Raw genomic sequence first — 72089 nt, 5'->3', positions numbered from 1 at the left:
CGGTCAAATCCAAATGTAGATTACTTGATCCATTTGTAACCATGTTACTAGTAATGTGTCAAAAGGTACCAAAATAAATTAAAGCAGCAATACGAAACTTATTTTATTGAATAAGTAGTACAGCCTGATGCTCATAAGCCCAAGTAACACGCCTCTCTTCTGGTGAAACCTATGGCTTGCAGCTTTAATAACGCTGAGGATTTTGCTGTGGCGTGTGTGTTAAGCACAATGGCTTATTTTAAAAAAGTGAAAAGTACTCATCATTGGCATATATATATATATATATATATATATATATATATATATATATATATATATATATATATATATATATATATATATATATATATATATATATATGTATATATATATATATATATATATATATATATGTATATATATATATATATATATATATATATATATATATATATATATATATATATATATATATATATATATATATATATATATGGCTGAAGTGGTTAGCGTGGTGTTTTGTAATAATAATCCAAATCTACAAAGTAACTAGTAACTAAAGTTCATATAATTGTAGTGGAGTAAAAGTACTATATTTGACTCTGACGCGTAGTGGAGTAGAAGTAAAGTATTTAATACAAATTGGAACTACTGAAGAAAGTAAAACTACCTCAAAATTGTTCTTATAAGTACAGACTTGAGTAGATTTACTTAGGTGTGTGTGTGTGTGTGTGTGTGTGTGTGTGTGTGTGTGTGTGTGTGTGTGTGTGTGTGTGTGTGTGTGTGTGTGTGTGTGTGTGTGTGTGTGTGTGTGTGTGTGTGTGTGTGTGTACTACGTGAACGGGGCGGACCATCATCAGATCAGACGTGACGACGGAGCCCCTCCGTCCCGACAGCAGCAGCAGCGTGTCGGCCTGAAACAGAATGAAACATGGAGGATGAGGAGGTCGCCGAAAGTTGGGAGGAAGCCGCGGACAGCGGGGTAAGAGAAGCACGAGTTTCACGTTGTCGTTACGGTTGAATAGAAACGCATCCAGGACCAGGCTGGATCTCCTGGGCTTTATGGATCCCAGGAGATCCGCTGTGGGAACAAGTCATCACCCCCCCCCCATCATGTCACGACTCCTCTCTCTGTAACAGGCCATCCGTGTTAGCATGTTAGCCCCAAAGTTGCCATGTCGGCTTATTTATAAGCGACTTCTTTTTCTGTAAAGTTGCTTGTAAATCTTGGTGGGTTTGCGTTTGGGCTTGTTTCTAAGGTGTGCTTGCTTATTTATAGGCTTGCGTGTTTTGTGTTTAGTGCCCAGGGGAGCATTGGTGTTTTTAGAATGTTTAAATGTTCCAATATTCCACATATTATTGCAAGTTTTTTGAAAATGGCAGATCCACAAGCTCGATGCGACGCGTTGTGAGCTTGTAGACCGGTTATTTTCAAATAGCCGACGGTTTAGAGTGCCTATGTGGCCTAGTTGTTTCTTCTTTTGGGCTTGTTTTCCTAGACCTGGTTGCTTATTTCTCTCACAAATTATGGCAACGCTGGTTAGCCCAACACAACTTAATGTGAGCTAACGTAGCTAACACGTTAGCCACCGTGCCTAAGAAAGACGTCAACTAATAAATAATGTGAACTTGTTCAAGCTGATGACATGGCGGTGGGTCAAAAAAAGGAGAACTTCATGAGTTTTTTTGGAGGGGGATTCGTGACGGTCCTCCCGGCAAGGAAGGGCTTTGCTAACGTTAGCCGCTAGTTAGCATGTGAGCTAAACTTAACTTGGTAGTTGTCTGCGTGTTATACCCACGGTAAATATGCCAAAGGATGCGTTGGTGATGTCACAACGAGGTGTCCCCGAAAGGCGGACATACCTTTTCGAGTGACGAAAATAGCCGATCTGAAAGCTAATATTTCTTTTCGCATTATTTTTATTAATGTTCCTCCAACCAATGTCGCACCCGCTTCGTGTTGGTGAACGCTCCCCAAGGGGTTTCATTCGGTGTTGCATAAATATGTTACATTAATTTATTGTAGTTGTACGAGACTTCCCTGATTGTTTATGACGTCATTTAGATATCCTTGGTCTCTGTCTTGTAGCGGGTTCCCTGACAGTTGACAGCATAACATGTTGTCAACAGGTACCAGGTAGTTAGGCCTTGAAGCCTGGTAGTGGCAACTAGTTACTAGTATAGGGGCAGTTAATAACGTCAACTAGTAACTTTGAGTGTATAATTAAGGCAGTTGTTCTGTGGATTCCAGGGACTCAGGGTTCCTTTTGGGGGTTCTAAATGGATCTTTACACGTCTGTAACTCTGACAGTATACAAATGGGTCCATTTGATTCCATTTGTATACTCTCAGAGTTAAGGGGAGACCTTGACTTTTAAACGTTTGAGAACCATTGGTATAAGGACGTAAACCAGTGATTCTCAACCCTTCCATTTGTAAACACGAGTTAAAGATCCATAAATCCTAAAGGAACCCCTGGGGGTCCCTGCATGGACCCCACTTTGATATGCGTTTATATTCTTACACACACACACACACACACACACACACACACACACACACACACACACACACACACACACACACACACACACACACAGTAATTTCATAGCATTAGGGTACTCCCCATGTCAGAAGTTTACAACATTTCTTATGGCAAATGTGGACCTGTTTGTCTAAAACCTAGGATCATTTCATGGGCACATGTAACGTCATTGAAGTTCCATGGTAGGGGAGAAGAAAAACATGGCTTGGCAAGTGCCCCACAGAAGTAACTTATAAATAGCTTGAAACTGAAACTAGCCTCCCGTCTGTTGGCCTCTCTGACTTACTACCTACATGCTAAATGTTTCTAAATTCAATTTGAATGTCTTGTAATCACAGCGTCATATCTTTGGATATTTCTTTTATTACAGGAAATGGAAAGAAGATTAGAGGAGAAGCTAAGGATCAGCCAGAAAGAAAAGTAAGTACTGCAAAGCAAAAGCTAAACGGCCCCCTAATTCTCCTTGTTTGGTTCAGTCTAAGATTCTATGGACACCGTCCTCCTATAATGTAAATGTCATTTGTCCATTTTTGTTTCCAGAGTGTCCAGTAACAATTCTTCACGTTCACCGTTGAAGACAGCCATAGTGATCCAGGATGAGTCTCTGCCGGCAGCGCCGCCACCCCAGATCCGAATCTTGAAGCGCCCCTCCAGCAACGGGACACTGGGGTCGCCTATAACTCAGAACAGGCCTACCACACAGGTCAAGTCTCTGGCCCAGCGTGAGGCCGAGTACGCAGAGGCCAGAAAAAGAATATTGGGCAGTGCCAGCCCCGAAGAGTCGCCTCAGGATAAGCCCACCACGGACAGGTAATAATATTCACTTTTTGCTCTATGGCCCTGTGCAGTTTAGGTGTCTTGCATGCACTTTTGACTCGGATTGCCTCTGTTTGAAAGCTTTGCATGTTCCACATTCTGCTGAACCGCCTGATGTTTATTGTGCTTCTCCAGCAGACCAGGGCGCAATAACTCGGCCCCGCCTTCAGAGGAGACCCGATCAAACAATCACGCTGTCCGCCAGCCAGCGGGCCCAGACGGCACCCAAGGCTTCCGCCAGCACAGATAAGTGGGCCAAGAGCCACCTAGCCATGGGGGGGAAAAGAGAGAGACCAACAGGAGGAGAGTGGAATATCAAATTACCCTGCCTCCTAGCAAACACGGCATTGCTTTAAAAAAACAACTTTCCTTTCATTTCCACGTGTCGGACGGGTTACGAATACAGCTACAACCCCACTGCCACTTCCCACTTAATAATTGTGGAATTTGGAGTGGAGGAAATAACTTGTGCAGGAAGTGAAAAAGGAAAGTGTTCTCTCTTGTCTCCCCACTCCAATCTGTTTGACACTGTGATAAAAGGACATCTTCTGGACTCACTGTGATGATCCCTTTAAGAGACTGCCCCCTCCCCACACTCCTACACCCACCAAGCCCAGGGATTCTTCTCCTTCTTTTGCTCAGTCCTTTGTGGGTCCTGAGACTGGTCCGTGGCAGGAAGCCCATGGAGCTGAAGGCTCCTTTGGATATCAGCTACGGACACTGCTGTATGGCAAAGACTTGAGTGTTGAGTGAAGGATGGATAAAGAAGAGAGAGAGAGGGGAGTTGTGACAGGGGCCATGGCAAAATGAGATGGGCTGGCGCCTGGCGCACGTTTGCCTCTCCAGCAATAATAATACCAGAAATCACTAAAAATCCACCTCCCCTGATATACCGCCCCCACCCACAACTATTTTTAATGTCTTTGTCATGTTTTTGGGTTTATTTTTTTATTTTTCTTGCTCTTGAATAATGAAATATGTACATTGCCATTTGTTTTAATATTGAGGGTGATGTGTGTGGAAGTTGAATATTTGACATGTTCTGTTTACGGTTTGTCTTTTTTTTCCTTCTCTTTTCTGCCATCTTCCTCAGACGGTCCTCATTTCTATTTAAAATAAAGTAAAATGACGATTGAAAAATACAAAAAGACAAATGAAGAGGGGATTGTGTATTTCAGCCCATTTCTAAGCAGCTTTTCTGCCTTTTTTGTATAAGACGGTAGTGATGTCAGCGCAGTATTTTAACCTGAATGAACTAAAAGCCCATTTTTAAATCGTGTGTGTATATCAGGTAATTCACTCGTCAGTTTGTCGAGGTGGTGTGTTAACCCCCTCATCATATCTACTGTCAGCTGTGTGCTCGTTTCTTCATTTGTCTTTCACTGATGTACGTATGAACTCAGGTGCAAGTGAAAGAGGCTGAATGAATGAAATGAACTGAGATTGTATTTTTTCTTCTTATAGTGATGACAACATGAACAGCAAGCAAATGTCCATGTTTAAGGTTGGCACCTACTTTAGAAATATAATGCTCGTAGAGTGTGCGGTGAAATGTCACTGAAAAATATGTCCCTGTCCAATGATGAGTGCATGTTTTGGAATGAAAGGAACCAATGAAAGCCAGGTCTGTCTGTCAGGTAGTTGAATCTTGTTTGCTCACCATTATGGCCATATGTCAAGTAAGTGGACACATAAGGAACAGTGATGGATGTGTGATTGTTGAGAACGTGGCTGGTATGTTAATGCTCTGGCACCAAAATGGAATGTGTAGAATCAACTATGTGGTGTAGAAATGAAGCTTCTTGGAGCAACTTCCTGGGCCGTCTAGTACCGTTGTGCCCAATAGGTGTTCATAAATCTTCACCACCCTCTGATGTCATAGCAAGAGGGAGATCTCATTGTAGCCATGTTCAGTGCTGCACATAATTGCAAGAGTTTGTTTTTCCCAACAGAAAATTGTCATGTAGTGGTTGAACTCAGCTTGTGCCTCCCGTATCGGTTTCTTGCTGTTTGCTTACTGAACATGGTCCATATGTAAGTGAGTTAAGACAAACTACATCTAAGGGAATTTATGACTAATACCGTTAACTTTTCTGGAAATGTAGCTGGAAGGCTGGGAAACGAACATGGTTGAGCTCAGAGAGAGAACACAAACTGCCTGTAAATACTGATTTAATAAAAAACAATTTGTAAAAAAGTCTTTCATGTGCTGAACTTAAAGGCTCATTGCTATGGCTGGCTGTGGCATGGCTATGTTCATTCAAGAAGGTTGCTTCAAATGGGCTCTGGTGCTGTGCAGACCTAAATCTCTAATCCCAGGGTAAATTGTTACGAATTGAGTTCTAAGGACCAAGTAAAATGCAATCCTATGATGTCAGTGTTAGTCTGAGAGAAAGTTTGTTTTCTTAACACATAAAAACGGTACTAAATCAAAATCATGTCAAGCAGCACATAATGAAGCAACACTAATTATTACATTGTAAGAACAGGACATAACCTTTTTAAAAATCAGATTGAGTACATTTTCATTGACTGAATTGAGGGAAACTTGCTGCCTTTTAAATATTTTCGCATGTCTTTTCTCCTTTGTCCACTAGAGGTCTGTCTTGCTCTTAAAATCAGTTTGCTCACAGTGCAATCTATGTGAACTATAATAGTTTATCTGTTTCCACCACAACTTCCATGTCATAGTTGAAAAACACGTTTTAAAAGGGGGAAAAGGGGCTTTGTGGTAGAATGTGAGGACAGTGTCACATTCTTGGGTGCTTTTGGTGACATGACTGGAATTAATGCAGATGTTTGACAGATTATTAAAATAATTCAGGCTAAGGACCCCTTATTTTAGAGATGAAGCAGGGACTCTCACTACATATTGCATACAATTGTGTTGCAGATTACACTTTTTCATAGATTAGCTTCATTCACTTTGAAATTGACAGCACTATTACGACATGTATGCAATATCACAGACGTTTTAGGGCTGTAACAACACTACCGTTGGTAGTAAAAATAAATCATCAAGAATTACTCATTAGGGATTAACCAATTTTTTTTTCATCTTACACACCCTCTTGGTTACATCTTGGCTAAATTGCCTCACTGGGAAATATGTTTGAGCAGTCGTGGAAGAAGTACTAAAATGTTTCAACTTATTGTAGAAAATTATAAATATTTGATTGTAAATGTAATTCAATGTCATCATAGGAATGTATTTGCCTTGATTACTGATTGGTTACTGACAAAATGTACAATGGGCACAACAGAACTGCTTCATTGGTTTATTAAGGTTCAGCTTGGATAACATGGCTGGTCCCTCTGTCTGTATACTCAGAAGCATTTAAATTAAAATAGGCACACATGTACAAAATAGTATTTTATTACTTAAATTAAAACAAACTTTCAAGACTTTATGCTGTTTGGTTAGCCCATTGGCTAGTAACAGCAGTAGGCTACATAAGTCTTGATGTGTTTGGTCAAGTTATGGATGTGGCTCAGTCATCCATGGCACTCTTTGGCTAAAGGAGAGTTAACACATTGTAAAATACACAGTAAAATCCTTAGCGATAATCTATCCATTTGTAACTAAGAGTGTACAAATATAACCAAATAGACCTGTAAGGGTCCATTTGGTTAAATTACACTCTCAGAGTTAAATGTCCATCGAGGATTTTACTGTGCAGCGGGATGCTAGCTTACACTGATGACTGTGCACTGTGTGGAGGACAGGGTTTGGTTAAGGGGCGGCCATGAATGGGATTCAGACAGGAGGTGGTCTAGACGCTTGTACAGCTTCTTGGACGGACGCGTCCCACGGAGACATCGAAGACAGTTCAGCATACCGAAGTCTATCAGCATCTGGGGACAAGGACAACAAGGCCTGTGTGTGAATGTGGCACGCGTCTCGCTAATCCTAATGTTGGCACGGGTTCACTGGTAACCAACAGGAAATACACAAGAGCATACAATAAAGCCCATGTCCATCCAGAGATTTGGGATCTGGGTTCAAATTGCATTTTATGTTCAAATCCCCAAATCGGACAGCACAGATTCAAGATTTCTCCATCAAATAACTGCAAGCAAAATCTAATCTCTAGATTCATCAAATAAGATAAACTAAAAGCAACCTGGGTCTCAGGGGAAAGATGTTGCTACCATGGGTGACCTTTCAATGTGTTATTAAATTGAACTGAGTTGGTCTCTAGTGATGGTACTGTACAAGTATTGTAACTTAAGTATGGCGCTTTAATCCCTATATACTTTGCAATACTACGAATGGCAAAGATAATCTAAAAAGCTTGTGAGCTTGTAGATTACCCTTTTCCTCGACCAAAATATATATTTAAAAAATATATATACAGTATATATATAATTGATACGTGTATATGTATTTTTGGGGACAATATAATGACAGGCCCAAAATAGGGACGGCAGGTTGAAAGTGGTTAACTTCCTTCCTAACTTCCTGCCCAGAGACTACAGGGGGAAAAGAGCTTATAGACAAATCTGGTGCAATGCATTGAATGTGAGCTGTCAATTAAACAAATAAATAAATAGTGAAAACACACCTCCAGCAGGAAGCAGAGGACGAGGTTGAGGGCAGCCAGTGCCACCAGCAGCATTTTGTAGTTCATATCAGAGATGTTGTACAGCTCAAGGACCTTCCTCCCGATATCACCAGGATAAAGTACCAGCCAGGTCATCAGTGCAAACAGCACCAGTAGTATACAGAAGAACACCACTAGAGAGAGAGAGACAGAGAGAGACAGAGAGAGACAGAGAGAGAGAGAGAGACAGACAGACAGAGAGAGAGAGAGAGAGACAGACAGACAGACAGACAGACAGACAGACAGACAGACAGACAGACAGACAGAGTTAGTCTTTTGATGGGGTGTTGACTTTGTAGACCCACAATCTTGTGTTTAAACTTTTACACATTAGTGATCAGTTTTCTACAGCTCAGAAGCAGCCTTTCTATAACGGATGCCCTCATAAACATGTATTTTTTCCTTTAGCACAGTACATGAAATAAAATAATAAAAACTAAATCTCTGCTGTCTCTATTAAGCTATGGAAAGCAAAAGTGGCCCTGTAACACAATTGACAGCTGAAATGTAGTGATATTCTCCTATGACAGCAAACAGTATAAAACAAGTTGTTTAAATGGAAATGGTAAATGGACTGCATTTATATAGCGCTTTTCTCCAAAGATTTTTACAATGTATTTCACATTCACCCATTCACAGTTCACACACCAATGCCATAGGAAACCATGCAAGGCACCAACCTGCTCAGTGGGAGCAGTTAGGGGTTCAGTGTCTTGCTTACCATTGTGGTAAAGAGGCTTCTTGTACGGATAGCTTTTGGTAACCACCACAGCCATGATGATGTACTGGTAACCAGAGAGAGCAAAAATACTTGTGTCTTCCATGTTGGGTAGGTTGTCTGTACCAGACACTGTTGAGTTGAGTGGAACAAACCTAGAAGAACACATGAAAAACCTTAAACTAAACATTTGGCACATTTTACAGTTTACATCAATGCCATGGGTACTTCCACAGTAGTCTGGTTGGTGTGTGGACAGCTTTAAAGAGGAACTTTGCCAATATTTAACGTGAATCCTATCGTTTCTTTTGTGAAGAAGCACAAATAACACTTTATTTGTATGCTGAGTGTTGTTTAACTCTGATTTTCCAGCAGTAAGAAAGTGAGCTCTTGACATCCAAGTTCTATGGCAGATTTTCCCACGTTAATTCAATTCAATTGCTTTACACACTAGGACCACAATGGAAATAAGTCCTGGACTTTGGTCATATTCTCGAAATGTTTTAACATGCGTTATGAAATGAATACAAATAAACTAAACTAAACTAAACACACAGAATGCAGTTTCACCTCTTGTCCAAAGCTCAACAGTAACATTACTAATAGGGGTTGCAAACCCTTATTAGTAAAGTAAGTTAATCAAACTAATCAATTTAATCTATTCTAAAAAAAATATTATAAATCTTTTGTAATAAAAATGATCGATTTTAAAATTTAGCTTTTTATCTTTAAAAAAAAAAGGAAAAGAAATGTGCATATCTACAAGCTCACAACACATGGTCAGACTAATCGATTCAGTTAATATAATTAAAAGAACAAAACAATTAAAATATATTTAGATTTTTTTTTTGAAAAACGTGTTTCTCGATTATTCAATTAATCGAAAAAGTCATCGATGGTTGCAGCTGTAATTACTAATGTTGAAAGTGTCTCTGACCAGTCCTGTGAGGTGGTGATGAGCAGAGCTGCCACCTGGCCCAGGACAATGAGGATGGTGTGCAGAAATAGACTCCCCAGGACAGGCAGGGCCAGCAGGCTGGCCGGGGGCCTGCGGGGGTGAAGGTCTTCGCTGGGGCCTCCTCTTCCCATGACAATGGCCAGCAGTGTCACCAGTACCATGTCACAGAACAGGAACTGAAAGTCACCCAAATTGGTCTTAACCTGGATGGGCATAAAAATACAGCCACATGGTCTATTGTTGAAAGGTTATACACCTAGGCAAGTTCACTACTTAAGTCTTATATACGTACTTCATCCAAAGACAACAATTTCTGTACGACTATAATGACATCCCCAAAAATAGGGACGCTAGGTTAAAAGTGGTTAAGGAAATGACCTCAGTGGTAATGTGAGTATAAGGCTAATATGGGAGCGGAGCATTGACTACTTAGTGTTAGAGGAAAACGGCAACAAGAAGTGCATTGCAGTGTCTTTACTGATGAGGTGAGGAAGCGCATGTTGACAGGAGCAGAGGGAACATGACTGTGTGATGAGGATGCTACTCACTGTGTAGCAGATGAGGACGGAGCAGAACTGAATGAGACTGTACAAGGCCATGTATCTGAAGAGGCTGAAGGAAGTGACCAGGGAACATCTTCCCTCCCTGCACACAAAACACATTGGAGACGATTCATTTCTGACACTTTGCCAAGCAGGGCTGGGAGATAAGGACAAAATCAAATATCACCATATTTTTTGAACAAATGCCTTGATATCGATATTGTGACAATGATATCATATTGTTATAAAAAAATCACACCCAGTGTGAAGTGGGCGGTGTGTGGTCATCACAACATGATTCACTTTAAAAAAAGGATATATGACTTTTTTTAAAGTCCATACTGCTATTCATAGGGCTGCACATGTGTCATGTGTTTTCGCTAGCCAATCACAGTCCTGAATTTGCAAAGTCAGCAAATCACATTACAGTTAGTGGTGATGACACTAGCTGTAATGTGATTGGCTGACTTTGCAAAAGTATCGATTTGCATTAACAATGGAAGGGTTAGGGGTATACAATGCGTTGTAGACTATTGGCCAATCACGGTGCAGGATTGGTCAGTGTCCAAAACTCACTTATAGGGGGCGGCTACACCGCCCCAAAAATCACACCCAGTGTGAAGTGGGCGGTGTGTGGTTATCACAACATGACTCACTTAAAAAAAAGGATAAATGACTTTTTTTAAGTCCATACTGCTATTCATAGGGCTGCACATGTGTCATGTGTTTCGCTAGCCAATCACAGTCCTGAATTTGCAAAGTCAGCCAATCACATTACAGCTAGTGGTGATGACACTAGCTGTAATGTGATTGGCTGACTTTGCAAAAGTATAGATTTGCATTGACTGTGGAAGGGATAGGGGTGTAGACTGCGTTGTAGACTATTGGCCAATCACGGTGCAGGATTGGTCAGTGACCAAAACTCACTTATAGGGGGCGGTGTAAAATCACACCCTGTGTGAAGTGAGTGGTGCCTTTGATGAGCCCCGTATTGACCCCCGTATTGATGTTGTCATCAATGTTTGTGGACAGACATACATACATACATACATACATACATACATACGGACACACGGACAAAGTCATGTATAGGAGTGGTTGCCTTCGGCACCACTCAAAAAAGTTTTTGTCTTTTTTTTTAAGTAAAAAAAAAAATCGCACCCAGTGTGAAGTGAGCGGTGTTATTTAAGGTCATCACAGTGATGGAAGCTCACTTTAAAAAAAAGTATTTTTTTTGAAGTGCGTGGTGCTATTTATAGGTTGAATATGAATTTCATCATGCATCTCGCTAGCCAATCACAATACTGAGCAAAGGGTCTGAATACTTCAGCCAATCACAGTACAGCGAAAGACACATTTTCACGACGGATGGGTCATGGGTCCCAACCCCACTTATAGGAGCACATCTTGACAAAATCTACTGACACTGTCTTTGAATTTATACTGAGGACATAAATACTTGACTTATATTGTTTGTTTGTGTTTACCTAATGAGTAGTGGTACACAGCTGATGTTGTCAGACTTGGAGGTGAAAGGTGACGCCACCGAAGCCTCGGCCTCCGACAACGATATCCCCACGTCTGCTGCTCGGAGGGCGCCACAGTCATTGGCCCCGTCCCCACACATGCCCACAAGGTAGCTGCAATGAAACGAGCAGTTAAAACACAGTCGTTGGCTCTAGGGCTCAACAACACCATTATTTCAAACTTTTATCTCGATTACGAAAAAAAAATGACATTTTGATTCTACGACCTACCGTTCAAGAGTTATAGGCCGAAACGTAAAGTGTTCTGTTATAGCGCCACCATGAGGCTGACTGGTGTAATTATTTTTTCGTATGTAGGCCACTGGATTATGAACCTCACCTCCAAGTGTTTTAACTGTAGCCCTTACGGTTTTTGAGAGAAAAATACTTGAATGGGAGTTTATGCATTTTCCCATTCAAGTTAATGGGAAAAATGTATTCACTAATACATTTACATGAATTAAACTATACAACATATCTCTTAGCAAAATGCAAGCACACGTTTCCCGATAAAGCCGGTCGATTTGACATATGGCTCAAGTGTATGCCGCAATAACCACAGGAGAACATGCCAAACTTTTGGGGTTGCTCTAGAAATGAACATACAAAAATAAAGTCCCCCAAGTACTATAGTGTGTTGCCCTTTCGGGCAACCACACTAATTACGATGTAAAGCCTGTTTATACATCATTTATACAAGCTCACAACATGTTGCATCGCAATATGAATTAACCCATTCAATCCGGGGATGCATCTGTGTCATTTTTCAGATTACTTTGGCTATTCAAAAATAGCAGATCTACAAGCTCATATCGCTATTTTTGAAAAATCGTGAAAATGTTTTGAAAATCTTTGAATATACATTTTTTAAAGGGAACATTTTTGACTCAAATCCTTGCTTCTGGGGGGCGGGGGGTCCCTATCACAAAATATTTTGAGATGGGGGTCCACGGCCAAATACATATAATTTTGGGTTGTCCTTGACATGAAGAAGTTTGAGAATAACTGATATAGAAACATTCGTTTAAAAAAAAAGAAAAAAGAAATGTAGGATCATCTACTTTGTTTGCGTTAATACCCACTTGAGTTTCTGCAGCTCCTTCACCAGTTGGGTCTTCTGATCAGGGGCCATGCGTGCAAACACAGCGGTGCGCATCAACACCTGCAAATAACAGTGGGTCACACACACACACACACACACACACACACACACACACACACACACACACACACACACACACACACACACACACACACACACACACACACACACACACACACACACACACACACACACACACACACACACACACACACACACACACACACACACAGTATAATATATACCTATTAACGTTTTATCTATTTAGCCTTTATTTAACCACATAAGCCCTATTTTACACCGTTGCTGTTGCGTGGAAACAAAAACGAAATGTAAAAAATAACCTGTGTTCCAATGGATCCAATATAGTTATTATTTAGTAACAAGCCCTTGTTAATATTTCTCATTGGTTGAATGTTTATAAAACCCTGACTGACCACTTTCACTTAAAAGACATTCAAAAATATCATGGGAGCTTGTAGATTTTTGCTACTAAAAAGGTTGAATAATGCAGTTATGAGGTTTCTGCCCAACGATATATGAAGTCAATGGAGGTCGGATTGGGCTGAAACTTTGGCCAAATATGGAGATGACTGGTGTTATTATAGTTCTGGCGTCTTAGATGACTGATGTCATAGACTGGCTACATGACCGCTGAGATCCACATGGAAGTCACACCGTTAATAGACCCTGTCTTGTTTCTATGTGTGTGTGGTATCTAAGCTAATTCATAATTATTAGTTGTTCACAAGCTAGTAGATCTGCTATCTAAATGCATGACACTGGCACACAACTAAGTATAAATCACCCTTTACCTTTGGTAGATACTCAGGAAAATGGTCACAGAGAGCAGCGAAGGACTTTCCATTGATAGCTAAGTGATAGCCGATACCACTCTGGTACAGGCCCTGTGGAGAGACCAGAACAAAGAATAGCACTGCTAGCTACCTTATTTGAATCCAATGGTTGTGACCTAGTATGCAAATACACACAATATAAAGGCTGTGATTGTGTGATATTACGTGTCACTTATTACAGGTTGTGATGTCAGGCTTATGCTTAATATTTTTCTTGCTGTATGATGAAAACTCAAGACACAGAAGACCAGGTTCTCCTTTTCATCCTCAATAGTATTGTCATGACTTCTCCTTCCAATCTATAACCCAACGGCCATTACAATATGTTGGCACATTATGGACATTTTAATAGTGCACTTCCCCTCTGTCCAGGGAAACCCCTGGGTGAAGGGGAATCCGGTGAAGATGTTTTTCTGAATGTCTCTGACACTAGATTGTTTTCTTCTGGAGAAAGAACTGAACAATGGACATTTTATGGTGTTGTGCAGCTCAAAACATTTTTGAGAGCGTATACAGACAGACCTGAGTGAGGACTTCTACGGAGACTGGGGAAGCCATGGTCGCTCTCTCTCCCAGGTGAAATTTCAGGGTGGGCATGGACTGGGCCGTGTAAGGGGTAGCGTGGACAAATATCACTTTGTCATCAGAGCCCATCATCCCACAACTTCGAGCAACATTGACGGCCGTTAAAATGTTGTCACCTAGGTGTTGAGGGAGAGAAATACCGAAAATTGCCCTACAGTTAGTGCTTGACGTGGCAGAGCGTAATCTCTCCAACTGCCTTTTACAAAGATATACAGTGATATACACGTATTGATGTATGTATTTTTGTATGTATGTATTTTTTACAATGATAATGGTTTTAACTACATGAACCCCCCAGTATATAAAATGCAAATATTCAGCTAAAACAGCTGCTCTACAAGCTCACAACGTGCCGGCATTTTTTTCTATTTGACTTAAATGGTTAAATGATCAAATATAACAAAGTGAACAGAATGCAAATTGCTGTTCTATCTTACCTGTAACCATGACACTGCGAAGGTGTGCCAGTCTCAGGGTTTTGATGACATCTGGGCTCTCTGGCTTCACAGGGTTCTTCATTAACAGCAAACCCAGGAAGTGCATGTCTCTCTCTACTGCCTCCCTGTGGATGGACATTCAGCCAATACTCAGGATTAATCGAAGAAGTGTTCATCCAGTGTCTTGTTTTGTATTAATTTAGCCCTAATTGGGAACCTCATTCACTTAAGTTAAAACAGGACTTTGCTCTCACTCAGAGCTGTGTTTTAGCATTTAGCATTTCATAGAAACAAACAACACAGGATGTTGTATCTTACCGTTCAATGGTCCTCAGGTCAGTCTGCTCATCTAGTGGTTTGTAGCCGAGTGCAAGAACCCTGTAGCCATCGCTTGCGGACGTACGCAGTACACTTGAGAACTGTGCAGGCACTATAAAACAAGAACAAGCATTAATAGCAGGGCGGAATTTTGATACCATAGTGCACTTGGTGATACAAGCGCGAAATTTGGCACAGATGACCTTCATATGACCCTAATTGATAATCAACCTCTGGCCACGCGGAATTCCTAAGATTTCAAGATGGCCACCACCAGTTTTCAAAATGGCTGCAACTGGGCCAATGTGTTGGACTATATCGCTTTGCTGGGGCTTATTTTAATATAAGAGAATATTTTCTGGAGGTATTCCTACCAAGTAAGATAAAAAATAACATTAGGTTCCAATATGGCGGCATATTTTCCAATATGGCTGCCGATAAATTGCAGAAATGTGCATCTGCTTATGGTTCATCCACATGAGCTTGTAGTACATGTATTTGTATTAATTATCATACACAGAATCCATTTATGGAACATTTGAAAGTGATTTATTAGCTTGGTAAAGCTTAGTGCTTACTTTTTGTTTTGTTATTAAGTCATTATAAACACATTCTCATTTACAATGGTGGCTGGGCAAGTGACAGGCCAGTGTACTAGCAACTGCAACCACAGAGGGGTGTGCAGATAAGTCCAAACTAAAAGCATTTTCAGTGTCCAGAACATGCTTTTTTACATCCACATCTTGTCAGCTTCTGGCATAATTTGGCAAACAGGACTGCACAAGAGTGACTGGCCCCATATATGTCCTGTTTGGAATGCACTTCACTTGCATTCACTTCCTTGTAGGAACTACTTCTATGAAGTTCTATCGTACATGAGTACTATGAACTCCTCAATGACTTGCATATGTTTATCATTTATTGCAACAGGTGTTGAACCTAATTTGGAGAAGTTGTTTGCCATGCTGACCTTTTTCCCTTTCCGTGGAAGGACGAAACTGTGTGGCATCCCCTGAATGCATGAAAGAAGCAAAGACCTGATGACTTTGATTCAATAGCTGATGCAATTTCATGAACGGGATCCATCTGAGATCCTTCCCTCCTTCCAAAGGCAATCCACAGCTAATTCAAGCCAAGTCTTTGAACAAGTGAAACTGTTATGTCAACAATGTCAGTATCTGAGGCAGAGCTGCTGAGGATAGCATCTGACACATCATGATTCGCAGCTCAGATACTGACATTGTTGTCATAGCAGTTGCACTTGTTCATATTAAGTAAGTCTGAGACTTATTGTCAGTATCAGCTGAGAACGCAGGGGTCTTATAGACCCCCTGGTATTGCTGAGGTGGAGCGCCACACTCACTGTACCTACTCATACACTGATCCTGATCGAACCCATGACCATGTGATCCGAAGGTGAAAGCTCTGCCGACTGAGCTACCCAGACACAAAGACTTGGCTTGAAAAAGCTGTCGAAGGATCTCAGATGGATCCCCCTTCATGAAAATGCATCAGCTATTGGATCAAAGTCATCAGGTCTTTGCTTCTTTCATGCGTTCAGCAGATGCCATACAGTTTTGTCCTTCCATGGAAAGAGAAAAAGGTCAGCACCTGTTTGAGAAAATATCCCTATATATATCTAAGTTTTTGTATTTATTGGTGAACATATTGAAAAGTCTGTTGCCCTAGCTCATTAAAAAGCTACCAAATCACTTTAAAATGTGCTATAAATTGATTCTGTGTATGGTAATTAATAAAAAAAATACATGTGCTACAAGCTCATGTGAATGTACATTTATGCAATTTATCGGCAGCCATATTGGAAAATATGCCGCCATATTGGAACCTAATATATATATTTTTTATCTTACTTGGTAGAAATACCTTCAGAACATATTCTCCTATATTAAAATAAGGGGAAAATCAAAGATTTACAGCCCCAGCAAAGTGATATAGTCCAAAATGTTGGCCCAGTTGCAGCCATTTTGAAAACTGGTGGTGGCCATCTTGAAATCTTAGGATTTTTGCGTGGCCAGAGGTTGATTATCAATTAGGGTCATATGAAGGACATCTGTGCCAAATTTCGCGCTTGTATCACCAAGTGCACTATCGTGTATTGAAAACGGCAAAATTCCGCCCTGCTATAAGTGAAAACTTGCTGTGAAAATCTATGTGTTAAAAAACACAATCTTCAACGTATTGAGTCAATTTTAAAACTATGAGCTTGACTTGTAGAGTAAGGTTTTTGTTTGGAAATCAATTTTAATTGTCAGTGTTTATGATTATTGGCAATTGTAAAATATTTGAACCCTCAAAATACAATCAAAATGTATATTCAGTCGTAACCTTGTATCAAAAGCTTTGAGGGGGACACAATATTTATTGCAATAATGGATTAGGCTAATACACATTTAATGCCCCCAGGCTATGCTCTCTTAAGTTTCTAACCGGTTTCTTCAAGGCAGAGGCTAGCCACCATCTCTGGAGCGCCTTTGATGAAGGCGCGGGCTGGATGTCCCCCAGGAGCCACTGTCACCACACTCATCCTCTGGAGGGCCGAAGCAAACGGGAAGCGCCGAAGGATGGCCACACCCTCACTTATAGACTGATGGGAGGAAGAACAATTGTGACAAACTCTACAGAACAATACATATATTGTTGCTGTCGGGCAGAAACCTTGTATGTCCAAAAGCATTACTTTTCAGGAAATGGATAAATGAACCTGTGTTCCAATGTAGTTATTAATTAGTCACAATCTGTTGTTAATACTTTTCATTGGTTTAAATGTTTATAAAACCCTCAGATAGACTTATTCGTTTTTAATAAAAAGAAATAGGCAATCTTCAAGCTCACAACACATCACATTGTGACGCGTTGTGAACTTGTAGATCGGCTATTTATTGCTCATTTTGTGTTACACTGTAGTGTGACAAGGTAGGGCATTCATTTACGGAAAAAAAAAACATTAAAAGTTGAAATCACACTCACAACGCCTGCAGGCTGGAACTCCTGTGCAGGAGGTCTCATGACCGCTAGAACTCTGTGACCTCCGAACTCCGAGTCTAGTGCCTTTTGATCTCCCTCTGGTTCTGTCAGTTCCTAGAGGACACAAGAGTAAATGGAGTTAATCACAACCACGATGTATTTTAACTAAGAGCTATTTTATACTGCGCAAATAGCAGATCTAAGAGCTCACAACAGACGTGTTGTGACAACTTGTGGGCTTGCAAATCGCGTATTTTTGCTACTAGAGGTTCGGGGTCCGACGCGGTCCTCACACCTACGTTGTAGGATTTTCAACTTTTTAAAGCTGCAGTGCATAACTTATTTTAATGAATAAAACATTACTTCAACCAATCTGTATGACAGAGTATGTTAATACAATAGCGTGCGGTGATTGGACGTGGTCTCACTGCTGAGACATTTAGATCCTGTGGTAAGGTAGGACCATGCACTGCTGGTTGACAAGAGGTACTGTATGAAACTCACATCGAAATAACTATTCTTCCCAAGCATGTGCTCCGTTATAGCTCAACAGTCCATTTTCAGTGCTAGTGCAGAGGAGCCGGGAACGAATCCCAGGTAGGACATGAAAGGTACGCAAAATAGGGACGCAAGATTGAATGCATGAATCAAAGTCGGTTGAAGTTTTTCAGCATCTTACCCAGCCAGTGGATTCAATCATCTTTAGTTCCAGTGGGTCTCCCAGGGGCTGGCCCCCCAGCAAGGCCACAGTGTGACTACAGGCCAGGGCAGAGATCATGGGCCCCGGGGCCAGGAGTCTGGGGTCTGCGACTAGCTCTGAGAAGCCAGTCTGCCCTGCCTCAATTACACCCCACATATCCAGACCCTCCTCTGTCAGAGTTCCTGTCTGGGGAAACAGGAGCACAAAGAGACAGTGGTGGGTGTCTGCTCTGAAACGACTGCTTGGTAGAATAGACCAAAGATACACCAATACACTAGTAGTTATTTACTGCTAGTAGATTTAAGTTTGAGCAGGGAAAAGCTAGGTATACTGTATACATTTGGATAGCTTTGGTACATTGAAAGTTGTCCATATTGAGATTAAAATTACATATTTCAACTGCAAACAAACAGATTCCAATAATGTTAGTACTGCAATTGGCACCAGTATATGATATCAGCCGAGAAGAGTTTTATTTTCTGCAACCTGACCCCGGCCTGATGGGCCCCAGAGTCTGATAATAGATACAGACTGGATTTCAGATTATTTTCATACCACTAGTAGGGCCTCGATTAGGAATCACACCTTAAGTTAAATCGACTATAGGCACATCACCATTCTTTTTGTTTATCAATCAAAACATTTAACAATTGTATTTGTTCAAGCACATTGTTTATGTTGTTTAAAATCTCATATCTCTGTTACAATGGATCAACTGCATTACAGATGTTTCCACAACAAGCATGATCATAAGATTGTATGAGGTATGCATCAGGCTCATTAACATCTGACAAATCCTGTATGCTTCCTTCCTGCAAGACATATTTTGCTGAGTTATCAGTTATGTGTTTTCCACACATGATCTCACCTTGTCAAAGCAGAAGAGTGAGATTTTGCCAGAGATGTTGATACGTGGAGGGCTGATGCAGAAGAGCCCCTGCTTCTTCAGCCGGCTCTGGGCGTAGATGGTGCCCGTGGTGATGGCAGCTGGCAGGGCTGGGGGCACCACGATGGTTACAATGTCCAGGGCCCGGATCACCAGCTCCCCCACAGACACCTGGGGAGGACATTGTGCATCGACATTTTGCTGTATAGAGCAAAACAACTCAAATAGATCCTTCATCATCAAAACACATCAGTTGAAGAACTATGATACTTACATTGGATCTGATGAGGACCAAAATGCTGTAAATTGTGCCAAGCAAAGCTTTAAAAAAGAAAAGAAAAAACATTTGTGTCAAAATTATTAGAACAAATATGCCTGTCACATTGTTCAGGTTTTCACAGTGAGAACATAATAATAGAAATACTTTTTATATATTATCCTTATATATAAAGGATTCTTGGGGTCCGTTTCTATTGCTTTACACAATATTGAAATTAAAAAACGCTTATTTAGCATTAGCATAGCACCACATATCTTTTATTTGGGGGGGGGGGGGGGGGGGGGCTTTTTATGCCTTTATTTGATAGGACAGTAGGTTGACAGGAAATGGGGAGCGAGATGGGGAGTGACATGCAGCAAAGGCCATCGGGATCGGGACTCGAACCCGCGACACACTGTTAGGCTACACTGAGCCTAGGTGCTTGGACCAACACCACATATCTTTTAGTTGAATACGTAATTGTATTTATTCTGTCTTTTCTTGCCTTTATTGATAGTCACAGTATAGAGACAGCAAACAGGGAGAGAATCGGGCAAAGGTCCGCCCAGCCCGGGAATCGAACCGAGGACTCGCTGTCAGGCACCTGAGCCTATGTGGTACACCACTCTGCAATCGGTGCACCAAATACTCAATTCTGATTGGTCAATCAAGGCATTTTGTAGTCTGTTATTTTTCTATAGCAGACCTCTATTCTAACAAACTGCTGTACTTCCTTTGTTTGTTGCTATGAAAGTTGAAGCTTGTAAACTAGTGAAATCATTTTCAAAACAATATTTTGTGTTAACTTGTTGATTTTAGTCTATGTACAGTAGTAGCTGTGTACAAAGCAGGATAACGTACAGTGAGCAGGTCATCCGCTTCGCATCTGTTCTGCGTCTCCCTGCCGGGGTTCATTTTGCCATACCGGTACATTATATCTTATACCATATTCCTTGACCCTGACACATCAGAAAGAAGAGCCCACGCTCAGATTCAGCTCTTACCCACAGCACCCAGGAAAAGCAAGAACTTGCTGGCATCTCTGTAGAAACGGAAGTCGACAGGCTGAGGGTAGAGAATGGAGCTAACCAGGTCACCTTTAGCTGTGGAGAACCCTGAGGGGAGAAACACGCCCAGATACACCACAATGACGTGGCAATGACATTTGATTCCAGCCATTATGGGGCTTTATTCTCCAAATGCGAGCATCATCTTAGATAGTTTCACAGCTGTCATTTATTCTTATCTCTGTGCTAGAAACACTGGTGTATTCAAATCTAATGAATAATCGGAAATACCACCAAAGCACTGAATGAGTTATAACAGCAATTCTCAACCTGCCACAGATTCTATTCGGCAGCTGAATTGTTAAGTTTCAAGCGCATGCTTGTTAAGTGGTCACATCGGTGGGCCGTAATCGAGAAAAGGTTGGGAACTACTGAGTTCTAACACATTTTACTATATAGAAACAAAACTACGTGCGCTTACATAAAAAACAAAAAGAGAATTGACAGCGTAATGCTTCACACGGGACCAACTCATTGGATGTTTATGAGGTGACACGTTTACATTTTTTTCCAAAATAAGAATACGTTTTTTCTTCTTTGGTCTAGAAAGGTATGCCCCATCCTCTCTTCTTACCTGTGCTTGTGACCACAGCGATGGCTCCGACACCCCCCCCAGACTTGGCCTGGATCACTTGTGTGCCACTGAAAAGGGCGTGTCGCCGTTGGGTCTCGGAGTTGTACGTTGCATCGCTTGCTGGCAGTGGTGTTTTCATCACAGGCACACTTTCACCTGGACACAGAAATGGGCAGCTTGCTGTGTGTTGTTGCTGTTTTTTTAAATAAAATGTCAACTTCCTGTTGATTTTGATATTTTTATTAGGCAGATGCGTGGATCTGGATCCAGATCTTCAAATAGTCAAATCAACAACAGGAAGTTGACATTTTTATAAAAAAACATTCCTTTTACTGGGTTTGGTGATGTTTCAGAATCCAGTTTGTTTGCATTTGTTTACGGGCTAAAAGAGCTCCTCCTGAGCCTCTTCACTGTACAAAGTAAGTGAATGGGTAGCTTGTATTTGATTATCAATATCACATTTTTGATTCCTTGCCCACCTTTAGAGTTACATCATGGCAAGGAAGGTAACTACACAATTCAAACCTCTACCAAAGTGGTCTTCAACCTGGTGTCCCTATTTTGGGGATGTCATTATATTGTAGGCCCAAATTTTCCAAAACGTTCAAAAGTTTGCACAAAAAATATTTTATTTTTTTCAAAATTAGAGAAAATACAAGCTACATCTTCTCACTACTTTTGTGAGACACTGTCGTACAACGAAAAAAATAAATAGTTCTTTAGTGGTTGAAATGGCATCCGACCCAAAAACAAATTCAGAAGTCTTTCAAAAGAATTCCATAAAAAAAAAAAGAAAGAAAAGAAATTCATTAATTAGAGCGGATTTATTTGTTTTTAAGAAGTAGTGAAAATAGCAGATGTACAACGCTCACAACACGTCTCAAAGTGATGAGCTATTGCGACGTGTTGTGAGCTTGTAGATCGGCTATTTTCACTAGTTTGGGTCCCGGGGAGACATGGCATATATGAACCACACATTGTGTTGTGAAGGGTCAGTGTGCCGGTGCTTACCAGTGAGCATGCTCTCATTGACCATGCACTCCCCTGCCAGCAGGGCAGCGTCACAGGGCAGCAGCAGTCCTCCCTGGGGGATGATGAGACAGTCGCCTGGTACCAGCTCCACTGAACTCACACACTCCTCCTCTAAATAACACACAATTGTTAACAAATTCTATTTCCGAATAGCCGAAGCATAAAATATGGCTTAAGTGGACCACATAATAACCGGCTGTATGAAACTCAAGTTACAAAGACTTGAAAATTGCTTGAAATAGGTAATCCAACATAGTATTTGTAAACTTTTTGTCAAAGTTGTGTCGTCATTGCATTTTAATGAATTTAAAACAGACAGTGATCTGAAAAGTCTACCCAAGGAAATTCAAGCGTGCACAACTTCAAAGGTCATGGATGACTTCAATTACAACGCAACAATGTTTAATCAACAATGACTCAATTATTCAGGTAACCGGTAATATTTTAAAGACTAGAAAGAAAATGTAAATAAATGTTAAATCTATAAATCAGTGTTTATGTATGATACATATGGCTGAAGCTGTGAATAGTTACATATAGACAATGACATGTATTGATGGCAGTATGGTCCTTTAAGTAACGTAGAAACAATGAATAAGCAATCTTAGCAAGAATGCATGAATCAATATATAAGGTCAATGAAAATAAACTAATAAATAAAAAATGTATCATCTTCTAAAATAGTGAAAATGCTCAACCAAAAGTGTACCTCCTGAGCTTCTCCGAATGGTGACATTGGTGATGAGTTGAGCCATGCTACGGAGAGTAGTTCTTTGCTGTGGAGACCAGAACATGGCGAGGCGTTTTAGCCAAGAGCAAAGAAACAGCATATACACTACAAAGCTAAATGTCTGTTTATACAGGTATGGTCTCAGAACAAAAAGGGAAGCATGCACATCTCTATGAAAATTTGCAGGTGCTGGACTCAAAAATACACACCATAGAAAGAAGAAGAAGTCTGCACACTATTGGAGCTCCAGCGACCAGTTTTATTTTGGGGCTCACAGCTCTGTGAGCCTCAAAATAAAACTGGTCGCTGGAGCTCCAATAGTGTGCAGACTTCTTCTTCTTTCTATACAGGTATGGTCACAATAGTTTTTTTTTTCAATAGTATTTTTATTGATTTTTCTTTTTTTACACAAAGACAAAACAAGACAAGACAAGACAAACAGCTCAGCTCAGACACGTTATAAAAGGACAAGGACACTGATACAAATATATGGTCACAATAGTTAAACCATCATCGATCTTAAAAACACCCCGTGGCTCCTGGCTATAGGGGAAGATGTTTACCAACTTTGGTCTAATTAACCACATGAACCCTATCGTCCCTATTTTGGACATGTCATAATAATAGGCGAACATTCAGCAAACAAGTATATAGACCCAGGGTTGAAGTGGGTAACTACCAAGGTGCTGAAGGCTTACCTTGCGGGTCTCATACAGGGAAATACTGATGGATAAGACTGAGATGAGAAAGATACAGGAAGCATAGTAGTAATAATGATCAACAGTCCACAGGATAATGCTGAAGACTTGGAACACGTAGAATGGATTAAGGACCTGGACCAAGACATGAAGACAGGCAGGGAAGAAATACATGAATCAGATATCACATAACACCTTATCAAGTGTACAAATCAAATCTTCAAGTTAATCCAGCAGGTGTTAGCTTTACAGTTAGCTTCCAAATGTGTTCTTTATGTTCAACTGTAGACAGCATTACACAGCATTCTCTGTTTTACCTCATCAACCAGCAAACCCATGTAGGACTTCACAGGTACATCAATAAGGTTGGGCCCATAAACCTGCCGTCTGAAATAAAATAAAAACATAATGAATGATGGAACAGTGAAGGAGCGGAGTTGTGCAGAATCAAAACATAGAAGGATAGAGACAGTTCATCTTGGTCAAATAACTACTTGCCTTAAGCTTTGCTCCAGATGATTGAGGCCATCTTGGAAGCGGTACAGATCATTGCAGGTCCAGTCCTCATTGAGGACACTGTAGACAAAGAGACAATATTGTAATACTGTAGTAAAAAAAAAGAAAGCAGTGGTTCTCAAACTTATTCATGTCAAGGACCCCCAAATTGATATGTATATGTAACATTGAAAATGTTTTGTGCCAGGGAAGAGAAGATTTGTGAATTCATTTTCCCAATACTTAAAAATGTTCAACGTGCTGCACTGAGCTTGTATATATGCTATTTTTGAATAGCCAATGTATTAAAATCATTTAAAATGGTTAAAATGATTGTGATGCTGTAATAACAAATTTTGCTGGGGACCCCCTGGAGGGGATTAAACAAGGCCTGAAGCCTGAACATGTATCCTGAAGCTGTATCCTGAAACGACTCCTTAAAAGGGATTAAAACACCTCTGTGGTCATTGTCATGTCTACTCTGCCTTTTTGACAGTTCAACTTCCAACTCAAGAAAGCAAACGTCCCTGGTTCTGTTAATTGAAAACCACAAATTAATTGAGTTATTTCATGTATGAATTTCATGGAATTCATGCATGGAATTGATGCAGTATTGTTACAGAAAGTGTTACAGAAAATTGTAACATAATTGAATAACTAATCAAACTAACTAATCAACACAATGCAGTGTGGGCTTTAAGATCTGCTATTTCTGAAAAGTTTGCATATTTTCATCCACAGTAGGGATGTCAGGTTGAAGGTGTTTAATGTTTTAATTAAACTTTTTTGTTTAAGTGAGCTCACAAATTCCAATCATGCTTTGACAATAAAGTATTGAATCTTGAAGTTTTTAACCTCACTAATCTCAGACAAATTAAGCATTCTAAAATCATATTATAAAAAAGGACTAAACAGTCAAGGTTTTTTTTAATGCCTTGTCATTTTTGCAGAAAATAAGCTCAAAATGTTCCTTCGCATACTCATCTTACTTCCCATGTTGTGGTCATTTTCTATATTTGTTATTAACGGTTAAAATGTCCCTGTTTTTCACAATAATGTTTAGACCCGGGAGAAGTGGGCAAGTCCTGAATAGTCAACAGTACCTAACACGACAGAAGGCCCCCTTCCTGGCCAGCCAGACATAATGGAGTCCCTCAAACGCGTAGTAGCGCATTAGTGTTTTCTGGAAGACAAAGGTACAGACCATGTGATTCTAGGAAGAAGTCCTCTTTTGAAGGCAAACATTTCTACCGCTCCACCTTACCTCATCTTTGTGGAGCTGGACGGTGTCTCTCCATTCACTATCCTCCAGGTCTTCGATCAGCTCCAAACTGAAAAGGGACGAACAAATGTCACTGGTGCTGTCTCCGGTAGGGCTACAACTATCGATTATATTCTTTGCGATTATTCTATCGATTACTTTTGCGACATTTTGTATATATAGTATCAACAAATCAATTAACCACTTAAGCCCTATTTTACAACGTTGCTGTGCAAAAAATGTGAAAATAGCTAAGATCTGCAATTATTCTATTATTTTTTTGCCTATAATGACATGCCCAAAATAGGGATTGATTATTAATCTATTATTTTGTAGCATTATTTATTATTTTTATAATCGATTAAATAGATTAGTTATTTAACTGTTGCACCCCATGATTACCTAGCGCTGGGCGATATGGACAAAATTACAATATTTTTTTTAACCAAATACCTCGATATTGATATCATTGTGAGCTTGTAGATCAGCTATTTTAGCTATTTCCCAAACCTTTTGAACATTGTTTTAAGTATAATATAGGGTGTAAGTGATTCAAACCAGGAAAAGACAACTCTTATGCTATATCATGATATTAGGTCATCCAAAAACCCAGACATTATCTAGTCTCATATCACGATATGAACAATATATTTCCCAGCCCTGTGATAACCCCTAATCCCTTTTCAAGTTGAAAATGTCAACATCACTCTTATTGGCTGTGTACTAGGTTGTGACTGGTGGAAGTCACAGAGCTGACCTGCCTTCCTCCAGCTCTTTGGTCGAGACCTCCACAACATGCCGCTGGCCGAAATGATCCTGTAAGGAAGAGAGATAAAAGCACAACACAGCTACTGAAAAAAAAAAGCGAGAGAGAACAGCTACAAAATGTGAACAATCAAATGTATACTTCATACTCCTCAATGCTGCTTTCCCCCCCGAACATAATAGTCTTGTACAATATCAAAAGTGCTTAGTTTGCATCAGAGCCATAATTAGATAAACCGCAATAAGATCAACAACGGCTAGCCTTAAAAAAAAAACTGCTTGTCACGGTTATGGGTTAGTGTTGATAAGCTAGTAATCCTCTCACTCTCAGTAGCAGGACATCTGCCAGGGCCAGTGGACAGGAGGTACAACGGGCAAGGACTGCCAACCGCGGCCACCAGTGGAACAGGAGGAACAGCAGGCCGAGAGACAGCAGGCTCCCAAGTCGACACAGCCACACGCGCCAGCGCACCCACCTATACCCCTGCACATCCTGGGAGCAAGGGGTGGGGGGGGGGGGGCAACATAATAAGAAAGCGAGGCAGGAGAGTGCCACAATGGAGTCATGTTCATTCACTGAGCCAGCGAAAAGGGTTATCAGCACCCACTTTGCATGATAGAAGCAGTGCGCACAGATTGTCTATGCCAGTGCTTTTTATGTTTGTGCCCAAGACACACGTGACACCAATGAACAAGTCAAAAATCTTAAGGCACACTGTATTCTTTGTGAAAATAGCCGATCTACAAACTCACACCACGTTGCACTTGTATCATGATGACGTATTGTGAGCTTAATGTCGATCTGCTATTTATGATTTTGTTAAATACATTTAAAATTAGAAATTTCCACCTATGCCTGAAATAGGGACACCAGGTTAAATGTGATTGAAATATATTTTTAGGGTATAGCATTTGCCTCTGTATTGGGAAAATACTGATACAGTAAATTAAAAAACGATATATAGTTGTATATTGCACTGGCACAGGGACTTGCTCACACACACACACACCAGTGTGCCTCTGCCTACCGTTCAGAAACGGTGTGCTGTTCTATGCTAAAGCACAGAAACTAACAGAACCCATCATTTCAACATAAGAGGATATATGAGGGTCTCTTACCATGTGTGAGGTGGGGCCGAGGATGGGGTTATGGGTACTAGGTGAGGGAAGGCCGCTCTGCGGCTCCACCACACAACCTATAAACAACAGGTTATAAGCTATTAATGCCATTCAACTTTGCAATTGGATAAGCCACATACACACCCAGTAAGTTAAAGTTAGGGTAAGTGATATTTTTTGTCTAAAACAAAAAGTTTTGTGTTAAAAGGTTAAAAAGGTTAATAACAATATTGTGATAGTAATCATTGCTATAGAGTGTTTGTTCAGTAACAGGGGGTTCCCTGTCTCTCCAGCTCTTTAATAAACATAAAATACATTTTCAGGTAGGTGACAACATTTCAGCTCAGGAGAGAGTACCCATTTATCAGCTTCATTTTGATAGTGTTCCAGTTCCAATTTTGTCTGCTCATTTCTTTGTGTCATCACTTCTAATTTAACTTGTTTAATCTGTATCCTGTCCAAGTTCTCTATTCTGATTGATTAAAATGGATATCCTGACCTGAATTAGCATTTTCTGTTTACTAAAGAGGTGGAGAGACATGGAGACTCCTGTTACTAAATAAACACTCTACAATGAGTACTATCAGAATATAGAGCTATTTAACACTTATTAACCATTGAAAATCACTTACCCTACCTTTAATATTGTCTGAACAACCACAGGCTATTTGATACAAATGAATTCAAATGTTGGCTACAATGGCTACGTAAACCATATCTTTGGTGTGCTGTGTGCACTAATAATGTGTTCCAGAATCCAGACCAAAATTAAAAATGAATCCACAAAAAACAAAAAAGGAAATGGTGGTTAAGTGATCAACAAACCGAAAATGTTCTTTAAAAGGGTGGTGAAATGGTCAACAATCAATCAATAGTCTGACTTAGGTGGTTAAATCATAGGTTTTAACATTCATTTTGACAATAACATTCTGCTGGGGTTTCATTTGTCCCACCAAGTCCACTATGCTTTTGACGTTTCCCCGTTCATCTATGTAAGCATATAGTCCAAGCTTTAATAAAGTATGCATCATTTTGCATGTGGTAGAAAATCACTTTAATACCTTTCTCCTCGCAGATGAGTAAGGCTGGGAACTAGGCTACTTTAATACTGAGTTAGTCGAGTTGTATTGAGATACGCGGGTCATCATTACTTCAAACCAAATCACGTTTATTTATAAAGCACAAAAACAACTTTCATTGTACCAAAGTGCTGTACAGAACATTTCATCAGCAGAACAAAACAAACAATAGTAAACAACATACAGAGGCATACTAAACAGTTCATTAACAACGTATTGAACAGAAACAATAAGATAAAAGCCAACATATCAGGGGGATTCGAATGCTTGAGAGTGAAACAGGTGTATAAAGGCGCCCATGCAATAATGCAAAACATACGGTAGTACAGCTCCACGAAAATCACAACGCTACTGACAATCTAAGCTGACAAAAAGCACTTATAGCCGTATAATGACTCATGTTTTAAGACAAAAGCACACGCTGCTAGTGCTTACCGTCAAATAGGAACCATAGACCTGCCCCGGAAAACACAGATCTGAACAGATCTGTCTGGGAGAAATCCCTACCCTACCTGACCTGTTCCTCTACCTGACCTGTTACTGGTGCTGAAGGTACTTTATGCCTTCACAACTGGGGTGGAAAAAGTACTTTTTCTTTTTTACTTAAGTGAAAGTATCAATACCGCAATGTACTCTGTTACAAGTAAAAGTCTGCGATTCAAAATGTACTTGAGTAAAAGTAGAAAAGTATTGGTATCAAAATGTAGGCTTTAAAGTACCAAAAGTAGAAAGTACTCATGTAGAATGTCCAATTTCAATTTCAATTAAGGACACAATTATACTATTTAAAAAATGTAACCTAACTTAGTAATGCTCTGAACTTATGATCAACGTATCTTGCTGGTTTCCTTATTAGGTAAAAACCTACCCTATGCGTCCCTGCAACCTGTGTGCTATGTCTGTGTGCGTTCGGCTGACACGCCTTTTTTTTTTTTTTTTTTTTACAGCGGGGTTCACGCCACGCCCACCTTTGCTAGTTCACATCATATCCATTCAGAAATAGCAGATCTACCTTTTTCGGCATGCGACACCGTGATATGAAGAAGTAAGCTTTAATCAGCCTTCAGGAGGCTGCAATTCGAAAATGGCCCCTGTCTAAGTCTTAACCCACCCCCCCCCCCAAACCCACCCCTCCCCATTGTTTTTCTTCTCTTGTACATATTTTTCACTCTTCATACCAGTAACCTGTAAGCCATAGATATTCAACTGGCGGCCCGCGGGCCACGTGCGGCCCGCGAGGAGCTTCCTTGTGGCCCCTGGCCATATTCCAAAAAAAAAAAAAAAAAAAAAATCATAATTATTATTTATTTTAACTTTGATTTATGTTATCAAAGTTAAAACAGTACAAATTATTTATCCTTCATTAGTTCTTGAAAGGCCATCTTTCATTGGAACTTAACTTAGAACCTTAAATAGAACCGAATTAGACCCGAAAAAAGGTTGATTTATATTGGTCAAATAGAACCGAATTAGACCCGAATTAGACCGAATTAGACCCGAATTAGACCCAAAAAATTTCGCATGGGGATCATCTTAAACAAGCTCAGTGCTTAATTAGTCTTCCAGTTTAGTATAGACCTTGTATTGTGAATTTGTACTTCCATGTACTGTTGTTCTCATGTCTTACTAAATAAAGTACATCAATCAATCAATCAGTCAGGCTTAGAAGGTAGGCTACTGGATAAATCAATTATGTTCCAATTAAATACACTTCACAATGTCATTCCATACACTGGTGGTGGCTATGCCATGATGCAAAAACCTCACAGAGGCGGGTGATAAACGATTTAATGATGATGATAATAATAATAATAATAATAATAATAATAATAATAATAATGATAATAATAATAATAATAATAATAATAATAATAATAATAATAATAATAATAATAATAATAGTAATAATAATAATAATACACTTTAGTTGAATAGCACTTTTTAAAACAATTACAAATCACTTCACACACTCAGCATCCAAAAAAGAGAGAGAAACAATTAAAACATGCATACAAAGATAAGAACACAAAACAGACTACAATCAGGTAGTGAAACCAAGCCTATAAAAGTGCGTTTTATGGTTTTAAGAAGTGATTTAAAAGAGAACACTGGGACCATTCAATGAGGGACCATACCATCACAGGGATATAGCATGTTAATGTTAGACTATTTGTGAAAGGCGGTAAAACCAATTCCGCCCCTCAGTTTCATGACCAAATAACGTTAGACAAAAGCAACACACATTTATTATCCAAGTGATGTTAGACATATTAACTTTCGTCATAGTACTATTAGGCCTATGTAAAAGTACACAATAACATTGTCAGCTTTAGTAAGACAATTTAACCCCATTGCAGGACATGATTTAAGTTTCTATCACATAATGATCCACCTCCCATTAAGAAGTGTCAGCAAAATGTATCAAAGTCTTAGCTAAAACTTTTGAACCCACTTTAATCCTATCTGTAAAGCTGAATAACTCTAAATTGCCAGATTATTTACAAAGTTTCAGTGTGACTCTATTATTTGTATATTATCTCCTACTCAGCAATAAGCTGCTTATCAAGGAGGAATTGAGTTCCCTTGACAAGGCTGGTGCCTGCTACTGTAAATGCAACACAAAATATATCAGGTTTGCATAAACACTTCACTGGCTTTTTGGCATGGTGTAAAAAACAAACTTAATCATTCATGTGTTTTGGCTATCTGGGCTGGAACAAATCTTGAACTTTCCAACTATTTCTAACTTCCAAATAGACCTTCACACCACACCATTGTGGAACGACATCACAGTATAAGGTCATACTTTAGACAAAAACCTATGTATTTGGTGACGTGGACTTCAACTGCACTTTATTTGTCACACAAGTTTACAGTAGTACAACTTACCCACAAATGAAATAATAAGTTACATTTAAATAATAATATCAGCAGACAATATCAAATATATGAGTGTACTTAAAGGTCTCTAAATAAAAGACATCACGTAGCACTTTTCAATAACAGCTATTTAGAAATACCAAGTAGGGCATAAAACATCTTGCAGATAAGAGAGAACCAAAAAGAGAAAGCAATAACTTTCAGTTGGGTCTTAAAGGAGAAACTGACAGGGGAGTACAATTCTGCCTTTCAGGCAAAAGGGAAATGACAGAGCTTAAAAAACACCAGACTGTCATCTGAGCTGAAGAAGCAAAAACACCCTGAAAAATGACCTTTGCATTAACTAAATGTCTGATAGCAACATATGCAATAAGCTATGCTGTACTTTGTCATTTCAAGTAGGCCTACTAATAATGATGAATCAACACAAAAGTGGGACCAATGTCAAAACTGGTATTGGGCTGACAGTTGAATTATGAATATTCTTTTGCTGGAGAATGTGTCTTACATAGCAAACTGTTCAACTTACTTGTCAGAGGTAATAGATATGTTGGTTATTTTGGTCAATAACAATGAATAATAAATGTGTTATAAGAAATGAATCTGATCAAGGTATCAAGCTGCCACTTGAAGCATGTGTATTCTTTATACATTCCACATATATATATATAGCCTACTGAATATTTGGGGAATTTACTTAACAAAATATTGTAGCTTCAAACTGCTTTCAGCACATTTATGATGCTCTAGCTTTCTATGGGCTGCAGGAAGAACATCACAAGTCACAACACTAACATTAGGTCTACTGCTTCAGGACTGTCTGGAATGCATAACTATGTCATACATGTTTGTTAAGGCCTAATTAATGACATAGTAACAGCCAGTGGTGTAAAGTACATTTACTCAAGTACTGTACTTAAGCATCATTTTGAGGTACTTTTACTTTACTGAAGTAGTTCCAATTTTCAATACTTCTACTTCTACTCCACTATATCTGAGAGGCAAATATTGTACTTTTACTCCACGACAATTATTTGAAAACTTTAGTTAGAAGTTACTTTGCAGATTACAAAACATGCATTAACCTTTAGCCCTATTTTATACATAGGCTATTTGAAAATAGCCAATCTACAAGCTCACAACGCGTCATGATGCGTTATGAGCTTGTTGTAACTGCTATTTTCAAACATTTTTGTACTTTTACTTTTGGTACTTTAAGTAGTCCTATATTTTGATGCCAATACTAATTTTGAACACATAGGCCTTTTACTTGTAACAGAGTATTTTCATATTGTGGTATTGCTACTTTTACTTAAGTAAAATATCTGAGAACACTAGAGTGTCTTGTCATACTATGATAGTATGACAAGAAAGACATTCTAGCTTCTATAGCTTCTACAGACAGCTTGTTATATGAACACACAAGCAAAACTGTGTAGTTTCACCACCCCCAAAAATATGTTCTCACCCTAGCCCGTGGTGGTGTTACCTTACCTTCAAAATTGCACCTTGCCTGCACAACTTGTCCCCATGCCTTATCGATCAATCAATGGGTTCAAATGCTGTATAACAGTCAGAAGGGTGGAAGCAACACTGATCAGACTCCAAGCATTCTTACCATGTCTGTCCATCCTGTGGTCACTGTGATGATAGTCCTCAAGTTACAACATCTGCTGACACCATAACTAATGTCTTGTTAAGTGAATAGTCATAAAACACCGACATGAGAGCTTCTTATTATAGCCCATCTTTGTTATAGCGATCGTTCCGCTACACGGTTTGCTATCTCATAGGAGTCATAAGCATTTCTACGGGAAGTCGCACGGTCCAAACAGCGCACAGTGTTGGACTAGTCTGTGATGGTGGTGGTGGTGGTGGTGGTAAAATATCATTTATTATTATTGTGCAATATTCGTAGTCCCTAGTGGGGGGATTAATAATCCAATGCAAAATTGAATAACAATAACAAATAATAGTAATAATAATAACAACAATAATATAATACATATTATTGTTGTTGTTGTTGTCATTTGGTCCAGAAGTCCTTTATGTCTAATGTAAGAGATAACAGTGAATAACAGAGAAAACAGAGGGAATTAAAAATTCCCTCTATTCTTGTATTTTCTCTCTTTTCTTATTTTTACTACTTCACTGGTGAAGATTAACTAGCAGTCATTTAGTGCTTACTGGCATACTGATATCTGATGTAGGCTAGACCTAGTCATTGCCATCCCTTTGAAAACAAATTATCTGGCGCCATCGTCTGGCAAAACTGGGAACAACATGGGAACGTGAAGGGTAGTAAAACTGACGGGGAGTAGAAAATAGACTGCATAGCAGGGTTCCCTAACCTTTCTATGCCAAGAACCCTAAATAGTCACAGTTTCTGCTACGGGGGCTACAGAGGCTGTGACTATTTAGGATCCTTGGAATAAAAGGTTTGGGAACCCCATCATACACAGACACAGAGAAAGAGAATCATCCACACTCTACACAGTGATGATTAACAAGCAGTTGGTTACCCACCCCCCTTCCACCAAAATTAATGAATGAATAAATACATGAATATTACGTGCAGATTTTCTTTAAAGTTAGCAATTGAATTAGGCCTGCAAATGCTTTATGCTTATATAAATAACCATGCCAGCATACACATCCTACATACTCTTTTTATTTCAACTTTAGTCTTCATGTTAAATCATGAGTCATGATCATGTGAGCAGTACACAACAAATGGATTTTACTTTCAATTTCGTGGAGGTCAAGTGGTTCTCAAACATTTTCATGGCTAGGACCCCGATTTATTAGGCCATGGCTATGCAAATATTTTGTAGTTGGGACCCCCATAAGACCCCCCCCCCCCCCCCCCCCCCCTCACTGTTGAAATGTTGAAAGGCAAAAAACAATTTGTTGTGGAATTCTGGATTTGGTTTTCATTCTTTTTTCAAAACACAACAGTAACACTTCTATACTTTTCACCAACTTGCAGCAGTGTTTAGTTTGGCCATTAGATGGAAACTTTGAGACATCCTTCTGATCTCCAAGCAGAATCTCATACATTTCTGTGTGCTCACCATTCAATAAACCTTTAAATTGCCATCAGAGACATGAAAAAGGCACCCATGACTTTTTCTGTAGGGGAAAAATAGTTTAAAACAAAGCATAATTCAAAAATATGCTATGGCCTTGGATTTCCTCCACTTCAATTTATGAAGAAAATTAACTCACGTACTAATCAATGCATTTTCTCACGCAGAACGCTCAAGACCTCAACTCGACTTCCAGCCTTATCCAGGACCCCCCAAAAACCCACTGAACAGTAGGTTATCCTGTGGATGATTCCAGTTCAAGGTGACTCATGTGGAGAAGTACCCCAGCAGGTAAATTGGTTTCCATGTCTGAGTGATGATGATGACATGTATGATAACACCTCAGTTTGCTCTTCCCCATGGCAGGTCACCACCATGAAGAAAGTCATGGCTGGCCCTGTGCCTGAGGCTGAGTTGATGATGATCAAGCTCCTAACCATCATCCAGGCTAAACCAGCAGAGACATCATCCATCCAAGCAGAACAACAAGAGGCCACCTGGACCCTGTCAAGGTGGAAGGCCATCAGTGAAGCGCCTTATAAGTACATCATTACTACATAATAGAGAAATTAAGTGACTTAATTAATACATAATTGTGTAGTTTTGTTAGACAAGTCATCCAGCTTTGAAGAGGATTAAAGTTGTATTTTCTTACTGTTTACAGCTGCTGCTTTATCTCATATACATCCATGAGCTAAACTAAGCTCGCATTCAACAAACCTTTAAACTGCAAGCAGAGACATGCAAAAAGACATCTATGAATTTGTCGGTATAGGGAAAATAGTTTAAAACTAAACACTATTGAAAAGAAAAATGCAATAGCCTTCAACTTCCTACAATTCAATTTATGCAGGAAATTAGCTACATTTTGTCACACTGAACGACCAAGATGACACCTTCACCTGGACGTGCAACCTACACAACACCAGGGTGCTCCTGACAGTTCCAGTTGAAGGTTGCCTCATGAGGAGAAGCAGGAGAGTTGGTTTCCATGTCTGAGGGATGATGATGATGATGATGATGACATGCACAATTACACCTCTGTTTCCTCTTCCCCAAGGCAGACCACCACCAAGAACAGAGCACCCACGGCTGGGTGGATGAGGAAGATCGGAGCCATCCTCAAGCAAGCAGAGGTCACCTGGACCTATCAAGGAGGATCAGTCAAACACATTTAAGTAAGTACATCATAGAAGTATATATATATATATATATATATATATATATATATATATGTATATATATATATATATATATATATATATATATATATATATATATATATATATATATATATATATATATATATATATATATATATATATATATATATATATATATATATATATATATATATATATATATATATATATATATATATATATACATATATATATATATATATATATAATTATTAATTGATTAGACTTTCAAGCAGAAATTTAAATGAAGGTCAGGATTGATGTCAGTAGCCTACCAGTTGACTCTACCCCCTCCCCCTGACAGCTGAAGGACTGAAACTGAAGAATGTTAAGCACTGAAGAATGTTAAGTAGAAGAAAACCAAAGTTAAAAAATAAGGTAGACTGTGAAGTAGTGTTGGTAAACTTAAGTAAATAAATCAAACTACTACTGTGTGTATTTTTTTTTTGGGATGCCCTTGGACCGACTGTCCATTTATTAGCAGCAGTGACGTAATGCCAAAAGCTTGTATATAGTGGCCCGGCTATTGTCGGGGCGCGACATCGTCGTACGGCGAAGTGTACATGCTGCTTCTTGGCTCCTTCAGGACTGGACACAGGCTAGAGCAGAGCAGAGCAGACATGAACTGGACGTATCGCTTATTGTGTGGGCAAAGGCGCATTAAGGACGGTACCATTATTAAACCAGTGGTGTAAAAGTACAAGTTAGAGGAATGAAGTCATTGACGTGACGTACTAGTTATTATCCTAGTTAAGAAAGTAAAAAAAGTCGCTAGCCTCAAGCGTTAGCTCAGCGGGCTAAAGGAAAGGCTAGTGTAACAGTACAAATGGCTAGCTGAATGTCTCTCATTGCTGCGGTCTGTGTGTGTAATTGTGTGTAAAAATGTGTATTTGCAGTCTATAGTGTCCATGTTGTCACACAGTTATCTGGGTTTGAATGGTATAAGCTAACGTTAGCTTAGCACAACAACAACAACACCAATAGACTGTGGAAAATCAGCTGACAGCAGCTAGCTGCTGCCAAGGAGACCAGAGGGATGGATCAACTGAAAGTCAAGGACCGAATCCTGGAAAACATATCTTTGTCCGTCAAGAAGGTAAGATCGGTGTGTCACCTAGACATAACGTTCACCTAATGACATCTATACACGATAGAAAGAGCTGTCATGGATGGATTGTCTTTTTTTGTTTGACAAAAGAAAGAGGGCAACTTCCAAGTCAAGTAAAATGGGGGGGGGGGGGGGGGTGCTCAACTACATGAGTCCTGTCTGTGCCATTTCGTGGTCCCTAGTGGGGGAAAAAAACCGAAACAAGTTTAGTAAATAACAATGTATTAACACAAGTGTTCTTTTCGGCAGTTTCTAGCGTTTCGATCGCCTCTATTTTGAGTTGTGTTGGAACAATGGGGAACAGGGTGGCACCATGCCACCGCGTTGACCCACTGCGGTCTGCGGCATCATGTGTTGTGTAATGTAAACATGCTTTCAATGCTGCATTATAGAGCAATGAGGGTTAATAGTTAGGTAACAGACCAACTAACTAATTTATATGAGAGTTGGAGGGGTATTTGTTTTTTAAAGTTGTCTGCGTCTATGCACTGGTATTGAATGTTGATCCAAGGCTACTGCATAACCAGACTGACGGCATAGCTCTTTCTTAGCTCTCTGTGTCACTTGGGACTGTCATTATCACAAACCTGTTTGTTTGTGCTGATATGTAGGATACAAATCCTATACTATCCTGCATAGTCCTCCAGGCTGTGTCCATGAGGCTAGATCTCTTAAATATTTCCACTTCCTACAGCAGTCACATGATGATCAGGTGATTGAATTAGGAAGTGCTCCCCTTTCCCATGTGTTTAATGTATATTGAGTTTTTTTAAGAGAGTTTAGCATTAAACATTGCCATCTTTCTCAACAAATAAATCAGGAGGTTTGACCTTTAACATATTCCCTTTGATGAAAAATAGAGTTTAATAGGAAACTGTGCACATGCACATTAACATGAACTAGGATCCCACACACCTTTAACAAAGCCTATGCTGTTTGCCTCAGACAAACATCCTTCAGTCATGTGGAGTTCTTAACATAGGATACAACAAGTCCCCTGACTTCCCTCTGTGTGTGGGAAGCTATTGCCGTACTTTCACTTTGGTTCTTTGCAGGATAAGGAATGTTTGGATAACCCTAAATGTATCCTGTAGCTACTGTGAAGTTACCCCCTAACCCCCCACTGCTAGATTAATTTCACTGTTCTAGCATTCTTAATATTCCATTAGTGTGTCCCCAAACCCTGAAAACAAATACTGTAAATGCCATAGTAATAAATGTGTCATAATGTTTTGAGAAATGTGTAAATATGGAACTTATTTACAAATACACAGGCCTCTGCTTTAGAAAAACATTGCCTCATATTCATAATTCGTCAATTAGCCAAAACGCTTTACTTTTGTAAAATATTAAATTAATATTAACCCTGACAACTAGATTTTTCAAGAAGGTCCTCATAAAACATGACATTTCTTATGTTTAGAATTAAAACCAATTCTAGCTGAAATAATGTCCACTGTCTTTATGTAGTTGCAGAGCTACTTTGCAGCCTGCGAAGATGAGACTCCAGCCATTCGGAATCATGACCGTGTCCTGCAGCGGCTGTGTGAACATCTGGACCACGCTCTCCTTTATGGGTAAGAAACACGACCATCTCTGTTTGTCTCGAGAAGATCTGATATACGTACAGTATATATATACAACCAACATTTTGCTGCTTCTAACCTATATGAGTAAAGTGACAAATAAATCCCTCTTGATTCTTGTTATGATAAGCTCAGCTTTTGTGTATGGCTGCACAGTGTTCTGTGAACACTGAATTATGCTCATAGCAAGTTCAGTGTTAACTCGACTCAGTGGGGGTGCTTCTTTGCCACAGCTAAAACATGAACTAAGCTGTTACGGAATTGTGGACGTGAAATAACAGGGTTATAGACAATTTCCCTAGGTGGTTTTATGCTGAAGAAGTATCCCTGGTGAAAATGTTTACATTACTGCAAACTGCACTAGCTGTGTAAAAGAATGGGGACAGGTTTGGAGCCACAGCTAAAACAGCCATTTAGTACGAGTGTGACATGAGGTTTCTAGTGAAATACAGAAGTGCCTGTGGTCCATCTCCTATGTCTTTGGGCCACATAAGCTTTTCATTACCAACTGTGTTTCTGTTTTGCAGACTGCAGGATATCTCCTCTGGCTACTGGGTCCTTGTACTGCATTTCACCAGGAGAGAGGCCATCCGACAGATTGACGAGCTCCAGCACATAGCAACCAACCTCGGTCGAAGTGAGAGTCCGTGCCATTAGACCCCCTTCACATAACAAGGACAGCGTTAACATAGTACTACCCTCCGTTATGCATAGCACTAAAACCAGCACTCTGCTCACAGGTCAACCAATTTGAACCCGACCCCGTTTGCACTGACCTTTCAAAGTGCAACCAGTGACTTTACTGTGTGATGTAGCGGCGAGAAATAGAAATCTGATCATAATGAATGAGAAACGTATTTTATGTCTCTCTGATTTCACATAAATATACTACACGTAAACATCATACCACAACCATGCAGAAATAAGTTATGCTTGGGGCAATGTCAGTATTCAGATGGCGGGGCTACCAGGGTTAATTATGACAGTGTCAGTACTAAGATCGGGCTACCAGGTTTAATGAATATGTCAGGGCCTTTTTGATTGTTTACTTTAATTGTGTACTGTTTGGGTCCTGGGAAAGTTGTTTATTCTCCTGGTATCTACTTATAATCATGCTCACTCATCATAAGTGTCGGTGGTACCCGGATGCTTGTCATGTGTAGAGGGGAAACGTTTACTCCCACACATGCATACACTTTGAGTGTTTATGGTTTCTGGGTTCAGCACTGCAACTTTAGTGGTGAACCATCTCACCAAGGCAATCATATAGCATAGCCTCTGTCCTGATTTAACTGGCATAGCAGTCTAAATGGCACATTTTAATGTTTAACTTATCTTGTGTAACAGCTTGAATGCTACTGTAGTTGCTTTGTTTCGGGATTATGGAAGTTATGTTCTTTGTTCTATTTATAAAGCAGTATGCTTGCTTGGCATGGTTCTTGCCAACTTCAACATTCAAAGAGGGGGAAAATACTCAACATCTTAATATATCAGTTAAATACAATGAAAATGTTTTTCTCTACTCGCATAGGTCGTGCATGGTTATACCTGGCATTGAGCGAGAGCTCCTTAGAAAGCTATCTTCGCCTCTTCCAAGAGAACCAAGGATTGCTACAGAAGTATTATTTCAAGTGAGTGTTATTTGCAGACTTCCATCTCCCATTTCTACAGGGCAAACATGTTCAACGCATATCAAACTGAATGCTTCCGTTTCCCCTCCAGAAATGCACTGGTCTGCAGTCACGACCACCTCACTCTCTTCCTTACTCTGGTGTCTGGCTTGGAGTTCATTCGATTTAACCTGGAGCTGGTTAGTACACCGTTCCATTGCAATAATCCACCAGGTTAAAAATGTTGGAGTGATGCCTCTAACTGCCTGTTGATTTCCTGCCGGCTCAGGACGTGCCGTATTTGGACGTGGCCCCCTACATGCCAGAGTACTACAAGCCCCATAACCTGCTGGACTTTGAGGAGAGACTACCGAGCTCCGACAGCCTTTCTCTGCACTCCTTCACCTCCCTCACCTCCACCAACCTGGAGTGGGACGACAGCGCTATAGCCCCCTCCAGCGAAGGTAAGGAGCGCTCACGTTTCTCTTAAGCCCTTCTTCCCTTTTCTCTTTGGTTTTCTCAGCAGTGTTTTGCCCTGGACGCTTCAAAAATCATAAAGTAGTGATCATTATGAACAGTATCTATCTTTGTTTGTGAACATTATCTTGCTGAACAAAACATGTAAGCATCATGGACGTTTTTGCCACAGAGCCTATTTTCAGAAATAACCAAAAACCCAAGGCAAAAATCTTTTTTGTTAAGGGATCCAGGAAGATCTCACTTATTCCTTCCACCTACAAAAAATATATTTTGAGACCATTATGCTATGACAAATTGGTAATGGTAATATCATCGATTGGCTGAATAAATGTGGGAGAAACACTGCTGCTCAGGTTTCTTCCACTTAATTGCCCGGCCAGATTCTACTCAAGTCACTCAAACACGAGCACTCTCCACTGTGTGATGCCATTGCATGGTGACGTCAAGGTAGAGTATTTAGCTAGGGGTTGGGTCGATTCTTGCAGACCCTCATAACTCACTGATAGAAGGGTATTTTATTAAAGGGAGTGCCATACATGCATGCAGCATTTGGACGTCAGAATGGCATATTAGTGTAAATGGAATAGAGAAGCTGTATGCCTAGGCCACCCATAGGGGGGTGAGGCTAGTGCTCTGTGTGAATGCTCTTCCCACCACTATCCACAAATCATTGAGTCGCCTTCCCATTTTAGTTCCCCTCTGTCTATCTTCTGTTATGTTTTCATGTGTATCATTCATACAGTATGTTACATTTTATTTTGTGCCATTCTCTCTCTCTCTCTCTCTCTCTCTCTCTCTCTCTCTCTCTCTCTTCCCCCCCCCCCCCCCTTTCTTAAAACTCATCTTTCCTTCTCTAATAGAGTCTTATCCCTCCTTTTTTGTAGATTATGATTTTGGTGACATCTTCCCCGTGTTGCAGTCAATGCCAAGTGCAGACTGGGAAGGTGGGATATTGGTTATCCCTTCCCTGCCCTCTCGCTCCCTCCCATTCTCCCTTTCTTCCTAGTCTTCCACCCATGGTGTCATGCATGTCCGTCTCGCAGGTTGTGCTGAACGCTTGCTACTAGCTTGAAATGTGACTCTCAGATGGTAACAAGGACGGGATATACTGTGTATCAAAGCTGCTCATGTTGCATAGCACATGTCAAACTGATCTTTAATATGCAATGCATGTGTGAATATGTTTTCCTCAGCTTACTAATGATGCCATTTATTAGTTTGAAATTCTAATCTGGATATTTATCAGAGAAGCATGCTTTCAGCCTTTTTAAAAAGGCAATCCAAAATATATCAATCCAAAGTTCCTGGCAGGCAAAGCATTCTCGGTTCTTAGTATTTGCTTCCGTTTTTCAGGTCAGACATCAGACTCACTTAAAAACAAAAGGTTAATTTTGTTCAACTTTATTCAGATGTGGTCAAACTCTATTATTATTATTTTTCTCAAAGGAACATCACTGAATTGTAAAAGAAACAACAACAAAAACAACAGCATCATGTTCTTAAATGGCAATTGAAAAGATTATCCCCATTTTGATTTTGTACATGGCACTGTAGCACCCATGTCTGATACAGATGTTCTACTCTCTAAAGATGTACTTAAACCAACTTAAAAGCTTAAACCCAATTACAACCCACGTAGAGTAGATGCAGTGTGAATTGTGAAAAAGTCTTCATTCTGTATTTAACTTGATGAAGAGCAAAATAACTCTACCATTATATTACCTTTTTAGCTTTTCCCCCTCTTTTAATATGATCCAATAAGTGTCATATCATAATGACTGCTAGCCTGGGGAAGGAGCACGAATGTACTGTTCTTTTCACTGGTGAATTCAATGTTAAAGGATGTCAGCCATGCTATGCAACTTCTCTCTTTCTCACGTGGGTGAGGATCCTAATTCTCACTCTGCATACTTGTGTGACGCAGCTGGTACTCACTCTGCATGGTGTCTGTCTGTCTCCAGTGTAGCATTTTGTCTTTCCCTCTGCCTGGTGTGTACTGGTGGAGAGATGTGTGGCACAGGTCGAGGTTCAGCCGAACTCCTCTTGCTTAAGTCTTTCTGGGAATAGTGATAATAATAATGGTACTAATAGCTGAATTTGTGACGCTTCTATTATGCTGCAGCATCTGTTAGCATGCACTAAGCACATGGAGGTACGGTTTGACCAAGGCCTATGCCACTTCAAAGAAAGCAACTTCCCTTGTGCCTGTCTCTAATGCAGTGGTTCTCAAAGTGGGGTCTGGGGACCCCCAGGGGTGCTTGGGGTGGTTCCAGGGGGTCCCCAGCAAAATGTGTTAATACAGCATCACAATCATTTCACAAATCTTCTCTTCTGGGGGTCCCTGACACAAAACATTTTCAGATGGGGGTCCGTGGCCAAATGCATATACATTTGGGGGTCCTTGACACGAAAAGGTTTGAGAACCACTGCTCTAATGCATCCTGCTGTATGCCATAAATATGCCACCAGCCCTAACAACTATGTAAGCATTTAAGGCTGAGTGAGTACTGCTTAAACCCAGTTTCTTGTATGCTGCCCTAGAGGGTGACCTCACAGACCCAGCCAGCTGTCCACGCTCCAGTGGGTCGGACCCCCAGACGGTTGTCTGCGACACAGCGGCCCATCGGGCCGGCACAGCATCTGCCGCTGTTGTGATGGTGAAGATGGCTCCACCACACAGCCCCACGTTCAGGCACAACCCCTTCAATGAGGAATCGGACACCAATACCAACACCTCAGCCGACGTCACGCCCGTCCACGTGGCCAGTCGCTATGACGCGGTCACCACCGGAGACGACACAGAGAGTAACAGCAATGAGCTCGAGGTCATCAGGTATATGTTCCCTCCTCATCACAACACCTCACCGTTAAGTAGTAAAATGTGTGTCATACCAGCAGTTTTTATATCACAATATCCAAGTGAGTAACTTTGAGTTAACTTTCATTGGCCAAGTACATTTGAAAATACCCAGAATTTGTCCTCTGCATTTAAACCACCCTAACTGCTAGGAGCATTGGGCAGCTACTGCTCAATGACACTTCAATATAACGCCGGGAGGAGCAGGGTTCAAAACAGGAACCTTGAGTCGTTTACAGGATGTTTGCAACTAAAGCGCTATTTTAATGTCTCTGTCAAGTTTATATTATCTTGACAGGAACTACGTTATTGAAGTGTTCTCAGCTATTTTTCTATGTTGAAATTTGGCATTCCTATTTTAACTTATCTAATGTAATATATTGAATATTTGCATAAACCGGGGAACATCAGCTCATAACTGTTCTTCCAGGCTGGCCAGACGACGAAAACCAGCCAAGAAGCGGCGTGGGAAGGGCTCCACTGACTCCATCGGCAGCATCAGCAACTCTGCCTCTTCTGAGCAGATGGGAGCGGAAAACGGTCTCCAGATCCCAGAGGACGGCTCGGGACCAGGGGAGGAAGACGAGAACTTAAGCTGTTCTCTGACAGACACCAGGGCAGCCACGGTGAGGAGGAGAAGCAGGAGGGGAACGCTGGAGGCGACGGAGGACGTCGATGAAGAAGAGGCAGGCGCCCTCCTGCGGCTCCCGCAGATGACGGACACCTCCATGGACAGCGTGGGCCAGCCGCTGTGCGACGTCATGGACCGCCTCAACGGGGCTCTGGACAGTGGGGAGGCATGGGACCATCTAGGTGAGGAGGAGGAGGAGAGAAGCAGAGAACTTGCATCCGCGTCCTTGGACGGCAACCAGGGCTCCCTGACGTCCATCCAGCAGCCCTTTCGAGAGGATCCGGGGGCCGAGCCACCTGACCCAGTACCCAGCCCCAATCTCCTGCAGACCTCTCCCGCCTCGACGGACTTCTACTGCTTTACCCCCCACAGTCCAGACCCTGCTTCCGAGAGTGGTGGCCACCATGATCCTGCAGAGCATTGCCAGCCGCAGACTCTTTCTGGTGGCCATGAAGATGAGGGAGAGACAGAAGCGCCAGAGGAACACAAGCCCACCATGAAGGAGGCGGATGAAGCCGAGGAGACAGTGGAGCAGAGCGAGAGGGAGGAGCTCGAAACGTTGGCTGAGAACGGAGAGGCAGCTTGCGAAACAGAGGAGCAGCCTCTGGAGGAGACGCTCAGTCCAACAGAGCGCACTCATCCCGCAGAGTTCAAGTAAGTCATTAATAGAAAATCACAGAATTGCACCACATGTCTTCAGGATTTCAGTCAGAAATGGATATGTTATGATTAACTGTGGATGTTTCAGAGTGGACAACAATCACAAGCTGCTTCTGATGATTCATGTGTTCAGAGAGAACGAGGAGCAGCTCTTCAAGGTACACACTGTGGTCACCTCCCCATTTGCATTCATAATCAATCGCCCGCCCCATAACAATTGCCAAAAAATGAAAACCCAACGTTTTATAAATGAAAAAAATAGCAGATCTGTCACAATGTCACACATTGTGAGCGTGTAGATCAGCTATTTTTGTTAGTTATTGTATGACGAAGTATATAGGGCTTAAGTGGTTAAAGTGATAAAGCATTGATCACTTATGTGTCAGGTTTCATTCTCTAGTCTTATTTACAAATACTTATTTTAAACCACCACTCACCTGGACTGTAACACAATTCCAAAAATTTGTATGAAACAAAAAATGTGTGGAGAAGAGAAAGAGAAAAGTGCTATTATCGTGAATATAATAACTGACATGCTATACACACATTTTGTGAATTATTGTTTATTAATTATTTTGTAATGCATTCAAATTTCCTGGAGATGTCGGTTGTAAACGATTGATTAATGAATATGAAACTAGCTGATAGTTTAACTGGTTATTTGATGTTATTGTGTCTCCAGATGGTTCGGTTGAGTACAGGCCACATGGAGGGAGACCTGCAGCCTCTTTTCCTGCTGCTGACTGACTGTTACATTTACCTGCTCAGGAAGGGTAAGTGGCCAGTAGACCGAGGATTTGGGGTCATACACTAGAATCCAGAGTGTTCATTGTCACTAGGCTGACAGGCTGAGAGGTGACTACTGTATGTTTTTGTGTGTGTGTGTGTGTGTGTCTGTGTGTGTTATTTAGCAAATCCATTCTGGTGCTAAAGAATGTCTAATCTGATTCATGCTCATTTTATTCTGGACAACCCGAGTAGACACCACCTAATATAGTTTAATTAAGCATTAAGATAAATCCAGATGATAACATCCTTACTGTAAGTCCTCACTGTCAGAGCTACACAACTGCATTACGCTCATGCTGTTGAGAATGATGATGTGCATTGTGATAACTTGTCTTCTCTCTACTGTTCATTCCAGGTGCTGCAGAGAAGCCCTACACCGTGGAGGAGGCTGTGTCTTATAATGAACTTGACTATGTCTCCGTAAGTCGCGTGCACAACAAAATGTTGTCATTTATTCTGCGTGCTCTGTGAGCTTGGTATTTCATAGCCATATTTCTTTTTATATATATTATTAATGTTAGAATGTGAAGCCAAGTTTATTTGTATAGTATATTTCACATGTAAAGGCAATTCAAAATACCTTTACAAAAGGCATAAAAGGGCATTTAAAGAGAAATAGAATTGAAGAATCAAACTAAATAAATGGCAATAAAAGAATGCTGGATAGTTGTACTTTCTTGCAATTATAGTTGTACTTTCTTATTAAGTTGCCTTATTCTGTTCATCTACAGTATGTTCAGATATGGATACCATTACATAACTAATTAATAAGTTGCCGGCATAGGGAGAAGGAGAGGCGCTCTCACATGCCCTATTTACCTGTACAGTTGATCTGTTCACATTCTTGGTTCAACATTGTAACAGTTCTCTGTAATTGTAACACAAATCAGCACTCAGAATAAGCAAGCAATATCATGATGCTGCCAGCACATTGTTCACACTTGCTTTCCGCAAAGACTCAAATACTATGCCGACACATTGCCCGCACATTTTGGATAGTTGAATGAGGCTTTAATGTGATATTATTACTGGTTTTGTGTTTCCAAAATACTTCTACATATATACTATATATCATGGCCTGAATGTCGGCACGAAATTGTGGGAATTACGCATACGGTAATTGAATTGATTCTCGCGAATGTAGCACTTACAATGCAGGCGATATCTGCACATATTTACAGCAATGTCAATAATATAATCAGCCAACATGAATGCGGCAGTGGATGGCCGCTGGCTGTATTGACGGACCGTCCATCTATCATGCACTCAGCAGCCCTCTCTCTCCCTTTCTGCAGAGTGTCTGTGTCTGCCATAAGACTACAAGCCCCCCTCCTCCTCTGCTATTTATATTTATTTATACTTACTGTTTTCCTCTCTCCCAGGTGGGCCTTGACCAGCAGACAATGACGCTGGTGTGCACAAACAGGCGACGACAGTTCTTGTTGGACACATCGGATGCTTCACTCACTGTGTGAGTGTACCTCCAATCACCAGGCTGACGCTATCACCTGTCCCACTTTGCAAAGCATGCTGCTCTTGCCAATTCGCAACCAGATGATGTGTGTTTTGTATTAAAGGACAACTTTAGTTTTTTATAACCAAGGCTTATATTTTAGATTGTAATTAAAGTAAATAAAATATGAGTGTACATTTTTTTAAATTTACTGCTTTCTATAGTTTTAGCAATTTTTGCGATATTTTTTACAGTGGGCTGGGGCATTCTGTCCGGTGGCTAAATATGTCTTTTTTTACACAATAACCCGGTGTTTTCTTTATTATTATTTACAGTAGCTCTTCTAGCCCCCAATAACTCACATCTGGCCATCAAAGACCACACAACCTTTTTTATTGTGTAAAAAAGGCATATTTAGCCACTGGACAGAATGCCCCCGCCCACTGTAAAAAATATCACGAAAATTGCCAAAACTATAGAAAGCAGTAAAAGAAAAAAAAAAATGACACTCATCTTTTATTTACTTTAACTCATTGGCTGCCAGCTTTTTGAATTTTTACCTACAGCTGGCTGCCAGACTTTTTCAATGAGAAAAAAAAAGCACTTAGGAGCCGAGATACATAATTTTTAAGTTTTCAGTTATAAGGAAGTGTCTGGGAGCAAAACTCTTCGGAAAATCATATCTCCTTGGTCTTTGGTTTTTTTTGAAAAATTATAAAAAAAAAAAAAAAAAAAAAAAAAAAACTTTTATTTTGAAAAATTTTTTTTTTTGAAAGAACGCAGATCTGCGTCAATGGCAGCCAACGGGCTTTTGCGCAAATGAACGCAGATCTGCGTCAATGGCAGCCAATGTGTTAATTACAAGCTAAAATATAAACCTTGGTTGTAAAAAAACAAAGTTGTCCTTTAAGTCAGGCTTGGAGAACGGCATTTCTCCACGTTTGTTTCCACTCTCGTCTTTATCCTCTCAGACTTGAGCCTGAAATTGAATTATACTTTGTATTATGGGGTCGCTTGACGAAAATATCCTGTCATAGTAATTAAGTATTACTTTAGGTATATTAACTCTCTTTGTATTTTGTATTCTATATTTTTATTCTCCTTCGCCTACGCCATCATTCAGTTGGCTCCTGGCAGCCCTGAAGTCAGCCATGGTGAAGGGCTGTCGCGAACCTCCCTACCCCTCTGTCCTGACCGATGCCACCATGGAGAAAATGGCCCTCACCAAGTTTGTCTCCCAGGAATGTCACTGTGAGGTACAGACCTGAATCATTTCTGTCCATTCTCATGTTTGGGTTACTCGCATAAGACCCCAGCTTTTGACTGATTTGTCAAATGAGGCGTCAAGCGAATCTTGGTTCTCTTCTAGGTGTCAGAGGTTTCTATCCGCCTGTACTCACTGATCCACTGGGAGGACCCCATGGACATGGCCCTGTCCCCACAAGCCTGTCCTCCAGGCTCAGTGGAGTCTTGTCATGCCAAGGAAGGTGCTCTGCTCTACAAGGCTGGTACCACTTACCTGGGTAAAGAGCAGTGGAAGAGCTGCTACCTCATCCTCAGGTACTGGTTGTCTCCGCCAGGCCGACCCACGGACGCCCCTGTACGTCCGTGTGTCAGTCTGTGTGTGTCCGTCTGAGCTTCTTTTTTGTTTTACTTGGTCTGCTCCTTTTCCTCTCTACACCTATAGATCTTTGCCACAACGCCTCGCAGTGCGAGGCGTTGTGATCTTGTAGATCTGCTATTTTTGGCTAAAGGTCTCCTCAGAAAAAGGATGCTAGGGTTCAAGTGGTTAATGTAAAAAAAGGAAATCATCACAAAGATTTTGCGGACCCTCTGCAGTAACTCTGAGACCCTCTAGTGGTCGCGGACCCCTTGTTGAAGACCCCTGCTCTTCAGTCATGTGATCAAGACGGATCTGTCTGATTTTTCATATTCCATTCTGATTTCTAAGATTGGCTTCTAAAGTTTGCAGGATTGTCCCATTTTGAACAAAATGCCTCAAATCATGTCAGATTGCCGTGAAACTTTGCAAGCACATTTAATTCCCGCTAGGCCAAGGAAGAAATGCCACCCTCCATTTTTCAAATCGGCCTCATGGTGGCTCTAGAATAGGCTGAATCACGTTTTGGCCTTTAACTCTTGAACTGTTGCTCATACAATCAAAATTATTTTCCCCATGGATTCCTTGGATCATTACACAACTTCCCAAATAGGCCACGTCCATTTCCACTGGACAATATTAATGCTATATTTTCAAAACACAGTTTTTGCTACTACTTCTACCAATTTTGTCCAAACCTCACCCAAATTGGTACACCATATCTCTGTAGTCATGTGATCAAGATCACATTTTTCGGATTCCATTCCGATTGAAAACGATTGGCTTTTAAAGTTTGCAGGGGTAGCCTTTTTACACAGCATGCCACAATGTGGTATTTTCCACACATGCTATGGAACTTTGCACGCACAATGACTGAATTCCAAACATTGCTAGCCCACAATAACCTACCTGGCCTGGCCAGTACTCATTCTAGTTTATTATGTTGTTACTTTGTTGGTGGATGATATAAAATACGAATCTTTTGTCACAAGGCTGTCAAATTAAACGTTTGCATCGCCATTTTGCAGCAAAGGGATTCTGTACCAGTACGCAGAAAGAACGGACGTGGTGCCACTTATGTCCATAACCATGGGGTAAGATTCACACACGAAAAGGTCACATTAGAAAGATAATTATAAATAAGAACCTGTTGGTTTAAAAAAAGAATTTAGACTACATTGGACTGATAATCAAACTGCCTCTGTACGAAACTGGTTCATTGCAAGATGACATTATTTTTACCCTTTTACTTCACCCCCACCCCATCCCCCATCAGAGGAGAACGCTGTGGAGGCTGTCGTCGTTCCAACAGTACAGAGCGTCCCCACGCTTTCCAGGTCATCCTGACAGAACGCCCCCCATTGGAGCTCAGTGCCAACAATGAACAGGACATGGCTGACTGGATGTTGCTGCTCTGCCAGTCTGTCTCCAAAGGGGTGAGAATATTCCTCCACAAATGTGTTACTATAAGGAAGCTATAAGGTTTTACTTGATCAGATGGCCAAGTTGGTTGGTCGGCCCATTCACCATTTTGGTCTAAAAACAACAATTCTCGAAAACTACTCGTTGGATTACCATGGGCCTTTCTGTGCAACTTCATGAGCCACAGAGGATGCCCCCTACAGATTTAGGTGACCCCATGGCCTTTCCTGTAGGGACACCATTAGGTCAACATTCCCAATTGCACACAAGTTATCTCAACATCTGATTGACAGATTGCCATGAAACTTGCTGAGTGCATTCATATGCATGACCTATAATACTCATGGCAAAATATCACCTTTTCATGCAAGATATCTCATAATCTAAAGATTCCAGGATGAAGCCTACTGATTTTAGTGGCCCCATGGCCTTTCCTCTAATGCAACCCATTGGCCAATTTCCAGTTGGGCGTAAGGAGCAGCACAGGCCCTAGGGGCTGCTAGCCAGGCTTTTAGACTTTTAAGTCTTGTTTGCATTAGACTTTGGTTTTGAACCGTACACTGGCTGGGTTGTTAAAGGTAATTTTTTAAGGCATTTCTGCGTGTTAAATATTTATTTGGAGAGACAGGAATTTCGCTTTACAAAGTATTAATGGCATGTGGTACCAGCTCAGAATGTTGCAAGCATGTGGTCAGCACAGCCAGTTGAGTTGAGAGGAAAGTGTTTCTTAAGAAGGGGACAAGGTTCATAAAATTATTTTCATGGTGCACAGGGAACTAATTATTTTTTATTATTATTACAACATTTTATATTGGCCCGGGCTGCTGGCCTTGCGGTCCGGGCACCTGCACCACCGTCAGGATCGAATCCCGATCCTGACGACCTTTGCTGCTTGTCACTCCCCGTCTCTCTCTCCCCATTTCCTGTCTATATACTATCTATACTATACAATATACTATCAATAAAGACAAAAAATATTTTTAACTTTCTTCCAGCAAACACTACACCTTTTGTTTTTGCTATCATTTACTTAAGGCTGTTCATTGACTTGTGGAGGAAGGGTAATTCTGTTATTGAACAACACACCTGGGACAACACACACCTAGGACCTGGACAAGCATAAACCTCAAATTCACTCCACAGGGAAAAAACTAACATGAAAACAATTGACAATGCCAGCAGTTTTTTACTCAACTGTATTCAAAGACTCACAGCACTCTGTTGTACTACCGAGGCAATTTAATTTGTGCTTAAGTGTGGAATTGCATCCGCCACAGTGAATTGGCTTTAGTCACAGCCTTGCACAGAAATAAACAGGCATATTTCTAATGTCCAGAGGAAAGTCACCATCAGTTTAACCTCAGAAGAGGCTTGCTTTATCAGAAAGGAAGAGTAAGAAATTGATAGAATGGGCAGGGCCTTGGCAGAGCATTCCATAAGGGGAGGGGCTCACCCAAGTGCACACATCAACTACTCAGGGAAACAAACATGGCGACTGCAGGACAAACAAAAGCTGTTGATGTGTGTTGGGTTTAGATGGACGTCTTTAAATTATGCTATTTTGTGCAGTGCACATACCTCAGGCAGTATTTTCATACATGTCTCTTCTATTTTTGCTGAATTTGAAATATTACTCTATTTTGCTTCCACCTGGTCAGAAAACACTCTACGTCACTACTCACCACTCAATCACAGTTTAGCCATGCCAGAGTGAGTTAGCTGCTCACTTAGTCTATCCACAGTTTCCAATGTGAGTTTCCCCAGACTTCCATTTAGAGTGGAGTGAGATTCGAGGGCTGGCCATGCATGACTTCTATCTGTTAGATAGATAATCCCTAAATAAAAATGTCCCTTCATCTTGTCACACCTTGTTACTGCTGACCTTTTCATTCCAGGTGATCCCCCAGGGTGTGGCCCCCACACCGTGTATCCCCTGTTGCATGGTGGTGACGGACACCAAGTTGCTGACTTGTCATCAGGACTGCCAAACCAGCTTCTTCCGCTCGCTGGGTAGTACTGACATCTCCGATATCACTGCCGTGAGCCTAGAGGACAACAAGGAGTATTGTGTCATTGTGAGTGGGCAGGGGCCATGTTTGCAAGTACCTGGGATCTGTATTTTTTGGGGGGAGACAATTCATCATGATAGCCTTCACCTTGTCCCTACCTTTTCTTCTGTCTCTGTCCAGGAGTTTTCCGTGGACAGGGCTCAGTTCCTGCCTCCCTGGGTGTTGTACTTCAGTGGCTGTGAGGAGAGAGATCGAATGCTGGAAGTGTTAGAGGCCACCTGGAAAGAAGTCTTCCAGGTAGGAACACACAGGAGGAATTTGTGTACACATAGCATTCATACAGTATTGATAAACAATATCTAAAACGTGCAAGAACAAAGTTATGAAGTTTTATAATTTCACACAAGAAGGTAATTAAATGGACTAGTAGGGATAATCAGTCCATAAATGTTGTGGCGGGTTGGAAGGTTGCTCAAAAGCTAGAGTCTAGGTGCTGCCTTCAAATATATAAGATAATATATACATTTTACTATTGAAAGGAAAAATGTCTATAATAGCAATTTGAAAATGGACAGTTAAAGTGAAAACCCCAAATGGAAAAGTTGAAAGCTAGCTTGTTAATGAATAAACAAAATTTAAAACAACATTTTAACCAATCTATATGTTAATACAATATAACTTGCACATCTGGAGGTGGTCTCACTACTCCTTGCATTGAAAAATGTAAACCCTGGTGTTGGGTGGAACACCTACTGGTTGACGATTTCAGTAAAGTTGTTTGAAACAGACGGCGCACAAATTGACACGAGATGTGTCACCACCATCTTTATTGTAGTTTGGACTTGGTAGCAATTACTTGCCTCTTAAGGTAGCTCTCCACTGCACCGACGTCGGCATTGGAAAGCGTCTGTTGCCGAAACTCAGCTGTTGATTGGGCGGTGGGTACACTGTTGGATCGATTCGGAACTTGTTGGGAACCGTCTAAAGGCTTTTGACCGTCGGGTAGAAGTGGGCTGGCGGAGAGGATATGGAGCTCTGGTTGGCTGCCAGGGACCCTTTCTAAAATGCGGTACATTTATTTTGTCTGAATACAGCACATATACATGGTAAATTGATATGCGCTCAAAATGCAGATACAGCGTGGGACTGTGCGCACGCATGTGGTTTATAAATATCTTAAGCACTTACTACTGCTTTTCTTTAAGGCGAGAAAGGTCTATAAAATCACTGAAGCAACCGGTGGTATTCTATAGGTTTCACTTGAGGTCTTTGTTTACCATAGCAAACCCGAGTGCTCATTCTCCAACTATTTCATGGGACAATGGATATACAGGGAGGATAGATTGGCCATTTTATCAATAGAAAATGATGATAATGATGAAAGGTTGGATTAGGCTACTTTGTGGATGCGCAAGGCTGGTGTGGTACTGCTAGCTATTCATTATATTATATTATATTGATAATAAGCCTAGTTGAAGCTAAATGATATGAATGTGCGCATTGTGCTGCCGCAGGCACACAGTGTTTATTGTATTTAGCTATTACAATGGTTAAATACAGATAACCATGTGCCCAAGCCCTAAGCTTGGGCACATGCCCTTTTGGGGCAGTGGTGGCCTAAAGGTTAGAGGAGCGCCCTCGTTGCCGGAAGGTTGCCGGTTCGAATCCCCGGACCGGCAGGAAAAATCTGGGTAGGGAAGTGAATGTTTACCACTTCCCCAACACCACTGAAGTGCCCTTGAGCAAGGCACTGAACCCCAACTGCTCCAGTGGAGCTGCGTAGTGGCCAACAGTATAAGACTGTGGTTGTACTAGTCAGCGCCCAGGTTTTAAGGTGTCTGTCTGTGTGTTTCTATGTTCAGGGCGTTGCTGAAAATGAGCACTTGTGCTCAGCTACTACCCTGGGTAAATAAAAAAAAAAAGAAAAAAAAAAAGCACCCTGCAGTGCAGTAGTTATCGTGTTTGTTGCCATAGGCTATTTTTACCACCATAGTCAGGTGCATTCAACAACTTTTTTTCACACCTTCCAACCAACTGATCTCCCGACTTCATTCGATTGCCAGTCGGTAGTAATCTGTAGTAGTCTGTTTGGTGGAGAGTACTAGTTAGAGAGAGAGATATATAATATAATAATATTTCTTAACAAAACACTCACTGTCCATTAATTTGTGGAAAAGGGGCGGAATTTGTGGAAAAGGGCTGGGAGTTAATACGTTTTACTTCATCTCACTCCTTTTTGAATGTGTTTGTTTTATTTATTTATTATTCCCTTTTTGTTCTTGTTGACTTATTTTCTTTGTAATTCGATGGCTTACAAGAGTTTCCATTTTCCTTTTTTTTTTATTACACATTCGAAATAAACAACCAAATCAAATAATTTCTCCCTGACCACCCAGGTGAGACTCCCGCGCAAAGAAGTGCACGATCCATCAATGCAGAAGCGTTGCAGCGAGGCCCTGGCCCTGATGAGGAGCGCATGGCAGAGGGCCGACAGCCTGGCCCGAGGCCGAGCCCAGAGAGAGCCGTGGTGCTGATGGACAGGACCAGACGGAGTAAATTAAACACAAAAGCGTAGCTAGATGGACATATGGCGTTGGTATAGACAGATGAGAATAATTCAAAAAGTACGGAGAGATGAATATATGAAGATGGGGATTTTGCATTTCATCAGGACCTGCAGGCCTTGGAGTAGTACACAACACAGCTGATGCTGTTTTCTCATTCCGTTAATGAGCGGGGTGGCTCTCCTCAGCAGTAGGAGTTACTTTACCATGTGATGCAGGTTTACAAGAGGATTTTTTTGAGGCCTTTTCCACCCTGTCAACGACAACTCCTGATGGGAAATACTGATGGATGAGCAGATTACAGGAGGATCAATGATCGGGTTGTGGTGGCAGGGAAAATACTTTTCCTACACACGTCTGGTGTGTCTTCATTCTTGGGGCTGAATTGAAAAGGTTTTATTTTCAGTGAAGATGATTTTCAATTCATGCCATTTGGTTTTGTCTCAGTAAATACCAAATTAAATGACTCCCTCTTAAAAGGCAAACCATTATGAAACATATCAATTCTTGTTATTGATTATATTCTGAATCTGACGCATAGATTTCCATGTTAAAGGAATCCTCCTTTTTGTATTTATGAGAAGAGGAAGACATGGTAGATGGTGGTGAGGTCTTTCGTTAATCATTTTACCTCTGGCTTCTATTAACACTTATTAAACTATATTATAGAGGAGGAAGTAAATTGAGATGATCAAATGTTCATGCACTCCTCACCTTGCACATGTTTGTGACGCTTAACTTTCCTCTTAGAAGTAACACAGGTGACTGAGGATCAAACTCTCACCTTTTGTTCTAAGAGAAGCTGCGGGCTTAAAGTTACAAGACATTCTTTCAAAGCTGACCTGCACTACATTTGTGTACAGCGCTGTGCAGTATTAATGTATAATAATCATCATTGCTATTCGTGTGTACATGTATTATGATCAATTACTCCGTTTGGCTTGTAAAGATTAGTCTATCAGCACATACCTCACAAAAAGTATTGTTATTTGTCATTTATAGTTGTGTTTGCTTGGGAGGACAAGGGTCTCTCAACATGGCCTGTTTATGAAGTGCACAGTAAAATAGGGATTTTGCTGTGTACTTGTATCTGGAGAATTCTACTAATTGCACTGTTAATGCACATGCTAATCTGTCAGCCATCTTGGTTCTTTACTATGTCAAGGCTGCCCAGTGTCCATTGGGTTGGGTGGATAAGAATCTTATCAAAACAATCTGAAGCCTGATTGCGTCGTACGATGTGTCAGGCACCAAAAATAGCTGATCTACAAGCTCACAACTTGTAGATTAGCTATTTTTGGATAAATCATCACAGACTTGCCTTGTTCTCCATTCTGATCTGCTGTGCACACATCAGTGGAGGAGGCTTCCAGCTCAGCTGAATGCCTTTTTTCGTTTTCAGTTGATTCTTTTAATGGTACCTTGTTACTCAGTTTGTCCAAATTCCATAAATTGTGCTGCATTTTGACTTTTAGAGTACAATGTGAACAATTAAGTTCATTTCCTCTGCAATATCCATTCATGGGTGGTTACATTTTCTTTGAGCTTTTTTTTACGTCAATGGCAGTGTAGACTGTGTCATTGCATCTCTCGAGGAATGGTGGTTTAATGTGAAGAATGAATTAATGCCTGTGTGTCCCTTAAAGGAGAACTACCACTTGTATATGCATCTGGTTGCTATTCTGCCCTTGGCTGATGACGTCATAGATTTAGATTTTACAATAGAAAGTCATGGGAGCTGGCTACTCCACTAAATGTCTCTCAATGTTAGTCTTGACTGAGAAGTATAGGACCATTTTGGAGATTATAAAGAAACGCTGTCTTTCGATTTAGACCAAGAGTAATGTTATGTTCCTATATGACTATCATTAGATAGCCTTTAATAGCCATGCCTATTACAGTAGCTTCATGTGAAAATATAAGAATCATAGTGTATCATGGGATATTTGGTCAAGGTTTGCACTTCATTATAATTTTACGATACAGCTGCGCCCAGATAAAGAATCTTTATATCTTCCCTTCCAATGTAAATTGTTGATGATGCATAATCAGATTCATTGTCAAGAAAGTATGAATAATATTACCTTAAACTGCTGCTGTGTGTATTACAATAGCCTGTCTGCTATTTTCAGTGGGAACGGTGGTATATAGCCATTAGCCACCACTTTAAGGTGAGTTTGACAATATTTCCTCTGTTATGTTTCTGACAGCCCAGTTACATTGTGGCCTTTTTGTCAACCTGAATTAAATATGACAAAGTGGACAGTTTTCTTTTTGTCCCAGTGTGGCCTTACACATTACAGTCTGGCTGCCTTTATTTGGAATGCTGACGAGTCAAAACACAGGCATGAGGCATACGTATATGATTGTCTGTGAGTGTGAGACCTCTGTGTTTTGTCTGTCAAGTCTCATCACACTGATTTTAGTTATGTATTTTAGAAATTTCAGGCATTGCTGAAAGCAATGCTGCCTGTTCTCACTTCTGTTCTGCTCTTTAGTGAAGGTAATGATCTCAGGTTACAATGGTACATATTTCAAGACCCAACAACTTAATACACACCCTCCTGTTTTTGTTGTTGCTGTTTAATTATTTTATTTGTTTAACTTTTCCAGTTTGGTAATTACAAATTATTTTAGGTGCAATGTTGGATGAAGTATTGTATGTAAAGTTTGGTTGAGAGCACACTGGAGTGTCAGTCGGAGAATTGTGGCCTGCTGTTGGAAAAGCCCTAATGGATATACTGTAGTTTTAAAATACGTTTTTATGATTGCTTCCAAAATTGGAGTGATGAAGGATTCAAATTGCAATCTTTTCCCTAGTGGGTTATTAAAGGCAATAGCTGAACGTACTTGAAATGTTTCTTGGGATTATTAGAAAGAATCTAAAATGTGGGGCCTAAAATGTGGGGCCTATTAAGTGTATACAGTATGTTGGAATTGTCCAGAATGAAAGCATGACATTGTGACCTGTGATTTCTATGTTGGGCATTGCTGGCCAATGATGGATGACATCTCTTGAGAGGCGCCTTTTGTTTTTATATACAATGTTATGCTTGGCTGTTCCTTTGTTTTAGTTTTTTATTTGATTTGTAAATAGTATAGGCTTAATCAATTGTAACATCTGCTCACACTAAGTCAAGCATGTCCAGAAGGTTTTTCTATTGTACATAATGGAGAATGTACAAATAAAACGTTTTTGAACAGGACAATATGAATAAATTCAATATAAACCTTGGCTTCTGTGGTGATATCTTAAAAGGTTATTTTAAACATGCTGCATTCATAGCAGTGACGAGCTACAAAACGATCAAGCGTGGTCAGCTACTCTGCCACTGAGTGTAATGTACAGACACATTCTTCTAGCAATAAAAAAAATCAGGTTCCCAAGACAGAACTGTGTTTTCCTCAACTATTTCGTTGTGTGGGCAAACAGTCAACACAACTTCACAATCTACCTCTTCCATCAATATGACAATTATTTATGTTTATTCAGCTTTCAGCATGATCACAGATGTTTAAAAAGACCGGTGCCATTAATAACACTGAATTATTTTGCTGATTACTATGAAATATGCCTTTCTATAAAAATATGCTAATAAGTTAAGTAAAGGCATGATAAGTTATCCTTTGCTTTCTGTCAGAGGGTGTAGAGACAGCTGGTATGACATCAATCCTGACCTTCACATTTTTGCTTCAAAGTAAACATCCCCATGTGATCGGTAACATTCAAGAAGCCTCATCCAGTAGTCTACGAAGGCAGTCAATATGCTTTTGTAAAAAACATGAATGCTTTCTACTCAGTCATGATGCTCCGAAAGAGAAATCAAAATTGAACAGGGTTAAATTATTTTCTTACCATTTTCTAAGTTATATGTATTTAAGGGGGAAATTGATGAGATTCCTTGTTCACTAATACATTACATGCATTGTTTCAATTGTACAATTGTCATATTTGCCCATTTAAACCAGCACAGAGTAACACACCTTAATTTTACTGCATTCTGTGTTATGTCAAGTTGTGACTTTCACAGGTTGGATTTTATTGGCAATTTCAGTTGGTAAGTACAGCTGAGAATATTTACACTTGCCTTTTCCAGCATAATTCAAGACAAACAGGAATACAGACCATTTATCACACAAATATGTTTTTCCTGTTAATCTTGCTTTACATTTTCTTCAAAGTCATAACGTTATTGAATTGACCTATGTTAACATCTAGTGCTATGGCGCCGTGGAGATGTGGAAGGCTGGCCGTAGCTGAAAGAAGCACAAATGAATTTCACTTGCCTTTTACCTGTAACTGACACTGCCTTTTACTTGTAACTGACTTTTGTGACAATAAACCCTGAAACTTAAACTGAAACTTAGTGGTTACTGGTGGTATTTTTTTGTTTTGTTTACGATTTGTGTGTTCTACCACAGTGATTCTTAACTTTTCTACTTTAAGGACCCCACATTTGATATACACATTAGGCCCTATTTGAATATTTGTTTAACATTGGACCCCAATCGAAGAAAATGGTGTCATTAAGACATGTTTTGGTCCCATATGGTGATCTGTCAGTTGGTGCAGAAATCCTTGAGTCTACTGTATGTAGGCCTACTATAGAGATAAGATTGAAACCGATCCAAAATTATTCTAGCCTTCTCTAGTTGTATTATATGCATGGTAGGGTCAACCAATGTTTGTTTTCTTTTTGGGTCCGATACCTATTACCAATATAAATCATTAGTAATCATAATGACAAAAGATTTTGGGACAGATATTCATTTATGGTGAATCTGAAATGTTTTCAGCAAAACTTCGCAATAACAGAAACACCAACCACAAAGCTTCCACTAAATGAACATATTTATTTACCAACATTACACCTTGAGCTTTATATAAGAAATAAAGAACAAGCTCCCAGTATGTACACAAATTCAAATTGAAATAGCAAAAAAAAAAAAAAGTACTGCAGCTGCCAAAACAAAATTTCAAACATGGTCAAACATTGAAACATCAAAACACATACTGTAACAAAGATTAAGCTTTGATGCAAGCTGAGACATGCGATAAACATAATACAGCATATATTATGATTACATAATAAATACAAATTTAAGAATTAACATTTGTGGGGCCTAAAACTAAATTGAAGACAAAATGTATTAAATTAAATGGTCCCTTAACATTGGTACTGTAGTAGGGCATGTCCCTGTGACCGTCCCAACCCAAACCTCTGCCCCAAGCATTTACTAAACATGGCGTTAACACAGTGGTCATTCTGAGGGCTGCACTCTAGACTAACTGATATGGCTGTCCCTGAGAAATAAACAAGCATGAACAGTTTGGCAAAATATAAACTTTTGTGTAATTGTCTAAAATGAAAAATAATCTCACTATCCCATACCACCTTTCCCAGTATACACAGATACTGTACAAATTCTTCAAAAAGGTCCACCCTTTAATATAGCCATCAAAGTAACTAACAAAGATTTAGCTAAACAGCCCAATTTCAATGCAAAGTTAAGTGCTGCATTCTATTCATATGACATCTAAATTGTCACCAAAACTACAAACATGCAATAATTAAATAATATATTCAGTAACAGGTATGTTTCTTAGACATTTCCTCAATGTTATATAAACTGACTTTCCATAATACCTTTTTCTTTACAGTAAGTGAAATACAGTACTAACACATTTGGAAATACAATGCAATATACAGTATGCGGCTTGTCAATTTTGGAAATCTGAGTGTCTGTGTGATACATACTGTAGCTACTGTATGTAACATATACTACCTGTCTGTATACTGTATGTTTAACAAATGGACACGCAGCCAACATCACTCAATGACTCTGTCACTAGTGGGTATGTTGTATACCATAATGCACAACTACAGTATTACTTGGATGGAACAACTATGGAGCACAAAATTGTGTCCTGTTGGTGGCCATCTCTCTGAAATGTAAAGTAGCTCACCAACTAGATGAGATGTAGAGCTCCTACACACACCTCCCTCACTTCTCTTTGAACTGCCATATTACACACATTCTCAAGACCGTTTTTCAGGGTCCCCATTTTGTTCCAACTTGAGTGACAAAAGTGCATTTAACCAGTTTCAACCTGGCATCCCTGTTTTGGGCATGTCATTATAGGAGAACATTTACAGTTTCTACATTTTTCATTATTTCTCAAAAATAGTAGATTTACAAGCTCACAACGCATACCGGTGTAATAAGTTGAGAGCTTGTAGATTTTTGAAAAATCTTGAATAGGGCTTAAGTGGTTCAATGTTTTGCCCCTCAAATGCTTTTCTTAGCAAACTTACTATGTTCTACCCACTGGTCATTATTTAAATTTGAGACAAAATGCTTTTGGTAAATGTTTTTACACTATACTCTTTTTTTGTTATTGTGGCACCAACTTAACCAATATGGGCTCATTCCCTCAACGTGCTCTCTGAGAATTAAACGTTAAATTAATCAATTTTAAAGCGCTCAATGCAGTGATCAGTTTACAGTCAAACTATCAACATGTTTGCTGATGAGCCATGTCATGGCACTCCTAGCTATAACGTGCAGATTGTCATTAATACTAGCAACAATTAGCATGTTTTAGCTACAAATGCTGTGTTGTTGTCTTGGCGTCTAAGTGTTGTCTTCCAGAGTGACGCAGACCTTCCTTGGTAACACTTTCAGAGGGAGGGACATGTAGGTCCCAAATATTGGAAAGAGTCTATCATGGAAATGGAAATAATAGAAGGTGTGTAGGAGTTTATTAGAATCAAGATCAGAGAAGGACAGATTTCCTTGGCGGCAGTATAGCTGGACCCTGATCCTCTGGGCCTTCTGCTTTACTGAGAGATTAATGGACTCTGCTCCTGATGAGCTTGCTTTGTATTTACCATCGGTAAAATTTATAACCCAGAATCTACCCTGGAGCGTTCTCGGGTATCTCTGTTCTGACACACCGAGTTCCCAGTCTGTATGGTCACCAACCTCGATATCCCAGCTCCAAGTCCCTGAGTTAAAGCCTTCAGAACCTTGGACATAGCTATAATAGCACCTCTCTGGGTTGTCAGGAAGCTGCTGTGGTAAACCAAGTTTCACGCAGGTCAGGTCTTCAGACAGGTTGAGTTTATCATGGGCAGTGTTTGGGTCCAGAATAACAGGAGTGTAAGAGACAATCTTCTTCATCTTGTCCCAGACTCTGAAGGTCAGGTTGCCCAGGTGTTTGGCCACATCCATCAGTGCTCCTGAGACTGGCCGTGGGTCCGGCAGCTCGACTGAGAGCTGGATATTTTCCACTGTGGCCTTGTAGTTCTGCAGGAATGAAATGTCATTGTTGACTTTCAATTGGTCCTCGGCAGCTCTGATTGTAGCCGAAAGCCTCAAATTATTTCTGCTCAGCCACTCAATATGGTCCTTCATCACCTGACTCTTCTGTGCCTCTTCCTTCCTCATTGCAAAGAGCCTGGAATCCTCTTCCTCTTGCAGAAAATGGTGAAGCTTCTTAAACTGCTCCTTCACCTGCTTCTCTATGTGCTGGGCCTGGACCTTAATGTGGTTTTCTCTTTTATATGAGTCTGCTTCAACTCTATCAAGGACCTTCATTTTCTCCTGTAAGGGATTCAGTAATTTCTGGAGTTCCACTTTGAGATCTAGTGTGGCCTCATCAATGGGTCTAAACCTGTGGTTGTTGTGTTTTTTTGAATCCCGACACACGAGACATGCAGGAACTTTGTCATTCAGGCAGAAGAGTCTGAGTTTCTGGCCGTGTGGAACGCAGAGAACGTCCGACCTTGGTTGTCTCTCACACAGGTTCTTCAACACCAAATTGGTAATAGGTTCTTCCTTGGAGCACATGCTACAAACAGGACATTCCTTTGTTGGTTTTCCTGTCCACCATTCCTGTAGACAGCCTTTGCAGAAGCTGTGGCTACATGACAGGATAACTGGATGTTTGAAGATCTCATGACACACAGGACAGCTGAGCTCCTCTTCCTCCTGAGTCGAATTGGAAGCCATTGTGTCTGCCCGTAGCACTTCCTCCACTGGAATTTTACATGAGGTCACGGGTGTTTTTCAACGTTACAGCAGGAGAACTATCAGAGGAAACAACAGCAATAACATAATATGAGTAATAATATTAGTAGCAGTAGTACACGTAGTCGTTCTAATAGAGAGTTGTTAAAAAGAGGATTTAATTGAACTATTCAAAAGACAAACTTTAATAATCAGTGGACCACTACCAACTGTTGACTGAGGAGTTAATACATTAAGCAGACTACTTGGATTAAATACATGGGTCAACATAACTTAGAAGTTGCAGGGTAAAAGGATTCAAGTACAGTATCATTTAAAAATCTTCCCTGGTCATAAACACGTTTTCTGTTGTATGGCTAACGCCAAATGCGTGGTACAGTGTCTGACCTGTACCACTAGGTCTGGGTAAGTTCCATTCATTTTAAAAATTCACTCAAACACAGAACACAATTTTGATTGATTCTCATATTTTGATGTGCAACACCTCTCGCCTGCTAATAAATTAGCTACGCCACACTAGAGCAGTGGTTCTAAACCCCTTTCAGGCCATGACCCCCCCCCCCCCCAATAATCATATTTGAACTGGGGACCCCCCCACCCTGATTAGCACTTGGAATGTAGGAGTCGGGGCATTGAATTTAGTTTGATTAGTTCCACAGATAGCTTGTATGCTATTTTCAAAGCAAAGCAAAGTTTGTTGTTTACCCAGGGTGTCGGACTAAGCACGAAGCTTGTTTCCAGCCGGACCCTGCATGGAAGCCTTGCTCAAGGGCTATTCAGCGGTGATTCATGATTGATGTGATGAATTGGGGAATCGAACTAGGGACCTTCCGGTATCAAGGCCGCCCCTCTAACCACTAGGCCACCGCTGCCACGAATATTCACATATTTTGCAATGTTTTATGATCAAGAGAATAATAAACATATCACCTTGTAACCAAGTCAACTACTTATCTGCCTCCACCAAACACTCTTGTTATTTTATTATATTTTTTAATTTGTACAGCTGAGCTCAGTCAAATGTGCAATTGTCACTGTAAATTTGGTAGAAGTTCAAACCATTTCAAATCAGTGGAGTGTGCGCCCATGTATAGTTTGCAATGCATACTCCCTCCATGTTAAATGAACCAACTTCAACCTGGTGACCTTATTTAGACATGCCAGTAAAAAAAAAGCTCATCTACAACAAGCTTGCATCACAATGTACCATGTTGTGAGCTTGCTCTATTTCAGCTTAGCCTCGTGTCACCAGACGTGACATGTTTAGCATTTTGAAGCTAAAGTGGAAACAGTATCTCCTAAGGGCCAATTGTGACCAGGTGCACAAAGTTAGAAAGGGGCACGAGGAAACAACATTTTAACACCATATACCAACATCATTTGCAACTGTAGAATTATACTCACTGTGACAGACAGTGAAGTGTCCAGGTCTGTTTTTTGTGCCAGGTGAATCAGGAGTTCAGACTGCGGAATGTAAATGTGTAAAGTAAGTTTTAGTCTTAGCTATCCACATATAAGCCTACAACAGCTAGGAGCCATGTTAACTTATTCACATAGATTAGGGGTAGACGACCGTAGAAACAGTACTCGCTAACACAACCTCACAAATTGTTTCACGTTTGTTTAATTTGCTCACAGTTAAAGTGTAAAAGTACTAATTATGGACGAGGGTCGTCGATGGATAAAGAATCACGCAGATTAAACTCAGAACTCACCACGTAAACGCTATAGCCCATACACCTCCTCATCGTCTCTGTCTCTCAGCAGCTGAAAAACATTAGGTCATTAGTTGGGAGGGCACGTTTCGTCACCGCATTAGGTGAAGGTGGAATTGAAACTTGACTGATGGCAGAGCCAAGCCAACTCATTTTTATTTATAAAGAAATGTATTATTATTTGTCAAATGTTCTTCTTGATAAGGCCACAGATGTTGTCCTACATTTTATTTATTCGTGACAAAGGCGACTTTGGACATCAGAGGCAAAAGGACATGGCAAGGGCAGGTAGGCCTTATGTGTTGTGCGTTTTGAAGCCCACTCACTCAACTCAAAATCAGTGGGGGAAAGTAACTGAGTAGGCTACATGTACTCAAGTACTGTACTTGTGTACAAATTTGAGGAAACTTTATTTTACCGGATTATTTTCAATTTTCAGTACTTGTACTTCTACTTCATCTCAAAGGAAATGTTTTACTTTTTACTCTACTATTATTTGAAAACTTTAGTAACTAGTTACTTTAGATTTGTATTATTATTACAAAACATGCATTAACCACTTTATCCCTGTAAACTTCTATTTGAAAATAACAGATCTACAAGCTCACAAGTGGTCGTGAGCTTGTAGATCTGCTATTTTGACTTGTGAAATAGGAAATTCTGCATAATGAGTAGTGAGTACTTTGACTTTTGGTACTTTAAGTACATTTTTATACCAATACTTTAGTACTTTTACTCAAGTAATATTTTTATTCCAGACTTTTACAGAGTATTTCTATATTGCAGTATTGATCATTTTACTTAATTAAAAAATGTCAGTACTTTTTTCACCACTGCTCAAATGTGAAGTGTAATGAAACATGATATATGCTAGTTATTGTTAGCCTGTGTTAGAAGTGCCACTTGACAGGTACAGCTATCAAGTATCACCTGAAAGTTCTTAGCATTATATTTATGTCCCTATATGCTATTTCCTTTGTTTTGTTATAGCTTCCTTAATGGACGACTAATTATTATATGAAGATAGGTTGAAAATGGGTCGTCCATTAAAGGTAGGGTAAGTGATATTTTTTTTGTTTTGTTTAAAGGTTAAAGTACTATATTCTGATAGTAATCATTACAGAGCGTTTGTTCGGTCACAGGGGTCTCTCCAGCTCTTTAGTAAACAGGAGAATATAGTACATTTTCAGGTAGGTGACAACATTTAAGCCAATCAGGAGAGAAACTGAAAATGCATTTTCTGTTTAATAAAGAGACGGAGAGACATGGGAGACTCCTTTTACTGAACAAACACTCTAATTACAATGAGTACTATCAGAACATAGAGCTATTTAACACTTATTTTAACAAAAGCAAATCACTTACCCTACCTTTAAGCGATGCCACTCCATGTTTTGTCTTTTTTCTTTTTCTTTTGAAAATAATAATAATTTAGAGTAGGCAATCTCTTTTACCCCCTTTTTCTCCACAATGTAGTCGTTATGCCAATTAATTCCTCCCCACACAGACTTCTGTGTTGTTCTGTCACTGTTGCTGTATGTAGGAGCCCCCACCGGAAGGACATAGAGCCTTCGTCCTACTCCTTCCACCCAACACTCCCCGCTGACAGGTGCCGCCCCAGACCGTAGGAGTACGTGCAATGATCAATATCACCCTCCCCGACCGGCTTCCCTCCTCCGAACACGGGCCAATTGTGTTTGCACAGACGCCCTACAAAGCCGGATGCACCGTTAAAGGAAAACTGCAGATTTTCAACCAAAATCTCATTGTTCTAATGTGAGGAGATCAATATATTGTGTGTTATATTTTGGCAAATCAAATACCCTGTTTCCATCAGTGCAAAAGAAAATGATCGAAATGATGATTACATGAGAGGCACACACTGGGGCTATGTTTTGACTCGGTTGTCGAGGGATATAAGTAAAATTAGATTTTCTTCAATATCCTCCTGATACTGACGTTCTGATATTGTTCATCAAAATGTATCAATCATATGGGGGATTTGATATTGCTTCACTGACAGCAGCGCTGGCTTTGGGTGAACTTTAATGCCAATGAAAGTGACAGTTACATTTGTTCCAGACATTATTTCCTTTAATACCATCCTGCTCAATAAGAGAGCTCACAAAGCTAACTTTGTAATTTGATGTTCAAGTTCTCTGAAGATGGATTCAATCTGCAATCCAGAACTTAACTGGAGTTTGTAAAACAATATGACTAGCACATCTGCTGTGGTTGGAGGTGGTCTCTCCCTATCCACTGAGACATTTAAGACCCTGCTCTAATAGTAGGTATAGACACCTACTGGTTGTCAAATAGCACTTCCTGAAACTCATAAGCACACCATCTCCCCTGGTTAAGTGCAATAAGTGGGGACTGCCTCCTGTATGAGCTGTAGAATTTTGTTTCCTCATACAGGAGACCTGGGTTTGAATCCCGGGTAGAACATAAAGTTACGGATTGCAGCTTTAAACTTTTGATTGTATAACAATTTGAGCAAAATTACTTTTCTTTTTTTTAAATGATCTCACAGGGGCTGATTTTTGCACAGCCATCAGGAGGCATGTTCCTCGGTACAGCTCAACCTAACTGGCACTACCAAATCTCTCATCTCTCTCCTACAGCCTCTGGAGAAGGTCGATATAGTGAATTACTGTAGACAGAGGATTGCTATAGCCTTCTCCTGGTCCCAGTTAACCATGGCTTGCGAAGAAGAGGAGCTGAGGCCGGGGATCAGGCCCAAGGAGGAGGTTGTTAACTTGGTGCATTGGTTAAATTTTCCATCGTCACCCTGCTGGTGGCCGTGTGCATGGGCATGTCCGTGTGCTGGGAGGTGACAGATACATACACAACTAAGAAAAAGTTTAAAGTTTAAAAACACACATCAGTCAGTCCATTAAGGTAAATGCCTTGTTAAAAATAAATGTTTTAGTAACCTTTTAAAAGCATCAACAGAGCGTGGTGCTCAGGGAGGGCATTCCACAGCCGAGGAGCAGCTGAGCAGAAGGCTCATGGCCATGGTGCGGAGCTTCGTCTTAGTCTCGTCTAGTGCCATGGAGAAAGCCAGTCTGAGCTTGTTCCACCTGTGGCTGGCCATCCTGCTGGGACTCCCCTGCTTCCTCAAAAGCCCTGCCCTGTTCCACTACGTCAAGTTGCAGGTCACCAACTACCTCCTCCTAGCCCAGCGTGGTGATGAAAGCCATATGGGCGTTCACCAAGTGGATGTGCAGCTCGATACACCACAAGCCCACGCTGCTCACGTCAACAGAGTTCCTGGAGCACCAGCATGCACCTCCCCGAGTTGGCGGCCATCATCAGCCTGGTGGTGGATGAAATCTCTCCTGGCACTGCCCAACTTGGTGTTCTTCCAGGCGCTGGGCATCAGGGCTAACCCCTACGTCCTGGGCTGCTACTGTCTGGGCAGGCTGCTGTGCGAGCCCGTAATGGACATGTACTTCAGCCGGCTGGGTCCCAGCATGTGCTGGCTGCCACTGCTGTCCCTGGGCAGTGTGTGGAGGAGGCTTTTCCTGTTACCTCTCAGTCTGGCTGAGCAGGCCTTTTTCGTTCTGGCTGCCTTAAAGGTACACTCAGGAATTTCGTAACCACTTAAGTCCTGTATAACTAGTAGACCTACAAGCTCACAACACTTCACATTGCAACACGTTGTGAGCTTGTACGTCTGCTATTTTCACTGTTTTCAAACATGCTTGAGTATTTTTTACCCTTTTTGTCTCTGCCAGACTGGACAGCCAAAGGCCGGAGACTACTGTATGTTTTTGCTCCTGTCTGTCCGCCTCTGTGTCTGTGTGTGTCCATACTGTATGTGTGTCCAACCGTCTGTGAACAGCTAATCCCCGGGACAGTTGGACTGATCGTTGTGAAACTTTCTGTTCAAGATGTATCAATCAGATTTTTATGTTCCATTTCGATTGGCCATGACTGAATTCCAAAGTTTGCAGACCCTGGGTAGGCAACCTGACCTGGCGGAGACCTGCGCTCCAAGGAGCACAGTTTTCTAGTCTTACATAATGTAATAATGAAATTAACTATCAATTATTTAGCTGTGGATCCCTCAAGGACCCCTGGGGGCCTCCAGACCCCACGAGTCCATTCAGTTCCTCTTTACAAACAGCTATTTCTACTGTATCTGCCATAATAAATAAGATAGGCCCTTCACAATATCGCATAACTATAAAGAATTCTCTGTGCTCCATAGATGGATATACTTTATGACAGTACCTCTGTGTAGGCATGCAGCAGAAGACAGAGGGTGAGAGAGTCAATCAGCAGCTTGGAGGACAGACTGCATCATCTGCACCTCCACACATACAGGTACTGTATTTTTCCCATCTGCATTCAATATGTTGGTTTTTGAATGGACCATAATGTTTAGTAACAATAGTCTCCATAGCCGAATCCGGTTTAGCATTACATTAAGAATACAGAGTGCTGCAGTTATGCTTCTTCTCGGGCCTTTTAGAAAATGCATTTTTTATTTACAGGTTTTTGTGTTGTTTCTTTCATTTAGTTATTTTATTTGTGTTAATATTGCTTTATTAGAACATTTCAAATCAAATCACATTTCAAATCAAATATCAAATAGCTAATCAAAACAGCTATCAAATAGCTAATAGGAAATAGCAGCCTGAATAAGTCTTGTTGGTGTGTGAAACAGTTAATTTTCTGGGGTATTATTTACATTGCAGTCACTGTCGTCACTGCAATATTGTAGGATATTGTTTTATGAATGCCTTTAGTGTGATTAGAATGTGTCATGAGTTTACCAGGAAGACTGATCACTTCAGGGATCGAAGACAGATATATACAGTTACATGAGTAAGTGGTTGTATTTGTGGTTCACAAAGCAAGATAATTATAAAAGTTCCAGAGGCAGAAAAAGACCCCATCCCTGATGAGTCAATTTGAAGATCTAATGCTAATTATACTTAGTCTTACAAACCTGTCGCTCACTGATCGTACCGTACAACAGAGTATACATTTTCCATCAGATATGGGATGGAAGAAGAAAAGTGATGGAGAAAAACAAAAGAAACCAACGGAAATAAAAGATACAGGACAGCTAGCAACACAAGAAGAGGAGAGAGGAGCAGAATTGGTGCAACGGTACAAGGAAGACATGGTGAAATCTGCTGAGACAGTGTTAAGTCATCTGGGAAACAGCCCAGGAGAGTGAGTGGAGGGCAAATGTCAAATTGGTGGATGATACAGTCTCACAGTGTAGTTGGAACACAAATAGCAGTGCAGAGAAAAAGAGACAAAAGCTGAAAAACAGAAATCAAACCAGCTGGATGGATTTCTTCTGATAATGCAGTTGGACAGAGTAAAAACTTAATGAAGTGTCAGAAAAGTAATGCATTACGTTCATGAGTAACAAAATAATTTGACATGTTCCTTTTACAAATCAGGTAATATTACAATTACTACAGTACAGTATATCAAGTAACACATTCCAGCTTTTAGTGAATTCATGTGAATTCATGTACAAAAAACAAGTTTATGTAGCCTACTACTACACGTTCTATTTAGACTTGATTTTTTAACCTTGCATTTACCTTGCACCACTAGAGGGTGCTGCAGCTTCTGAGTTGTTTGTGTTTCATAATGACATTGAAATTTAGGCTGCTAAAAATCTAATTTCTCTTCAATTTATAATTTACATTTTAGGCATTTAGTGGAGGTTCTTATCCAGAGTGACTTACAAAGTGCATGATTGGAGGAAATGGCATGGTCAAGTAAATAGAGTGCAAAGAAAACAGGTATGTCCTACAAAACAAGGCTTAATGTTATTGGTGGTCCTTTTGTGCTTCATTTAAGGGTGTGTGGGAATCTAGGTGACTGGTGCACCCACTGCACCTGACCTGGTCATGTGACCAGGAAGTATAAAAGCCAGCTCCTCCCATTAGAGAGCCATTTGTCTTTGCTGTAGGCTGCATGGTTCATGCAGGGATAAGGAGAGCACATGGTAGGCCACTGGCTGAACCTTGTAGATCTGCTACTTTGTGACCCTTTTGTTTGTTGTAGCTCATGCTAATGTTTAGCTTATTGTTTGAGCACATGTTACTACTGGCTTTTGTTTGTTTGGTTGCCTATTTTCTGTTGAGCACATGGAGGCTTCCCAGGCTCTTTAGCACTTTAATTTAGCCAACATCATTGTGTTTTATTACCTTATTTTAATGCATTTATTTATTATTTCAGTTTTACAAACGAAGTGACCTCCTGGTGGTGTCTGTTCTGTCCTGTCTGCCCTACCTGGAGACACGGGTAAAGCAGTATACATTTTATGCATTGCCTCTTTGTGGATTTTAATGTATTTTAGTTTGTAACATCACTGTTTTCTTTTATACAGCAGCTCTGGTGTTGAGGTTGCCCCCCTTGCCTTGGCCTTGCATTGTGCACTGTTACTGCAACACAAAGTAGTAGTTTTAAGCTGTTTTGTTCTTTTAATGATTTGAATATAATGTTTTATAGTGTGATACTAGGGCTGGCAACTAATGCGTTTTGTTTGTCTCCTTAAAGGGACCACACCGGCCACTGTTTTCCACAGTTAATCTACTCTTTTTGTTTGTTTATTTGAGCCATCTAGCCAAGGTACATTGTAGGCATAGGTTTAACGTTTATCCATATTGGCATATTTTAACTGTTTCTCTTTTCTGTTCTGTTACAGCGTAATTTGTGTAACCCTGTTCAAGGCCGGGTCCGCCCTGCTGCACACGGATTTCCTCTCAACTTGGGATTGCACTGGGGACCCCTTTGGTTTTTATTGGTGTGTATTGATATAACCTGACACTGCATGTTTTGTATTTGAATTTTGTATTTATATTGCATGGTTTCTTTGAGGTCTGTCCCCTTTTCTTTTCCCCTAGTTTATTTTGGTATTCACTGTGTGCACGGGCCGACCCGCCCTTCCTTATAACGTGAGAGGTAACTGTTAGACTGCCATTTTAAATACTAAATACCTTGCCTTAAGTACCTTAGTTGTCGTGCTAGTTTCTAATAGACAGTGATGTGTTTTGTAATTTTATGGTAATAAAGTTGTTATATTTTCCACAAACTGCCTCTAGTAGAATAATTGTTCCTGTTTAAGGGAAGTTGAACAGTATAAGGTTTAGGGGTTCCTCCTGCCCCCACAAGCGGGAGGTGGCGTAGTCAGGCATATTACAGTATTATTACTCAGTTACTACATTATGGCGTAGTCGGCAGGACTTCCTTAAAGAGGCAGTTTGTGTATGAACTTAGGTTTTATTTCATTTTGAGTGGAAAAACAGTGGTTGGTGTTGGACGTCAGAGGAAGGCTTGTGGACTGCCAAAATCGACTCGTCCTGAGAACTGGCAACGTGGCAACAACTGGGCCCCAGTATTGTTTTCGTTGTAATAACATTTGTCTCATTATAGCAGAGTGTTGAAAACTGTGCTGCTGAAATGAGTGAGGACCAGGACATGGAGGAACTTTTGTCTCTGCGTGAGGAGGTACAGAGGCTGCGAGTGTTAAATGAGCAACTCACTCAAGGAAGAGGTGCCAGTTTAGATACAGGTAATATTACTCCTACTACCAGTACAAATTCTGGCGGGTTCACCCCCGGCAGCTTTTCGGCTCCTCCAAACGTGCTTGCACCACAAGCTGAACGTTTTGTGTATATTCAAAGAGAGAGGAAATGCCCCAACTTCTCGGGCTCCAAATCCAAATCTGACCTATCAATTCATGATTGGATAGAGAATGTAGAGTCATGTTTGAGAGATAGGCA

General features: G+C 40.4%; 4 protein-coding genes across 8 annotated transcripts; 2 read left to right on the top strand and 2 right to left on the bottom strand.

Annotated features, from left to right (window-relative positions):
• The first annotated feature begins 823 nt into the window (after window positions 1-823).
• szrd1 (SUZ RNA binding domain containing 1) lies at window positions 824-5540 on the top strand. Of its 2 annotated transcripts, none has more exons than XM_084069899.1 (4): window positions 824-961; window positions 2895-2944; window positions 3065-3334; window positions 3479-5540. In XM_084069899.1, the coding sequence occupies exons 1-4, from the start codon at window positions 911-913 to the stop codon at window positions 3588-3590; spliced, it is 483 nt and encodes a 160-aa protein (XP_083926025.1). In that variant the 5' UTR covers window positions 824-910; the 3' UTR covers window positions 3591-5540. The 2 variants fall into 2 exon arrangements, with proteins under 2 accessions (XP_083926025.1, XP_083926024.1); XM_084069898.1 differs by having other exon boundaries at window positions 3476-5540.
• Window positions 5541-6700: 1160 nt separating this feature from the next.
• On the bottom strand, window positions 6701-33313 carry atp13a2 (ATPase cation transporting 13A2). 3 transcript variants are annotated; one of them, XM_084068578.1, is made up of 29 exons: window positions 33136-33313; window positions 27559-27635; window positions 26765-26932; window positions 26432-26490; window positions 25678-25744; window positions 25517-25596; window positions 24417-24494; window positions 24236-24305; window positions 23919-24053; window positions 23200-23266; window positions 22470-22601; window positions 21459-21614; window positions 20822-20932; window positions 19833-19879; window positions 19541-19729; window positions 18652-18858; window positions 17976-18086; window positions 17436-17592; window positions 14988-15099; window positions 14670-14794; window positions 14170-14348; window positions 13606-13698; window positions 12771-12850; window positions 11650-11802; window positions 10169-10265; window positions 9600-9823; window positions 8666-8817; window positions 7906-8078; window positions 6701-7195 (listed from the first exon to the last, which is right to left on the bottom strand). In XM_084068578.1, the coding sequence occupies exons 1-29, from the start codon at window positions 33146-33148 to the stop codon at window positions 7028-7030; spliced, it is 3480 nt and encodes a 1159-aa protein (XP_083924704.1). In that variant the 5' UTR covers window positions 33149-33313; the 3' UTR covers window positions 6701-7027. The 3 variants fall into 3 exon arrangements, with proteins under 3 accessions (XP_083924704.1, XP_083924706.1, XP_083924705.1); XM_084068580.1 differs by lacking the exon at window positions 33136-33313 and adding an exon at window positions 33012-33025; XM_084068579.1 differs by lacking the exon at window positions 33136-33313 and adding an exon at window positions 29073-29172.
• A 3084-nt stretch (window positions 33314-36397) lies between these two features.
• On the top strand, window positions 36398-57812 carry plekhm2 (pleckstrin homology domain containing, family M (with RUN domain) member 2). Of its 2 annotated transcripts, XM_084069611.1 has the most exons (20): window positions 36398-36904; window positions 38387-38493; window positions 39030-39139; window positions 40034-40133; window positions 40225-40312; window positions 40402-40576; window positions 41477-41536; window positions 43134-43425; window positions 43880-44734; window positions 44829-44898; window positions 45423-45513; window positions 45885-45949; window positions 46912-47000; window positions 48106-48238; window positions 48352-48542; window positions 49611-49676; window positions 49859-50018; window positions 51900-52079; window positions 52194-52310; window positions 54410-57812. In XM_084069611.1, the coding sequence occupies exons 1-20, from the start codon at window positions 36845-36847 to the stop codon at window positions 54545-54547; spliced, it is 3147 nt and encodes a 1048-aa protein (XP_083925737.1). In that variant the 5' UTR covers window positions 36398-36844; the 3' UTR covers window positions 54548-57812. The 2 variants fall into 2 exon arrangements, with proteins under 2 accessions (XP_083925737.1, XP_083925738.1); XM_084069612.1 differs by lacking the exon at window positions 41477-41536.
• Window positions 57813-61213: 3401 nt separating this feature from the next.
• LOC311054150 (nuclear factor 7, brain-like) lies at window positions 61214-62593 on the bottom strand (the record flags this gene model as incomplete). Its single annotated transcript, XM_084070029.1, has 1 exon — window positions 61214-62593. One exon carries the CDS (start codon window positions 62591-62593, stop codon window positions 61214-61216), a length of 1380 nt encoding a protein of 459 aa, XP_083926155.1.
• Between the last annotated feature and the right edge of the window lie 9496 nt (window positions 62594-72089).

Source organism: Gymnoscopelus microlampas, assembly GCF_963454915.1.
Source record: "Gymnoscopelus microlampas genome assembly, chromosome: 10".
In the NCBI taxonomy this organism is placed as follows: Eukaryota; Metazoa; Chordata; class Actinopteri; order Myctophiformes; family Myctophidae; genus Gymnoscopelus; species Gymnoscopelus microlampas.
The sequence above is the reverse complement of the archived record's forward strand: the minus strand, read 5'-3'. Positions and strand labels throughout refer to the sequence as shown.

What these genes read in the sequence shown, in the direction of transcription:
- plekhm2 (XM_084069611.1), top strand. Translation starts at nt 36,845, where the DNA reads ATGGATCAACTGAAAGTCAAGGACCGAATCCTGGAAAACATATCTTTG. An exon ending in TATCTTTGTCCGTCAAGAAG is followed by an intron (nt 36,905 to 38,386) that starts GTAAGATCGGTG and finishes GTCTTTATGTAG; the next exon opens with TTGCAGAGCTACTTTGCAGC. An exon ending in AGCTGCTACCTCATCCTCAG is followed by an intron (nt 48,543 to 49,610) that starts GTACTGGTTGTC and finishes GCCATTTTGCAG; the next exon opens with CAAAGGGATTCTGTACCAGT.
- szrd1 (XM_084069898.1), top strand. Translation starts at nt 911, where the DNA reads ATGGAGGATGAGGAGGTCGCCGAAAGTTGGGAGGAAGCCGCGGACAGC. An exon ending in AGGATCAGCCAGAAAGAAAA is followed by an intron (nt 2,945 to 3,064) that starts GTAAGTACTGCA and finishes TTTTGTTTCCAG; the next exon opens with AGTGTCCAGTAACAATTCTT. An exon ending in GATAAGCCCACCACGGACAG is followed by an intron (nt 3,335 to 3,475) that starts GTAATAATATTC and finishes GTGCTTCTCCAG; the next exon opens with CAGACCAGGGCGCAATAACT.
- atp13a2 (XM_084068578.1), bottom strand. An exon ending in CATTCGGAGAAGCTCAGGAG is followed by an intron (nt 22,602 to 23,199) that starts GTACACTTTTGG and finishes TGTGTTATTTAG; the next exon opens with AGGAGGAGTGTGTGAGTTCA. An exon ending in CCTCTGCCTTGAAGAAACCG is followed by an intron (nt 15,100 to 17,435) that starts GTTAGAAACTTA and finishes CTTGTTTTATAG; the next exon opens with TGCCTGCACAGTTCTCAAGT.